This window comes from Apium graveolens, chromosome 6 (assembly GCF_009905375.1).
Source record: "Apium graveolens cultivar Ventura chromosome 6, ASM990537v1, whole genome shotgun sequence".
Taxonomy (NCBI): Eukaryota; Viridiplantae; Streptophyta; class Magnoliopsida; order Apiales; family Apiaceae; genus Apium; species Apium graveolens.
In genome coordinates, this window is record NC_133652.1 from 275,854,275 (window position 1) to 275,926,363 (window position 72,089).

At 34.0% G+C, this 72,089-nt stretch overlaps 2 protein-coding genes across 2 annotated transcripts; both read left to right on the forward strand.

Annotated features, from left to right (window-relative positions):
• The first annotated feature begins 16,668 nt into the window (after positions 1–16,668).
• On the forward strand, positions 16,669–33,183 carry LOC141667757 (mitotic spindle checkpoint protein MAD1). The gene is made up of 16 exons (XM_074474369.1): positions 16,669–16,921; positions 17,054–17,153; positions 18,149–18,309; positions 22,445–22,642; positions 22,723–22,815; positions 23,391–23,507; positions 25,010–25,257; positions 26,319–26,490; positions 27,227–27,337; positions 27,603–27,806; positions 28,696–28,855; positions 30,760–30,850; positions 30,939–31,008; positions 31,729–31,857; positions 32,015–32,053; positions 32,647–33,183. Exons 1-16 carry the CDS (start codon positions 16,754–16,756, stop codon positions 32,734–32,736), a joined length of 2,151 nt encoding a protein of 716 aa, XP_074330470.1. The 5' UTR covers positions 16,669–16,753; the 3' UTR covers positions 32,737–33,183.
• A 4,865-nt stretch (positions 33,184–38,048) lies between these two features.
• LOC141667758 (mitotic spindle checkpoint protein MAD1-like) lies at positions 38,049–42,554 on the forward strand. Its single transcript, XM_074474372.1, has 6 exons — positions 38,049–38,226; positions 40,131–40,221; positions 40,310–40,379; positions 41,100–41,228; positions 41,386–41,424; positions 42,018–42,554. The coding sequence occupies exons 1-6, from the start codon at positions 38,112–38,114 to the stop codon at positions 42,105–42,107; spliced, it is 534 nt and encodes a 177-aa protein (XP_074330473.1). The 5' UTR covers positions 38,049–38,111; the 3' UTR covers positions 42,108–42,554.
• The last annotated feature ends 29,535 nt before the right edge of the window (positions 42,555–72,089 follow it).

The window sequence follows — 72,089 nt, forward strand, 5'->3', positions numbered from 1 at the left end:
GTTCCTGGATGGGAACTCTTTTCAATAGTAACATCCTTTTGGGAGGATGCTACTAGGGATGTGCTAGAGACCTTTTCAACCACCACAGCTTTTTGAGAAACTGGGGCTTGGCTAGCTTGGGAAGCACTCAACTCTCCTTCCTTATCCTGGGGGTTTCTTTGATGTTCACCCCTCCCCTCACCACTCACACCCTGATCACTTCCCTCAGGGTTAATGGTTGTTGTTACAACTGTTGTCTTTTGAGAAACAACAGAGGTGGTTTTCTTTGTCTTGGATTTTGAAAGTTTGGATTTGGTGACCTTGGTAGAAATCTGTTGGGGCATTGACACAGATTTCATGGCCACACTAGAAGATAAAGAAATAGAGGGGTTGGAAGAGGTAGGAGTTGTAGAAGCAATTACCTCACCTACCTGGGGTGCATTCATGATTGGTAAATATACCAATTGCACACTGCTGTTAAGATCCATTCTCTTCAAGTCTGCAAGAACTCTTTTCTCTTGTGTCCAGCACTTGAGTTTATTATTCTCATTGATTATGACTAAATCTTCAGCAACATGGTTAGCCAATAACATAAAGAATCTAGCATAATAGATGTTATTAGGTCTATTAGCTTTGTTACCTAATCTAGTACCTAATTCTAGCATCACATAGTTGCTAAAGTTAAAGTACCTATCAGAAACAAGCATATAGAACATGTTAACAAGAGATGAAGTTATGGCATCAAAATTACTAATTTTCCCAGAGAAAACCTTTATGAAGGCATCCCCAAGAAAACTCCATTCTTTCCTAAGGCCTTTTCGTCTAATACCCCCTAAATTAGCAGAGTTAAGAGAGTAACCTATGGAATCTAACATGCTGGATACATCACTATCAGTGTGTGGTGTCATGGCATTGTTCTCAGGTAATTTAAAACATGCTTGTAAGTCATCACAGTTAATACAGTGATTTTTACCTTTGAGAGTGAAGGAGATAGTCATATCCATGGAGTTGAACTCAGCAGTTGTCCAAATCTCTTCAACTACTTCACAGAAAATCGTTGGGGCTTCCAGCATTGCATAGCTAAGTTTACAGTTTTTGATGAAGTCCATCATTTTGTGATAATCTGAGTGGGCTTCATTCTTCTCTACCAGAGCTATGAAATTATTCTTCTCGTAGATGAACCCAGATTGAGACATAATCTTCACGACTGGTGCCATTGTTGTGAGTAGAAATTGCAGAGAATAACTTGAGGGTTTTGCAGAGAGAAAATGGTAAATGCTTGAAATTCTAAGAAAGCGTAAAGTAATAATGAACAATCAGAAGGGCTTATATGCTTTCAAAAAAAATAAATAAAGGATTAATCAATAAATAGGTGTTAGTGAATTTCAGCCGTTTAAGAATAAACTGTAAGTATTCTAGTAACTACCTTTAAAACCAATACATACAGATGTATGTATGGTATCAACGGTTAAGAAAATAGAATCAACGGCTGTGAAACACCTCAAACGTCTGATGTGACATTTCAACGGATAATGTAAATTGTCATCCGTTGAAAGGTACTTCAGCTTTATCCGTTGACGGATAAAAGTTCCAGAGATATACTTGTCTTTCAACGGATAATGAATATCCGTTGATAGAGCAATTTTGACTTTCAACGGATAGGGAACATCCGTTGATGGAATAAACTTTGTTAAAAGTCAAATTTGTTCTAGCAACTAATATATTTCAGGCTCCACATCAAATTGCAAAGAAGACATGAATTTTAAGAGTAATTAAGCATACCTAGCTCACTTACCAATCTTGTGAATGTTGATTCATCAAGTGGCTTGGTAAATATGTCAGCAATTTGTTGTTCACTTGGAACAAAATGTAGTTCCACTGTACCATTCATGACATGCTCCCTGATGAAGTGGTACTTTATATCAATGTGCTTGGTCCTTGAGTGCTGCACAGGATTCTCTGTTATGGCTATGGCACTTGTGTTGTCACAAAAGATAGGTATTCTATCAACATGAAGTCCATAATCAAGGAGTTGATTCCTCATCCATAACATTTGAGAACAGCAACTTCCAGCAGCAATGTATTCAGCCTCAGCTGTAGAAGTAGAGACTGAATTTTGCTTTTTGCTAAACCATGATACAAGCTTGTTTCCCAGGAATTGACAGGAGCCTGTTGTACTTTTCCTGTCTATTTTGCAACCTGCATAGTCTGCATCTGAATAACCAATTAGATCAAAGCCAGATTCTCTAGGATACCAAATTCCTAAATTTGGTGTACCCTTGAGATATCTGAAAATTCTCTTGATAGCAATTAAGTGAGACTCCCTAGGATCAGCTTGAAATCTCGCACACAGACATGTAGCAAACATTATATCTGGTCTGCTAGCAGTTAAATATAAAAGTGAACCAACCATGCCTCTATAACTTGTAATGTCCACAGACCTTTCAGTCTTATTTAATTCAAGTTTGGTGGCAGTGGCCATGGGAGTTTTTGCAGATGAACATTCCATTAAGTCAAACTTCTTTAAAAGATCATGAATATATTTAGTTTGACTAATGAAAATTCCATTACTAACTTGTTTAATTTGTAAACCAAGAAAATAGGTTAGTTCTCCCATTAGGCTCATTTCATAATTACTTTGCATTAGCTTAGCAAACTTCTTACAAAGATTATTATCTTTAGAACCAAATATTATGTCATCTACATAAATTTGAACAAGTATACTAGAGCCATTAACATTTCTAAAGAAGAGAGTTTTATCAACAGTACCTCTAGTGAAGTGATTCTCCAAAAGAAATTTTGATAATGTTTCATACCAGGCTCTAGGTGCTTGCTTCAGTCCATAGAGTGCTTTCAACAGATAATACACATAGTCTGGAAAATTTGGATCTTCAAATCCTGGAGGTTGACTTACATAGACTTCTTCCTCTAATTTCCCATTTAGAAATGCACTCTTGACATCCATTTGATAGACTTTGAAATTGGCATGGGCTGCATAGGCTAGAAAGATTCTGATAGCTTCAAGTCTTGCAACAGGAGCATATGTCTCATCAAAATCTATTCCCTCTTGCTGAGAATAGCCTTTAGCAACCAATCTGGCTTTATTCCTTATGATAATGCCATTTTCATCCATCTTATTTCTGAATACCCATTTTGTATCAATAGGACTCTTGTTCTTTGGTTTGGGTACCAGCTTCCAAACTTGGTTTCTCTCAAATTGGTTTAGCTCTTCCTGCATAGCTAGTATCCAATCTGGATCCAATAAGGCTTCTTCCACTTTCTTAGGTTCCTCCTGAGATAGAAAACTACTATACAGACATTCATCTTGAGTAGCTCTTCTTGTTTGCACTTTAGATGATGCATCACCAATGATCAGTTCAAAGGGATGATTCTTGGTCCATTTCCTTTGAGGTGGAAGATGAGCTCTAGATGAGGTGATCTCAGTATTGTCATGATGTGAGATAGAGTTTTGATTAGTTGAAACTCCCCCTGAGTTGTTGGTCCTTTGCAGGGAACTTGGAGTTCCATCAATTAATGATGTAAATTGATTATCAGTTGATGAGCTATGATCAACGGATGCTTCATTAAGTACTTCAACGGATGATGCACAATGTCTTTCAACGGATGCTGAATTTTGTGCATTATCCAGGAGCAAATTTTGTATTCCTTTTGAAGTGTCGTCTCCATCAATCTCTTCTTCACTATCATCACAATATATTTCAATATTGTCAAATTTGAGTCTCTCATAATGTTCCTCATCTGTTAGTCCATCAATCTTTTTATCATCAAACACAACATGCACAGATTCCATAACAATGTTGGTTCTTAGATTGTAGACCCTATAAGATTTTCCAGCTGAATAACCAACAAATATTCCTTCATCAGCCTTTGCATCAAACTTCCCTTTATGGTCAGATTGATTCCTTAGTACAAAACATTTACATCCAAAGACATGAAGAAAGTTTAGAGTTGGTTTTCTTTTCTTGAACAACTGATAAGGAGTCATGCCTTTAGCTTGATTGATCAGAGAAATATTTTGAGTGAAACAGGCACAATTAACAGCTTCAGCCCAAAAATATGTTGGTAACTTTGATTCTTCAAGCATTGTTCTGGCAGCCTCAATTAAAGATCTGTTCTTTCTTTCAACTACCCCATTTTGCTGAGGTGTTCTTGGAGCTGAGAACTCATGCATGATTCCATTTTCTTCACAGAACAGCCTTAATGTCAAATTCTTGAACTCAGTTCCATTGTCACTCCTGATGTTTCTTACTTTCAAGTCAGGATGATTATTGACTTGCCTGATGTGATTGATAATGATTTCACTTGCCTCATCCTTTGATCCAAGAAAATAGACCCATGAGAACTTTGAGAAATCATCTACAATCACTAGGCAATATCTTTTTCTTGCTATTGACAATACATTGACTGGTCCAAACAAATCCATATGTAGCAGCTGTAATGGTTCATCAATTGTTGTTTCAAGCTTCTTCTGAAATGATGCTTTCCTTTGTTTGCCTTTCTGACAAGCATCACACAGACCATCCTTTGAGAATTCAACAAGAGGAATTCCTCTTACTAAGTCCTTTTTGACTAGTTCATTCATTGTCTTGAAATTCAAATGGGATAGCTTCTTGTGCCATAGCCAACTCTCAACTGAACTTGCTTTGCTGAAAAGACAAGTAATAGATTCTGCATCTGTAGAGTTGAAGTCAGCTAAGTACACATTTCCTTTTCTAACTCCAGTTAGAACCACTTTGTTGTCTTTCTTACTAGTGACAACACAGGCTTCAGAATTGAAGGAAACTGTATTCCCTCTATCACATAGTTGACTGATACTCAGTAAGTTGTGCTTGAGACCATCAACTAATGCAACTTCTTCAATGATGACATTCCTTGTTGAAATCAAGCCATATCCCATAGTAAACCCTTTGCTGTCATCTCCAAAGGTTATGCTGGGGCCAGCTCTCTCTTTAAACTCTGTGAGCAGGGAGAAATCTCCAGTCATGTGTCTTGAACAGCCACTGTCCAAGTACCATAGATTTCTTCTATTTTCCTGCACACCACAAAATCAATCAATTTGATTTTGGTACCCAAGTTTCCTTGGGTCCATTCTTGTTAGCCTTTCTCCTAGACTTCATTCCTCCTGCATCTTTAGACTTAGGTGAGTTTGAGTCAACCTTGGTCTTAGATGTGGTTGGTTGAGGTGTAGGGTTAGTCACAACATTATCCAGCACATTTATAGTATTATTAGGCATGGATTGTGCATACATGTTATTCCACATTGGCATATTGTATGGCAATTGAGGCATACTGAATGCAGCAAGATAAGAATTGTTAAAATATGGCATGTTTGCAAAATGTGCATAAGGATTTTGTTGAGACATAACAGGCAGAGCATGTAGAGGTGATACAGACATGTTAGGCATGGAAGAGGGTACGGTTATGGGAGTTTTCTTAATAGATTTACAGTTAGCAGATAGATGATTAACACTACTACAATGCACACAGCTTTTTCTAGGAGCATACTTGTCAGGTGTGTAATTGTTATGTTTGTTAACTCCTACCTTCCCATTTCTGTTGGATTTCCTTTTGGATTCCTTTTTATCCTCAACCATCTTGAGCCTATTGTTTAACTGTTCTAAGGTCATGTGCCCTACATTCACCTTTCTGACATCTTTGGATGTGCTTGCTCCTTCTCTGACAAAGTTCTTTGAAGTTGAACCAAACTTTTTGTTGAGTTTCTTTAGATTTTCTCTTTTAGAAACATCTGCCTGTTTTAATTGAGGAGCCTTCAACGGATGTTCCTTTTCTTCCTTCAACGGATAACTTTCATCATCCGTTGATTCCACATCCGTTGACAGTCCATCAATTAATTCCAGTTTCTTTTTATTTTTATCCCAGGCAGTTTCACAGAATGATTCAATTCCTTGGACTTTGGCAATTTGAGCACTTACATCCCTAGATGTTTTCCAGGCTTTAATCACCTCTTGCTCTTTCTCTAATTGATTGGAAAGTATTTCTACTTTCTTAATAGATTCAGCTAGTTCATTTTCAACAGATACACAATGCAGCTTAGTCTTTTCTAGGTCAATTAACTTATCTTCTAACACAGCATTTCTATTACTTAAAAACAGATTGTTCTCTTTAATCCTACTATTTTCTTTAGCAAGAGATTTAAGAGATACACGCAAATGATACAGTTCAGTAGACATGTCATTAAAAGCATCATTGCACTCTTCTTTAGTAAGCTGTGTTATATCAGTAGTAATTACCTGGTTGCTTGATGAACTAACTTCATTCTCCTCAGAATCAGCCATGAGAGCCAAGTTAACATATTCCATGTCTTCATCCTCTTCTTCTCCATCAGCTGCCCAGTCTCTTTCTTGAGTAATGAAAGCCCTTTCCTTCTGTTTGAGCAGATCAAAATATTTCTTTTTGTAATCTACTTGATCAAACTTCTTCTTTTCAGAGGTTGGCTTTCTGCACTCACTTGCAAAGTGTCCACTCATACCACAATTAAAACACTTGAACTTGGATTTGTCCACCATGTTCTTATGGGGTTTAGTGGCTCTAGTGTTTTTCCTGAACTTCATCTTTGCAAATCTCCTGGACAGAAATGCAAGATGCTCATCAATACCATCAGAGTCATCTTGACTGGAGTTGTCTTCATTTTCAGCAACTTGCCCTTTACCCTTGTCTGATTCTGGATTTCTTACACCATCTTTGGAGCTTGATGTAGATCTCACAGTTTCTTTTCTGCATTCTTTCTCATTTTCAGCTACCAATGCAACTGAACCTCCTTTCTTTCTCCCCCTCTCCAATACCTCATCCTGTTCCAACTCTAGTTCATAAGTCTTCAAGATTCCATATAATCTTTCAAGAGTAAAGTCCTTATAATCTTGAGAGTTTCTTAAGGAAACAGTCATGGGTTTCCATTCCTTTGGTAAGGATCTCAAAAATTTAAGATTTGAATCCTTCACCTGGTACACTCTACCATACAGCTTCAGTCCATTCAACAGTTTTTGGAATCTATTGAATGTGTCATTTAAAGATTCATTTTCTTCAAAATGAAAGTGCTCATACTGTTGAATGAGAAGCTGCATTTTGTTCTCTCTTACTTGTTCTGTACCTTCACACAGCAGCTGAACTGTGTCCCAAACCTCTTTGGCAGTTGAACAATTTATCACATTATCAAACATATCCTTGTCAAGACCATTAAACAAAATGTTCATAGCCTTCTTATCCTTGTGGACTTCTTCTGTGTCTTCCATTGTCCATTCTGCTCTAGGTTTTGGAATGGATTGACCAACAGCAATTGTGGCCGTAGCAACTGTGGCTACTTTGTGGGGAATGTGAGGACCATTCTCAATGCAGTTTACATAACCTTCATCTTGGGAGAGTAGATGAAGGTGCATTTTCACCTTCCAGTGGTGATAACTGTCTTTGTCAAGAACTGGGATCTTTACTCCAATATCCTTCTTACTCATCTTTGTTAGATTCCAAGATCTTTAAACTCTTTGTGTGTCAAGAGCCTGCTCTGATACCAATTGTTATTCCTAGAAGACTAACAATGAGATTTACAGAAGGGGGGTTGAATGTAAATCTCAAAACTTTTTCAAGTTTTGAGCAGTTTATAAAGTTGTGTGTTCAAGAAGAACAAGTGTGTGAATTGCTTTAAGCTAATACAGACAGATATATATTCAAGCACAAATGTAAAGAACACAACAGACCTTAAAAACTTTTCTGGTGGATTTGTTGTTCCACCAGAGATGGTGTATTAGAAAATCTGTGTTCAACAATGTTGATCACAGCTGCATCCTAGTACAAACTAGATGAATTTTCTCTCAAGATATTTCTTAACAGCTCTGGAAAAAATCTCTCTAATTACTAGCTTCTTCTTGGTTCATATATATTACCAAGTGTACAAGTGAAAAACAATATAAAATTACAATAGTAAAATAAGTTCTTCACTTGCTTCTTTTCCTGTTCACTCAAGTACTTTGTTGACTATTGCAACTTTGTACAAAAGAAGAACGGCTGCTTTTTCTGTTGATCCTGAAATTCGGCTACCACATCTCAGTTTTCTCTGTCAACCCACGTGCCTCTGCTTGTAGGTACAACTACCACTTATCAACGGCTGATTAGCAGAACATCCGTTGAAGCTTTCATCCGTTGATGACTTCATCCGTTGAAGGATGTTATCCGTTGAAGCTTTCATCCGTTGATGCTCTCATCCGTTGAAGGATGTTATCCGTTGAAGCTTTAGAGACATCCGTTGAAGCTTAGCTTCTCATCCGTTGAAGGTCTTTTAAGTCATCCGTTGATACCACTTCATTTATACAAAATTACAAGGCATGAAATATTTACAATTGGCCTTCCTATCTGCATATCATCTAGTAGTCAACATGACTCATAGTTTCTCTCAACTTCTAAGAATTACAATTTTAAATACAGAGACTGAAATATGCTACAATACTAGACTTATTTCTAAGTAAAGCTACACCATCAACGGATAGCCAAAGTGGTCTTATCCGTTGAGGCTACAGACACTAAATTTCTACTTAAGTGTTTTGTTAAACATATCATCAAACTAATGCACATATATTCCTAACAATATACTAAACTACTTTCTAAAGCAACCTTTTTCTATTTCCATTTCTAGCTTAGCAAATATGTGCAGAATCTTGCAGGTCTGTGACCATCATTTGTCTTGTTAATCTTGGCCCTTGATCTTGTATTCTTTCAGCTACTTTGTAGACTTTTCAATCTAGTGAATAGATCGTTTGTTGACTGATAATTTTGAATCTTGAACTTGTCTTCGTTCTGTATTTGAGAGACATGTTGAGATCTCCAGTTTCTTCCATAGAGAAGTGACATCTTGATAATTATAATGACTTATCGAGATCCCTGAGTTCTCTATATGTGTACTTGACTTGTCGAGCTCTCTAGATCCTTGCATGTAAAATGACTTATCGATATGTCTAAGATCTCTACATGTAGAAATGACTTGTCGATATCTCTCAGATCTCTATATACACATTTTGACTTGTCGATATCTCTGAGATCTCTATATGATAAATTGACTTATAGATATCTCCAATTCTTTACATCTTCATTTGACTTGTCGATATCTCTGAGTTCTCTACATGCAGAAATGACTTGTCGATATCTCCAGTTCTCTGCATCTTCATTTGACTTGTCGATATCTCTGAGTCTTCTTTATAAGCCATTTTGGACTTCTCAATAAGTCATTCTAAAATTATCGAATGACTTCTCGATATAACTTGATCTGTGACTGGTCGATATCTTGACTTAGAATATTTTTCATATAACATCTTTATTCAACTCCAAGCTTCTACACTTTTCTCTGAGGCATGATCATGGCTTGATCTTCTTCCAGAGTTTATTCCTTAACTTGAATCTGTTTACCGAAAAATCCCTCAATCTAATCTTCTAACCTTTTTTCAATCTCAAAAAATACAATACCGAATACAAATTTAGATTATCATACAACTTAATCTTAGGATTGTCAATGTGACTTAGTCTTGTTATTGTATAGGCATGTCTTGCACAACAGATACCTTGTCTACAAACTTTTTTAATGGAATAATTTAAGAAAGAATAATTAAGTTGAAGCATTTAGGTAAAAATAAAAATAAGGGTAATTAGGTAAAACAACTAAGTACGCTTGAAAAGTTAATATTTTATCGAGAAAAGGTAATTTGTTAATTATTAATAGTTAAATTTTTATTAATTTATTTTATTAAATAGACTTGCCCGTAATATTTGGAGTTGTTTAGTTAGAAAAAATAAAAAAGCAACATGTTAAAGTTAAAAAGATTTTGATTTCTTTTTCTATCGTAATTATATTACTAAGAAGGGTAATTCTATACATTCAGCGAATACCAAAAAACAGGTACTGTACCAAAATTTTTGAGGTCGTTTGGTTCAGAAGACTGTATGGGTTTGGAATAAGGAATCGGGTTAGGCTGGTATAGGTTTGAGGAATCAGACCTGATATCATTTGTTTGGTTCAGTGCTGCAATGAAATATGTTTAATTTAAATATTTTTTATTTACTGATTGAATCAAACTTTTATATATTGCATCTGTCGAATTTAAGTTGTTATACAACTTACAAACAAAATAAAAAAAATATATAAGTGATTAAAAAATAAAATTTTAAAATTTCAATGATAATTTATAATTTTTAAAACAAATAAAATTAAATATTATTAATTTGTATTAAATAAAAATAAGCCCAACTTATTTAAAATTATACAATTTAAGATATATATTTTAAAATTGTATTTAACTTTATAAATAAAAATAAAATAATTTAATTTAATTTGATACCTCATACCTCTCTTTCAAACCCACCCGCGTAAGGTATTAAATCTGATTCCAGAAGGGTATAATGAATGATTATCAAATTTTAAAAACAGTCAATCAAATACGAGGTATGAGTTTGAAATGAACGAAACTCATACTTGATACCAGAATGACCCGAACCAAATGACCCCAATTTTCCGTCTATTATATAATAGTATAGATAGATAGATGTATATATAGATGGTATAGATGCATGACATGTAATATATATTACGAACATAATTAACGAAATCAAATCGAATATCTTTAAAATATATATATATTTTAGGTGTCGTTTGGTTTAAGACGTGGTATCAGGTTGGAATCAGGAATCGGTTTAAGGTGATATGGGGTTGATGTATCATATCTATGAGTTTGAAATGCAAGAAATCCATATTTATACCAGAATGAGCCGAACCAAACAACCACAATTTTTCGTATATTATATAATAGTATAGATATATAGAGGGATAGATAGATGGTATAGATGCATGACATGTAATATATATTACGAACATAATTAATGAAATCAAATCGAATATCTTTAAAAAATATATAATTTAATACTTTGAAATTATTCGAAATACTGTATATAAATATGAATGAATATCAGAATGGTGAGATTCGACTCAATATTTATTCAAATTTTAAAATATAATTCGAATTCATTCATTTTTTTATATAAATATAAATTATATTCGTTACTAACTAGTCGAATCAGAATTCGATATTGGATACGTTTTCAGTCGTGCCGTAAATGTACACTAACTTTTGAACCAAAAAAAAGTTAGTCACTTGACTCACTTTAGTTCACCTGGTCTATACATTAGGATACACTCAGACAGAAACCATAGTTAGATAATTAAATCGTAAAAGCGGGAGGGTCACATCTTTTGATGAGTTTTTTACGTCTCATCTATTGGTGAGTTATTATTATTATTACTATTTGATCTATATTGTCAGAACCAAACTGGTGTATTGGAGTGTAAGATATCATGGCGAGTTCTTCACAAGGCAAAAACTTAGAGGAGGCATATGCAGAGCTTTGACTGAGCAATGAAGATGAGGAGGGCCTTATTTTGGAGGACATACCGGATGGTGAGAAGATAGAAGGACTGGAGAGGTGTTTGGTGGGAAGGCTTTTGACCAATAGGAAGGTGAATTTCGTGGCAATGCTAGATACCCTATCGTCAATTTGGAGACCAGTCAAAGGTGTTTTTATGGAGGAAACAGATCAAATGAACATATTCTTGTTTAAATTCTTTCATGATCTGGATCTGCAAAGGGTTTTAGATGATGGCCCATGGACGTTTAATCAACAAGCTCTTCTTATCCGGAAACTGAATATAGATGAGCAGATAAAAGATGTTAAGTTATCAGAGTTATACATGTGGGTGCAAGTGTATGATGTTCCTATAGGTTTTAGATCTGAGTTCATTTTAAAATCTATTGGTAACTATGTGGGGCGGTTCATGGAGACAGATACAAGGAATTTCAAAAGTATGTACAGGAGTTATATGCGCATAAGGGTTGCGATCGATGTAGGACAGCCACTGAAAAAACAGATGAAGATTAAAAAAGCTGGAGGAGAGTGGATATGGATTCATTTTAAATATGAGAGACTCCCATCATTTTGCTTTTACTGTGGACGTATAGGGCATACAGAGAAGTTTTGTGAAGATATGTTTGATAATAATCAAGGACAGGAGATGAGGAAGTATGATAGCTCTCTTCGTGCACCGTTCAGAAATCAGGTTGTATGCAAGGAAAATCAACGGCTAAGGAGTCCTGAGGGGATGTTGTTAAGTCCGACAGGAGTGGACGGAAAGGGAACGGAAAAGGAAGCAACGGTGAATACTGCAGATAAGGAAAGCAACGATGGTTACGCTAATGATGATCATAATCCCAGAAAATCAGGAGTAATAGTAACGACAGGAAGAATTGGAGGAGGGGATAGGGTAATGACAGTGGTAACAGATTTAGCAAAAAATAAGGAGGTTTTAAACGAGAAGCGGGAAGATAAAAATTCAAATGAGGTATCAGTTGGGCTTTCCATAATGGGGGATCCGAAAAGAAGAAGATTGAAGGATATAGTAGAGAATGGGCTGGGCCAAGGAAAAGATCAGTTGGACGTGGCCATGGTAGAAGCACAGGATATAAACTCACTGAACCAAAAAAACGAATTAAAGGCGGGTGCTGCAAGGCAGGCCCGCCTAGAATTATGAGTATAATTAGTTGGAACTGTCGAGGCATTGGTCTACCCTCGAAAATTCAGTTCCTTAAAGATGTAGTACGTCAAGAAAGACCTTCTTTTATATTTTTATGTGAGACTATAGATAGTAAAAGTAAAATGGAGAGAGTGAGGCGGGCATTACAATTTGATGGTTTAATCTCGGTGGATGCTATTGGTAAGAGTGGGGGTCTGGCCTTTCTGTGGAGGTATAAGGATCAGGCCCAGCTTAGGAGTGTGTCTCGGAATCATATTGATATGGAAATAACTATGGATGGAAAGGATAGATGGAGATTAACAGGGATTTATGGAGAGCCAGATAGAAATCAAAGAAGGAAAACATGGAATTTGCTTCGTACATTGGCAAGGGACTCAAACCTTCCTTGGTGTGCTATAGGGGACTTAAACAATGTAGTGGCACAAGAAGATAAGACATGAGGTGCACCATATCCGGGGTGGTTGATAGAAGGTTTTAATGAGGTGCTTGTCGAGACAGAGTTGATAGATATGGATCTTGTTGGGCATCAATTTACATGGGAAAAAGGTCGCGACACTGATTCATGGACTGAGGTGAGATTAGATAGGGCATTGACAACTGTGGCGTGGCTGAATCTGTTTCCGTTAGCAAAATTATATAACTTGGAAGTTTCAGCATCAGATCATAGCCCGATTTTGTTGACTCCGGAGGGGAGTAATATGCAGGTGGTGAGGAAAAAGTTTAGATTCGAGAACGCATGGTTAACTGAACCAATGTGTAAACTGTTGGTGACAGAAAGTTGGGATATAGAAAGTGGTGATGATATTCAAAAGAAAGTTAAAACATGTGGGGAAAAATTGTATCAATGGGGTAAGGAGATAACTAGTAGATTTGGTGACAGAATAAAGAATTGCAAAAAGAAAATGCAGATGTTGAGAAAGTGCAGAGATGCTGAGTCAGTGCGAAGGTATAATGATATAAAGGCTGAGTTGTTTCTTATTCTAGAGCAGAAGGAGATCTTTTGGCGCCAACAATCAAAACAACTGTGGTTACATTCAGGGGACAAAAACAGTAAGTACTTTCATGCTGCAGCATCAGTTCGAAGGAGAAACAATCAGATTAATCGACTCAAAAATGGGGAAGGATGTTGGGTGGATTGGGACGCAGGGTAGCTGATCATATAACAGAGTATTATAATCATCTTTTTACGGCAACACAAACAGACTGGCATGAGACTATTGAATGTATCGATGCAAAAATAACAGAGGAGCATAATATGGAACTGTTGCAAACAGTAACAGAGGATGAAGTCAGGACAACTTTGTTTCAAATGGACCCAGATAAAGCTCCCGGTCCGGACGGGATGGCTCCAGCTTTTTATCAGAAGCATTGGTCGATTGTAGGTAATGATGTGGTTGGTTTGGTGAGGAAATTTTTTCAAGATGGGATTATGCCTGTGGGGTTAAATGAAACAAATGTGATTCTTATTCCAAAAAAGAAGTGTCCAGTTGTTGTTGGGGATTTAAGGCCCATATCGTTGTGTAATGTGTTGGTTAGAGTAATCACAAAAGTCATGGCTAATCGTATGAAGTATATGTTGGATGGAGTTGTTTCTGACTGTCAGAGTGCGTTTATACCAGGACGATTGATCACTGACAATGTAATGGTTGGATATGAAATGATACATTACTTAAAGAGAAGAAGAAGAGGGAAAGAAGGGTGTATGGCAGTGAAGATTGACATGAGTAAGGCTTATGACAGGATTGAATGGGGATATTTACGAGAAATGCTATGCAGAATGGGTTTTAATGATTGGTGGGTTCATTTAATCTTTCAATGTGTGAGTTCAGTTTCGTACACTATCATACATGGTCTAAGAGAAATGGGTCCAGTTGTTCCAAGTAGGGGTCTTCGTCAAGGAGACCCATTATCTCCGTATTTGTTTATCCTGTGTGCGGAAGGATTTTCAGCTTTGCTTAGGAAATATGAGACTCGAGGGTTAATTCATGGAATAAAAGTGAGTCGTAATGCCCCCAATGTGAATCACCTTCTGTTTGCAGACGATAGTTATCTCTTTTGTAAAGCAAATGAGGATGAAGCCTTGAAGTTAGTTGATTTGCTGTAAACTTTTGAAGAAGCTTCTGGGCAGCAAGTGAATTTAGCAAAATCAACAGTGGTGTTTAGTCCTAATGTGAGAATGGAATGTAAGGATCGAATTTGCCAGATTATGCAAATGAATGAAGCGAATGAGTCAGTAACTTATTTGGGATTACCAAATATGGTTGGGCGGAATAAGTCGAGTGTGTTTGGTTTTTTAAAAGAAAAGATGAAGCAACGAGTTCATTCGTGGAAAGAACATTGGATATCTCAGGCCGGTCGTGAAGTTCTAATAAAAAATGTAGCTCAAGCTCTGCCCACCTATGCTATGAGTTTGTTTTTGTTGCCAATAGAGATTACGAAGGATTTGGAGAGAAGCCTTTCGAGATACTGGTGGGGAATAAAAGAAAATAATCAATATGGTATTCATTGGATGAGTTGGGGTCGGTTGAGTAAGCACAAATCGAAGGGTGGGATAGGTTTTCGAGATTTTCGAGACTTTAACTTAGCCCTTCCTGGAAAGCAAGGCTGGAGATTGGCAACTCAAACTGATCGTTTGGCTGGTAAGGTTTACAAAGCAAGATACTTCTCGGATTGTCACTTTTTTAACTCGAAATTGGGGGATAATCCCAGTTTCATATGGAGAAGCATTTGGGAAGCTAAGTCTGTGGTGATGGCTGGTGCTAGATGGAAGGTGGGGATGAGAGTCAAATTAAAATTTTGGGACATCCTTGGTTACAGGGAGAGTCTAATCCGTGTGTAATAAGTGAGTTGCAGGGGTTGGATAATGCTACTGTGAATTCGCTAATGGAAATCAATGGGCAACAGTGGGATATAGAGATTATAGAGGACTTATTTAATCAGAGAGATCAGCAGTGTATTTTAAATACGACTATAGGGGGGATTGGTGAGGTAGATAAACTTTGTTGGAATGAGGATCTCAGTGGTGAGTATACGGTGAAGAGTGCTTATAGATTACTTCAAGTTCAGAAAGGGTACTGGCATACGAGGGATAATGGTAGCTTGTGGAAGTTGGTGTGGAGAATTAAGGCACCACCAAAAGTTTTAAATATGGTGTGGCGTGCACTAGCTCACTGTTTGCCAACGAGGACAGTTCTGAGTGCAAAACGAGTTCCTATTCCATTAATGTGCCCAGTTTGTAGTGGTGTAGAGGAGACAATTATGCATGCACTAGTTAGTTGCCCCTTTGCAGACCAGTGCTGGAGAAGAAGGGGTGGAGTTTATCAAAGTGCTGCAGGTCTTATTTTTGATGAGTGGTTGCAAAAAATGTTTGATCGTACGGGGAAGGAGGAGTATGGTGAAATTGTTACCTTGTGTTGGAGTATTTGGAAAGCCAGAAATAACATGGTCTGGAACCAGAAAAAGGGTGAGGTGAATGATGTGGTTTTCTCGACAAAGCGGTATCTTGCAGAATAGATAAGTGCCCAGGCTAACACAACAAAGGCTCTGTACCGGGATGTTATTCCGGGAGATGGAGCAGAATCTTGGGTGAGACCTAAAAAGGATATAGTCAAGATAACAGTCGATGCTGCAACATTCGATGATTGCTCTAAGTATGGTATTGGTATTCTGGCTCGGGATGATAGGGGAGAGGTTGTTCAGGGTCGATCAGAGCTGTATGTTGGAGACGTGCGATCGGAAATTGCAGAAGCTATAGCTGTGAAAGAAGCTTTGAGTTGGGTTAAGTCGACAGGTTGGAGAGGGGTGGTGCTTGAATCTGATTGTCTGACAGTGGTTCAAGCGTTAAGGAGCAAGATCAACATGAGCTCTCCGTTTGGCGGTATTATTGCTGAGTGTCGTAAGATGCTCTTAGACTTAAACATTGAATTGTTATTTATTAAACGATCTGCTAACATGGCTGCTCACTATTTAGCGAGAGAGTCACGTTCATTTCCAGGTCGAGTTTTCGATAGGAGGTCTGTTCCTATTGAATTACAGTCCATTTTGTTGGCCGATAAGTTTGAGTAATATATGCTACATTTTCGTAAAAAAAAAAAAACCCCCAAAACATAAAATACCGCCATACAAATCAAATTTATGAACTCAGAAGACAAAAGAGGGTTTAACAAATTGTGAAAAATGATTGTACGGACACCACCTCGTAAACGCAAGGCCGATTCGACGGCACCGGAAAGCCCTAATTCCGATCACCGTCTCATCATTTTCGAGGATCTTCCGGTGCCGGAACCCTCACATCATCAATCTCCGTCACAACATATGCTTTGCACTTATCAATGTCGCCAAATGGTAAATATATATTTATCCATGTAATTTAATTAAATAAATTAAATTAAATTGTGTGTTTATTTTGTTTTTATAATTAATTGTGTATTTTAAGCTCTGTTTGATAAGTCTAGGTTATGTTTTTTTTTGTTGTAGGTTAAATCGGACTTTTTCGAAGCTCTGAATAGTGCGGAGAAGCAAGCACGTGATTCGAAGTCGAAACTCGAGGCTCTCACTGATGATTTTGGCAAATCAGGTGACGGTTGTTGAACCTATTATCATTTCGTGTTTTTTGAATGTCTACTAGTTATGAGATGATTAAATGTGTTGTAAAATTTCCGTGAATTGATATATGTAGGGGGATGAAGTACTTCTTATGTAATTGTTTGTTGAAATGTGAATACGGTGCTATTCTATGATGAAGTATAGTGATTGTTGGGAAGATCGTTTACTTTGAGATGGAGAATTGATTTAATTAACGATGTTTTGAAAGCATAAGCAGTGCTTATTAATAAGCTAGCTCCAAGTTGAGACGGTTTTTGGATTAGAGAGAACATATATAAATGCAAGCTATTATTTCTAGTTATCTATATGTTAGCATAGATAATGCATACTACATTGTATTGCTTTGAGTTCTCTCTAACGCATCAAAAGTGGATATTCTATCTATGCTGCTTATTATTAGTAATAAGTTGGAAATCCTGAATCCTGATTGTGTATGCACTTCTTTTCTTTCAAGAACCTATAATGTATATGCTGTCGAGTGTCGAGGACTTTCAAGTTTTTCATCCATATTATGTATATATCCGTGGAATTAGAGGCTGTTTGGGTGAGCTTAATTTTTTACCTATGACTTAAAGTTGCTTAAAGTAATAAATGATAACTAAAAGTTTTAAGTCAGGTTTGTATAAATTTGTTTAATGGGTAACTTTATGAGTTATTTAAAATGTAAAACCAAAAACAAATTTAATAAATGTTTCCTTTGAATGATGATGTTAACTTTTATCAAATAAAGTGAAAAAAATAAAATCAGTTATTCGAAAGTACCTCTTATCAACTTTTGACTTTAAGCTGTTTTTGGACTTTTAAGTCAATTTCTTACTTGTTACAAAAACCTACATTTTTAACTTAAAGTCAGAAATCACTTTAACCTACTGGCTTAAATCAGACTCCTAATCATGTCATTATAACCATTTCTGCCACTTATATTTGCATTGCATAAATAAAATTTTGTTTTTTTGCTTGTTACAGAATCCGAGCGGAAGAAATTCCGAGAGCAGTTTTTGTATGCAGAGCAAGAACTTGCTGCTGGTAAAGGGAGAGAGCAGGCACTGCAAGATCAGCTCATGAAAGAGGTCAATGACTCTCACGAGCGTCTAAAAAAGCAATTTGATCAATATGGTGAACTTGAGGTTCGTATGTTAGTACTCCAGTCATCCTATAGGTCATTCTCTTTTTCTTTGATTAAGACTAGTACTTGTTTTCCCCGGCTATTCCCAGGCTTTAGAAATTTTAGATTTTTTTTAATTTTAATACTTAGTCATTTACTTGTTTAAGTAATAAAACTTTCTGTTTCATATATTTTTAATAAGTCTAGTATTTGTTTTTATATTTTATATTTTTATTTTAAATATATTCTTAATCATTGAAATAAATATTTACGTTGTAAGTAAAAATAATATTCAATATAACTAAATAGTCGTTAATATCGAGAAATATGCAGAACGCGTAATATCTATGCTCATGTAGAAAGTTGTTTTCAAATATTATTTACAACTTGTATCTAAATAAGTTTGTTATTAATAATTTGGGTTTAAAACTTACCACTTGGAACGCTGATCTTTAAATATTAAATTATTTTGCATGATTTTGAATTACGTGTATACGATTTTATTTTTTTCTACGATGGAAAACTAATGAAATGCAATTGTTTTTTTGGTTATTACATCAATTTTTTAAAATTTGTTTATAAATTTAGTAGGCATTAATTAAACACCGGGGGCGTTTGGATTGTTAAAGGGAGTTATATTGTTAAAGGGATCCAGAATGGGGAGAATGGGGAACATGAATGGGGAACATGAATGAGAGTAATGGGAATGAAGGTTAATGAGTTTGGGAACAAATTTACTGAATAGGTGTTTGGATTGGCCCGGAATTAGAATGAGCTCACTGCTCACCCGAAATAAATATTGGCCCGAAGGGTAGCGGCCCCGGGTTACCTACGAAAAAAAATATTGGGTTGATGTAAAATTGGAGTTGAATTTTTTCAGTAGAAAAGAATACATTTTTTTTGAAATTTATGATAATGTAATTCATACCCAATATTTTAAAAATGATTAAAAAAATCCAAAAAATGTTTAAGGATCAGTTGAATTTCGTCAAACATCTATCATCAGACAATAATAAAAGAAGTCGTTTCAACAAGAGAGTACATACACATACACAATCAGAATTATATATACATCGTGAAGAAAATTTACTAAAGAAGTTATGTGTATTCAAATAAGTTACTAAAGAAGTTATGCGCACTGAGGCGCTACGGTCCGTTGGAGCCTAGGCCATGAGGCGCCAGATGAGGCGCTCGCCTCATCGAAATGACACGAATTTATTTAAAATACAAATTATTTATTATAGAAGTCTGCAAAAACACTACAAATAAGAATATGAAACTTAAAGGAACTTCCATGTTGGATAAGTTTTCTTACAATCACTTTTTTCGGTAGCCATTGCTCCTTTATGGCGTAAATTTATACATATATTTTACTTATGTAACGGGAAACACAAAAGAACAAGCATATACATGGTATATTAGTATGTATAACACCATAAATGTAAGAACATACACAATGTGTGTGTATATATATATAATTGTATACACATGCAATATATATATATATGTATGTATAGGAGGCTGTTCAAATAGAAACGGAATTAAAATAAAAACTAGAAACAAGACCAGTCCAACAAGAATTTTAAATACAGAACCCTTCACATAACTTAAATGGACCCTTTCACACACAACCTCACATAATTCCCTCCATTTTTAAATTATTTTTTCAGTCATTCAACGAATGTTTTTAAAAATTTGACTTCAGTGTATTTTTGTTCATCCTCCAATGATCAGTATGCATACCATATCTATTCCGACGATAAATCACTAATGATGGTTACGAGAATTACTAAAATTTAGGGAGTTCTGAAATTATAGTGATTCCGGTTTAGTGGTTCTGTTAAGTATAAATATAAATAGTGATCTATCGCAGTAATATAACAAATATAATATGATAATTGATTGTTGGCAGATGGAGAAAAATATAGTGAAGTCGGATTTTAAAAAAATTTATCGATTAATGGGAAAAACTAAATTAAAAATGGATAGAAAAATATATACATGTGGATGTACGAGAGGAAGTGACAGGGTGGAGTTGAAGGGAGGAAAGAGAAGGGGGTAGGATAAAATTTGTGTGGTGGAGATTTAATTGAAGTTATAAAATTAGTGGTTGTTATTAGTTTCTAGTTTTTGGAATAAGTGTTTTTTTATTTGATCTCCCTATATATATACACATGATACACACACTAGGGATGTCAAATTAATCCGATCCGACGGATAACCGATCCGAAATCCGAAATTTTGGATATAACGAACCCGAAGTTTTTTGGATTTGGATTTTAACGATACCGAACCGATACCCGATCCGAAATCCGAAACCTAATCAAACCCGAAACCCGATTAAAACCCAACATATAAATAATATATTATATGTTATATTTTAGATCTAAACATGTAATTTACATATTTTTTTGTATTATTCGAGTAGTAGTAGATTAATGTCAATATTGTCTCACTTATTTACTTATTTAGTGAATTGTAACTCTTTATTTCAATAACAAGTTTTATTATGTAAGATGTACTTTTCAAATATTTACAACAAAACTTCATTTATGATGAAATACTACATATTATGTCTTTTAATGTGTTTGACTACTTATTGATTCATGTATTTCAATTTTAGCTAATATTTAAATATAATTAATGGTGTTTGCATGTATAAACAATATTAAATTTGACTATATTATTTGTAATCTTGGATACCCGAAAAATAGCCGATCCGATCCGAAACCCGATGGATTTGGATTTGGATAACCCGAAAATATTTGGATTTGGATTTTGCAATACCCGATTCGAACCCGACCCGTTGCCATCCCTAACACATAGCTTCACTTTTGTTATTATTGATAACATGGATTTTTAAACACTTATGGGCTTAAAAACAAGTTGGATTTCATGGCTGTTTTTAAATATTTTGACTGTTTTTGCGCCTCGTTGTGTCTCTCGCCTTAGGGGTCTAGGCGCGCACATCATCGAAGTCGCTGCGCTTCGGTAAGAACTATGCGCTAATGATGCGCCTCGCTGCGCCTCGACGCGCCTATAACAACACTGGTTTAGTATAATCGGTAAAAAGGTTTTGGATTCCCATTCTCATCCATTAATATTTGTAACCAAATACAGTGTATGGTTGCATGTATGGTTGCATGTTCCTATTCCTGTTTACTGACAGATGGGGAACGAAAATAAAGAATTAATCTATTTGTTTTTAATTAGTTTATCTGTATTTAGTTTAGAGATAAATAATAGAGAAAAATGTTCCGAAAGTTAACTTTAGGAAATTTTTCTAAATTGGTTACCATCTTGTATATAAGAATTGATCGGCATTTTTGTAATAATTGAATAACCCCCTGCATTTACAAAGAAAACCTTAATTTTGTATTTGAAGCTGACTTAACATCGAATTATTATCTAAAGTTAACTTTGGGATCTTTAAGCCCTAAATAATATATATATATATATCTATATGATTAATATGCGGGGTTAGAAATTTATTAAATTATATATATATATATATCTTTATGATTAATATGTGGAGTTAGAAATTTATTTATTAAGTAGTGTATTTATAATAAAGCCCAATTGTTTGTGGGCCTTTGTTCATTGCTGTTAGGTTTAACACTGGGGTTTTATAGCCTATATAAGTGATGTAATCCCCCACATTATTTGAAGATTTAATTATACATTTTTCTTGGGAATAATATTGATCAATTATTCTTGGGATTCGTATAATTAATTCCTTATTATCTTATCATCATGTATTGTTTAATAAATCATCATTTCTACAACCTTGTCCTGCATCACAGACCTTCAATTTATCAAAATACCCCCATAGAAAGTTATAAGATTTAGGATGTTAATATATAAAGTTATAAGGCATTAATTTACCATTGGACTTAAAAATATAAAGATGTAAATAGTTAGTAAGTTTAGGTAGATTTTTAAAAATACAAATTTGTAGTTTTGTAATTTAAGTAATATTAGTAGAGTTTATAAGAGTTGTGTTCAGGCTGTTGTGACAGTTATATGCTATTTAATTTCGTATCCCTTTATGTGCTCTTGGAGTGGTTTCAAGTTTTTTTATGAGACTCTTTACTCTTGAACTATTTTGCATATTTTGGGTTTTGAACATTATTTATATTCTGCTTCTTAATATGTAGGGGAAGCTACAAAATGAAATGAATCTTCGTAAAAAATCTGAAACTTTGGCAGCTGCCGCCGAAGAAAAGACAAGGCTGCTAGAGAGGCAATTAGGCAGTCTTTCTGAAAGTACAGAGAGGGAAAAAAGCCGTCTTCATCATGAGCTTATCCAGATGAATAAAGAGGCAAAACTCTCAGTTTCAAGAATAAGTGCAAATGTGAGTGATTTGTTTTTTTTTAAGAATTTAAGTTGTTCACCTGTCAACTGGCTATTCATATGTGCATGTCTTACCTTTAGATGGAAAGAATGGAATGCAGAGCAAAAAATGCCGAGTCAGAATCAAGGATACTGAAGGAGCAGTTGGAAGAACTTAGGACACGTTTTAAGGAGGTCGTTATTTAGTACATTCATACTCATTTTATTTCCCCCTATATGTTTCCCCCTTATATATTGTGCCTCTTGTTGTGCCATTATTAAAAATTGATAGATATGGTTGCCAGAAATCATAAAGCGTGTTTATGTTTGTTTTATCAGGTGAAACTTTAATAAACACTTGAGCTTTCCTCAATCAAAATTTCACATAATTGCTCAGTCTAAACTTTAAACTCTAAAATCAGACAGACTTCCTTATAATATTTTTGTCCACCTCCAGGACTTTATATTATTTACTCTCGTTTGATCATAATTAATATTTTAAATACCCCCTCAGACAATTTTCGTCAAATCATTTTGTTTTAGAGGTACTTATGAAGCCCACTCTCTGTATAGTTGTATTAATTTCTCGTGATATTGACTGAAAAAGATACAGTGTATTCATACATAATATAAGGAATCAGGGTACCGTATTTTGTTCTTAATGTCTTCTAGATTATGAAAGTATTTATGATGTTTTGGCACTCCTCTTATATTGTAATTTACTTGGATGCAGTTGTGTCTCATGTTGTGAATTTATTGTTTGTCAGCAGTGCTTACACCAGAAGAATGAGGGAGAAAAAAGGTTATCCAGTTTAATGTCTCAAGAGAGTACATCCTCTGATTCTAGTATTTTAGTGAAGCACCTGCAAGAGGAGCTTAAATACTATGTAAGTCTTAATTGATATTTATTATAAGTCTACTAAATATTATAATTTCTATTGAGCAATAAAAAATTAATTGCGAAGTGTGTAATATTTTTTTTACCGACTCACGAAGACAAAAAGAAACAGTATTAAAAGTTAAGACTAATAATAGGTTGGGAGTATAAGTTCATATTAAATAGACATTTTATGTCATAGAAATTAGAATTGTCAAATTGCTAGCATACAGAAGGAATGAAGTTGTAACGAGTTCAAGGGCATCATTGAGATTTCAAAAAACTCTATAAGTCACTTTGGTGTAACTTTCATAGTTGCACCAAAATAGTGTAGCTGTGAAAGTTGGTTTGAGGGTAAAAGTGCACTTTAGAACTTGGAAGCTGGGTGGAGAAGTGTCACAAAAATCAAGTGTGTAAGAATTGTCTTCTAGCTTATCATATTACTCACACTTGTTAGATTTCCTCGTGAAATTTTAAATTATACTGAGCTGCTACCATATCCCCAAAACTAACTTAAAACTCACTGTTTGACGCTATAAGTAGACTTAAGCTCTATGCCCACACATCTAACCGACATGTTCACTGCCGAGATGGAAATTGAAAGGAGAGTCTCATAACTCGTAAGTGGATGTATTTACCATTTAAGTAGACCCTAAGTATAAGTTGGACTTGTTGGTCCTAATCAAGTGAAGACTACGATTCAGTCCGTTATTTTCTGGGAGAGTGAACTAGTATACTGTGTTGTATCAACATGGCTTGTGGTGAATTTGTATTTTCCATAGGAGTAGGAGAGTGCATGTCGTCTGAGAAGATTGTAATGGGGGGGGGGGCTGGAGATTCGTGAAGAACAGATGAAAAAGAGGAAAGAAAAATAATGGGGAAGAAAAGGGTGGAGAACTTAGGCTTTATGCAATTTGCATTGGAAGAAGATGATGCACACATAAAATTATTATCCACTATTGAATGGAGGATATATGTGGGCTGTGCATACATGTACTATTATTTCTATTTACGTGAAGCCAGCTGCAAATCATTACATAATAAACTTTTACGATGTGTCCATGTAAGATAGCTAATATCTAGCCCTAGTTTTAAGTTTGACATATTAAACGTCACTTTTATGCTTCATCAAGTAAAGTCATTAGGATCTGCATTCGAAGATTCTAATAATAACAACATTGATGATTCATGTAATCACGATCTATGGCAGAAATCTAAGTGAAAAAAAGTCCCTTCTGTGGAAGTTGGGCACCAGCTGAAGTAGTAATATTAAGTGTGAAATGTTAAATGGTGGTAAGGAATTTATATGGATACATTAGTCAGTAATGTGTAGTCTACAAGTACTCCCAATCATAAAACTTAACGTATCCTCCAATCATTACCACGTGCACAGTATGACATTATTGCTAAGTTCATTTGGCAGTGTCAGACATGATTCACGTACATACTAGTTTACTTCACATCATAAATTTTTTCATTAGTTCCTGGCTGTCTTTCAAAATTGAACACTAGGAGTCTGAAGTTCGTGAGGCTAAAAAGATAAGATCTTCTCATGAAGATATTGAATTGCTGAAAGAGAAATATTTAGAAGAGAAGGGTCGCAGAGAAAGAGCAGAATTGGATCTACTTAAGCTACAAGATTTTCAGCAGAGCACAAAAAAGTTAGAGGATGAATTATCTGGTTGGAAATCAATGATGGAGAAAATTCCTGGTGTATCATGCGCTGACGATTTGCCTCGTAAGTTTGCAGGTTTACAAAAGTAAGTTTGAAACTTTTACAATTGGGCTGTAATTCTGCAACGGACTTGAATCTGAAATTAAATTTCTTATAAGATATGAATATTTATGGCATTAAATTTGCTAGAGTTTCCATTTTTAGGGGGTTTGTTGATTAATGGCCTCGATCTTCTGTTTCTAGATTATTATTTATGCGCAGTCCACTTTGTCCATCATAGAAAGCAGAAGCTACTTTGATATTATATAAATTTATATCTTCAAATATTGGAAAGCTTTTTATAGTTAGTTTAAGCTGGGTTACATCATTGAACTATGCAAAAATTTTAATTGACAGTTTAGGAAATAGGTATGCAAACAGGGTAGTTGGTGTTGCAGACAATAATAACTCTTTGCTGAAAAGCAAAGCAGCTGAAAAGCTTAAAAAACTGCTATTCAGAAAAGTGCTTTTGACCTAAAAGCTGTTTTTAGAGAAAGCAGCCCCCATTGCTTTTGAAAAAAGCTGTTTTTCTGCTTTTGCGAGAAGCAGGTGCTAATTTCACCATCAAACCTCAAGTATAACATTATTTGTTTTTAAATTTTACACCAAACATGTGCATATCAAAATTTTTACCAAACATTCATCTGACCCGCACTTTTACTTTTTCTAACAGAACAACAATTTTTAACAACAATCGCAAACAGAGCCTTAGTATCTTGTGTTGTGAACAAGAGAATAATCATCGGACCAAATTGAGTGTACTAAAGTTGTTAGCTGTTTAGTCTTTAAAAAATCAAAGTTTGCTCACACAGTGATAACGCATGATTTTCATTAATCTTTTTTTTTGTAATTTAATATGTCATAATTGGTTGGTCACAATTTATCAATAATATTGTTGGTTACTGTGCTTTTCAGTTTTTTGTCGTGAATATATTATAATAATCAAGGTTTTTTGTGGGTTAAAAACATCTAATTATTTTTTATGTCGTTCTTTGAGTATATTTATTGTTAGGTCCTTGTCATTATGGTAGCAAGGAGATATAATCTTTTTGATTCTCCCATTTATGCGTCAGTTTTACTATACTGAAAAAAATTTATGAAATGCAGAGAGGTGGTTGATGGCATGATGAAATTGGGTGAAACTGCTGAACGCCTGAAAACGCTTGAGGTGGATTTAGAAGCTGCAGAAGTGGGTAAGCAAAATGCTGAAGCTGATTCTATTATGGCAAAAGAGATGCTAGAAACGTCAAAAACAGAGGTCAAACATATCAAAATGATGGTATGTAATTGTTTAGATGTCACAATTTAAACTTGATATTACTAGTGAAGCTTAGTCTGAGTGACTAGTACTTAACTGCTATATCACTTCAGTTCTGCATGTCACTATGTTGGGGATATATTTAATTAAGATCGTGTTCACTTGTATGGAATTGGCCTGTGAATCAAATAATGTAGAACTCTGGTGGAAAGAGAAGGGTGTAGGGGTTGAGACTTGATAGCTTAAAATATGAGAGAGAACACATGATCATGATAAGATTTGTGAATGATGTGGTGGAAGAAAAGAAAACTTGAACAATATAAAACCGGAATGAATGAATATTTTGTGTACAGATCTTCAAAACTAAAAATATCATTCAACTTTACCTATTATATTTTATCCAAGTGAACGCATGTTAAATGTTGAAATCTATGTACATTGTACAGGGAGAAATTGTTGATTGTGTTTTATTCTAGAAAGAACAGAACATTATGTTTTAAACTTGTCAAAAGTACAAATAGGATTTGTACTTGAGAGTAATTCGTGGAATTTTTTCAAACCCCCTCCCCTCCTCTCCCCCAAGAAAAGCAACAAAAGGAAGAAGGCATTGACATGATAATACTTGTAGGATTGCTACTTTATCTTTCTCATCTTTCTGCTACAATCACTTATGCTTTACATCTTCAGTCAGTCGCAAAAGATCCTTTTTAAAGAATCACATGTTATAGCTAATTGTTTTGTAATGCTGTTGTTATAGCTTTCTTCTGTTACTGAGGAAAGAGATTGGTTGAAGAATACTATTGAGGAGTTCAAGAAGAACAAGAATGTTGAAGCAGGGGGTGAAGTGGTCCTCGGAAATCTTACTCAGGTTGCATTATGTTGTAATTGCTCTATAAGATCTCAGTCATTATTGTTTTTGGTTTGTTTGGTTACTCCCTCCCTCCCACCTATTTCTTTACATATGATTGGGCACAAAGGTATGAAAAAAAGAGAAAGGGTTAAATGCGTGGGTCCCGTGATAACTAAAAAAGGAAAATTATCTGTTTAAGGAAATGTGAAGAATTGGAAGGGACATCCTATAAAGGAAAATGTCAAGAAATTGACGGGACTGAGTACTTGTTTAAAATTGGCAGGAGCTCGAGTCATCTCTTGTGAAGAAAGAACAATACATAAAAGAGCTGGAGAACATTGTTTTTATCGAAAAAGAAGCAAGTTCTCGCCGTCAGAGTGAGATAAAGATGCTCACTGAGAGGCTAAATGGTGAGGCAAAAAGAATAAAATCACTGGAGAGAGAAGGTGACCGTCTCCGTTCTGAGATATCACTCTTGGAGTCAAAGGTATGCATGCATATTCTACTTGTGCAGAACATGTAATGTAATCATGCAGAGTTGTACATTTTTACTTTTCTTTGTTCATCCATCACTAATTGAGATAATTATTAAAAAGTATACTAAACAATTATTTTCCATACAGCTATTATGATGTATGTATCATGTAATATTCCTATAGAGGGTCAGTTTTTACTATCTCTTTATGATTGTAATCCTTGACACCTGTGAAAGAGACGTTGTGTTTGTATATAAGAGATTATTAGAACTGTTCTTAAACTTGAATCCTTGATAATAACATCTAGATGTTATTATCAAGGATTTAAGTGTAAGCGATTATCAAGTTGATATAGCATCTATCCTTCGGTTTGTTTACCAGGCCTTGATGATCTTCTAATAATGTATGGTGAAAACACCTAGATGTAACTCATCCATCTTGTACTTTAATTTTTCAAATAGCTTATGCACCCTCTGTGAGTTATCCAAGTTGTTCGGCTTCATTCCTTTATTAGTCTTATCAGTCCAAGGCTCCCAAAGTACGTGCATTTGAGCATTTTCATACAAGAGCTTACTGAGTAGATGGTTACATTTAGGAACTAGACATGTTCATTTTTTTAACAGGCAATAAGTCGGTTAATTATCTATCACGTCATCTTTAGGTAAATGGTGACAGCTGCAAATTTATTCTGCAATGTTTGTTAAAAATGAAAGCCTTTTGCTTGTGTATGAAATGCAGCCTGTAATAGTTTTTTAATCAACATGAAACATCTGCTTTTCTCTTTCTACTTGCTTCTTGGTTTACACTTTTTCTATCTCAAATTTTGTGATAAAAAGATGTGGGCTTGCTAGCCCATGTGATATACAAAAAGTTAAGTACACATCCTATTTGATGTATTAGCTGGGGCATGGTGATTTTTCATCTGCAAGCACAAAAGTTCTACGGATGGTGAACACTTTAGCTGTTGACAGCGAGGCAAAACAAACAATCGAAGCTTTGCAGATTAAATTACAGGAGACAAAGGAGAAACTGCAAGCTGTTGAAGAACTAAAGCAGTCAGGTACTGGTTTGTATGTTGTAGTAAACACAGTGAACAAAAAGACAGTAGACAAGATAACAAGAGTGCATGATTTAATACAGATCAGATAAATTAGAAGGAATGATATCCTGGATTCCTGGACTTGGATACAGTAATTTGTTATTATTGAAATTGTAGCTCTGAGTATATATTTTTCTCTTTAAATATTGTTTGCTATGTTTTCTGTTTGGGTTTGTTATTACAATGGTCTAAACAGCTTTTAATAATATATATTAGATTTGCTACGGAGAGCTGTTAGAATAGCTTGTTAGTGTTTTACTTCCACTTGTTACACTCCTATGCATGCTTCTAACATTTAGTGTATGTTTCCATGAGTATCATTCTTGTTTTGTATTAAAACACGAGACTGAATTTTGTACTCGGTGTTTTAAAGCTTATATATATTTACTATTCCTTAGAGCGTTTCAGGCTGTGTTGAGGATTTGGAAGACATAAAGAATACCTATTTAATGGAGTTAAATGCAAGATGTGTACTTGTAGTTACACACTTGTGCACTTTGAGTAACACCGAGTTTGGTATCTAGCAGCTAAGTTACCCGAACTCTTTAATTTTGCCCTCATACCCGTGTCCATCGGACATGACACGGGTGTGGGTATGGGACCGGACACTTTAACCTTAAGAAATCTTAGTTCAAAATAATTTACAAGACCTCACAACAACTTAAATCTCTTAATTCTAGGGAGGGATGTCTATAGATTACTATTTTCATGTTATCCTTTTGATTTATGTTACAAATATGACAAACAATTATGTAAATGTTTACTTTATAAAGTAGATGACATGAATTTACAAGTGTAATGTATAAAAAGAATGTATAATTTCGCTTATGTGAAGGTTATATGCCGAATCTCCGCACCCGTGTCCAATTTCGGATCCGTATCCACGAATCCTATTTTTTGTACAAACCAAGAGTCTGACGCTTGGATCCGCACCCGTGTCCGACACCCGTACCTGAGTCTGGGTAACTTAGTTTAGCAGAATGAATGTTGTAGTTACAAAAACCTTGCCAAATGGTACTGCCTTCAAATGATTTAACGGTGTTTGTAAAATATATTAAATGAAGGGATAATAAAGTCTTTAAACATTGTATACCAATTTTAACATGTCCAGCTTTTTATGTGTTTATAGCTTGTAAATGCATTTTATAGACATTAAATGTGTTCAATTTTATGTTTCATAATATGAAAATAGTTGGATAATATAGTCTCTCTCTCTCCCTCTCTCTCTCTCTCTCCCTCCCTCCCCCTCTCTTTCTCTCTCCCTCCCCCTCCCTTCCTCATATATATAGCACCATTCGCCGTAGTTTCTGAACTCAAACATCTCCTGTTATGACCCCTAACACAAGTCAAACAATTTTACTATAGATCAATCGCCAGTTCAAACAAACAATTCCCATGCGAAATAAATCACAGATTCAAATTCCTTCTCAATATTCTACACCGAATTTGTCGACCCGACTCCCATTTTCAAGCCAACGAAAAATATAAAAATAAATAAAAAGAACAATGTGGATTTAATTTTCTAGGAGGTTGTGTTCTAGAGAAAATTGTATAATGGATGAGAGATTTGGGGATAATAGACCAATTATACATGTACTGGACTAGACCATGAAAGAGCCGTTGAACCTAAATTATTACAAATTTAACATCTCTGTAGCAAGTGCACAATTTGCATTCAAATCTACTAAATGTGTATTTAGACGTCGGTGTTAAAATTTTTAATGTTATAAGCTGATAAACACAAAACTATAGTACAGTACAGATGCATCTAGATTTCTTTAGTGCTGTTACTTCGTACTTGCATTTTTTCCAAACTGAATGCCTACTGCAGATAATGGCTGTATTTGAACTTCGAAATTTACTAGGTAATTCTGGCGCAAGTGTGGATTCGTATATATCTGGAAAGATTGTGCAGCTTAAAGAGCAAATTGCAACACTGGGAAAACGCGAGGAAAGGTGTGAGGATACACTTAAATTTACTGGCTTCAGTATTGAACAGTTTTGGAAAATGATACTGAAACTTTTGGGTGATTTCATGAAACAGATATAAGACTGTTTTTGCAGATAGAATATCAGTATTCAGAAGGGCATGCTGTGATATGTTCGGTTACAAGGTAATAGAATTTTAAAAAATCAGTATTATTGCAAAGAAATAACGTTTACCTATATCCTGCATTTTTCATTTAGTACGTTTGAGGAATATATTTATTACTTGAAAGTTGAAAGTTGAAAGTGATACCATCATATATTCTCATAACCACGAGGTTAACTTTCAATGATCTGTTTTTTTTCTAATGCCAACTGTATGAATTGGCATCAATGCTGTCAATCTAAGCTTGAACTTATGGTTTTAAATGAATCAACAATCAATAAATGAACTTAATATATGAGAGCAGGAAATTCCTATTTGTTACCCATTGTATTTATATGTTTTGAGTGTACAAATGTGTTTTAAATAAAGTGTCAGACCATAAGTGATACAGTTCGGTGTACTTTTCTGTATCCAAAATAAAACCCACTTTGAACTTGCGTGACTTTCCTTTTACATTCCACTGTTGTACACTTAATTTCTTTTTTTTTTTAATCATAAAAGCATCAAATTTTAAATTATATTACAAGATGTAAGGCGTAAATGCTAATAAAATGTTTTATCACCTGACAAGGGGAAATGCGCGTATTATAAATTTTATGTTTTCTACTTTTAGTAGCACTAACATGTTATACATGAAAATTATATCATTCTGTTTGAATGGTAGGAAATTCAGCTCAAGTACTTGCTTGCACATATAAGATATTCTGTACAAAATTATCTTACTTAATAATATGTCTTGCAGATTCTTATGGACGACCATCATCGTGCTGATGGAATTCCGGTCACTCGTTTTACCTTGCACTCGATTTATGCTCAAAGTGATGACGAAAAGCTTCAATTTGAGTATGAGTCAGGGAATACAAATATTATTGTAAGATGCTCATATTTTCCTTGTATGTAGAATACCAAATGCAGTATTCATGGATATTACTGCCATAAATATGTATTCATTGTGGAAGTGATATCTCTATTTGCATTTTGCAATCATAAAAAATATTTATTAACTAGATGTATACATTAATATTCAGGCAAGTGACTACACCTTGCAGCCTGAGATATCTCGTCAGGTATGGATTCGAATTCTCCACTGGTCCTTTAATATTATACGAGTCTAATCCGCTGTTATTAAGGCTTGGTAAGGGTGCCAGAACATCGTGTGACGCTATGATGATAAGGCATCTGCATAGTGATATTAGTTCTGTACATATTTTTGGCTATGGTTGCTTTTCTCCGTAAGTAACATTTGCAGCAATAGAACTATGATTAAACAAGGTATATAATCTTCAATAGTGATTACACAGAGTTGCCACAATTACTGCAGCTAAATTAGCAATTACACAGAGTGTGATGTTGATCCAAGGTCGTTCTGGGTTCGATTCTCATGGTCCATATTAACTACGTTTTTGATTTTATAAGCTTTGCCAGTGGATATTAGTATAAACTCTTGGAACCAAGATAACTAAGCTAATGTAGTCTAGAATAAATCAAGTACAGTAGCTATAATGTATAATTGTTCGCTTACTGCTCAGACAACTTCTGTCTCATTTGTCTTTGTTGCTAATCTGAATGTGTATTATATTATTTTGATTGTATGCGGAGAACTAAGAATTTTGACATTTTATATTTAGTTTAACTACCTTCCTGGTTTGGCATTTTACAGGTTGATATATTTATTCGAAAGATGAACTCAATTCCAGCTTTCACTGCCAACTTGACAGTAGAGTCATTCAACAAGCGAACACTTTCCTGAGATCTAGCTACTCAACTGTGTTGCTGCTTTCTATTGTTCCACCACCTCGAATGGTGTTTGCTTGTATATCTATTGTGATATTTCTTAAACAGATGTGATTCCCTGTTGTTAGTGATGGTTAGCGATTGTGCTAGATCTAGAAGATCCCACAAGGCCTGGCAAAAATCTTTCGGCTGTATGTGTCCTGAAATATGTTTAGAAGGTAGAGAAAGGGTGTCGGAAATGATCATGATCATCCTAGAACCTGTCATCATTTTTGATTGTTTTTATGTTTTCTGTATCATTTTGATTAGTTTTGTGTCGATAACTCAATCCTATCATATCTAGATGAGAATAAACTGCTTTTTTGATTTGCATTAAACTGTGTAACCATTGCATATGTGATGTAAATACCACCTGATTTATATAATTTTCTTAAAAGTAATGATAATGTCAATGTTCTTTGTCGTTCCAGTGAATCTAGACTTTTTAGATGCAAGCATCTCTCACTATACTGCGCTTTCTACAAAATTCCACACTGCTTTTCAGGATACTCCCCCACTATTGTTTTCAGGATTACTCTCGTGTAACAGCAGTGCATTATATGCTGGGACAATAGTGGGAAACATAAAGCAACTGGAGGTAAATTTGTTCTGACACTACTACATTGTCATTGATACTTATGTTTTGTGTTTTATTTGCATTACATAAGACATGATGATTCAGACTTGTTATCAAAGTTTATAATTATTTTTGTAATTTTATTAAACTTTATACCGGTATGGGTTAACCGGTTAAGAAGGCTCCAGAATAAGTGGTACTAACTTTCGTATACAGAATATTTTTTGTATTTGCACCCGTTGCTATGGACTGCTGCAACCCAAGTATATGTGTATATATACTTTGCAGCTGCATGGTCATAAACGATGTAGTGATCTGCATTCATTAAGTTGTCTGAAATGTACATTAGGTGATTGAGTCCTGTTAGGGAGAACATTCTGGTTCCCTTTTTCACTCCACTTGTGGGTTTGGTTCTTGAATTGCATTTCCTAACCAAGTACAGAGTTATCTGGCTCCATTTTATAGACACCCTGCACTTTCAGCCCACCGGAGACGTGCATATATTAAGCACATATAAGTGATATGTGTGTGCTCATGTATCATGATATGACTAGTCCATTTAGTGGTGATCATAATACCTTTGCTTCTAATTGGTCTCCTTTGGCAAATGTAGTAAAGTTGAAGTCCTTTGACTAGGATGTATATAGAGCAATTTCTCTGTGGCTAGAGCCTTGGCACACATCTATTAGTACTCAGAAATGAGAAAGGGGGTCCTAGGCCGTTAGGTGGCTACACAATGCTTTTGAACAAAAAACAATATACCGTCTCAGACAACATGTTGGACGGAAAATGTTTTCCCAACTGTTGGCAATTATTGTTTCGACTTTGATTTTGATGTTATCCTAGTCCCTGAGGTATAAGTTTTAATTTAACATGATAAGGGTAGTAGAGAACTTGGGGGTTATGATACTCTACTAGATACACTAATATTTTTAAGATTGGGAACACTTAAAAGTTTTTTTTTTGAATAAACACTTGTAGGTTTCTTATAAGTTAAAATTACTTACATTTTATAACTTACAAATAACTTAGAATATATCCCATAGGAAATGAGTCCAAAAGATAAATGACAATTTTAATATAGATGAAAGATGTACTATTGATAAAGCAAAGATCAATAGATCATGAACTCTCCTTAATCCAAACGGCAACACACGAAGCTTATAAGAAAAAGTTTATGACGCCATATAAAATATTATCACATATTCTTATTATTTTTAGCATTTATCAAATATTATCACAATTACATATTTTTACAATACACTTATTTTAATTTTCACTATCCATATCAAAGTATCACAATCACATATTTTTATTATTTTTAGCATTTATCAAATATTATCACAATTACATCTTTTTACAATACATTTATTTTAATTTTCACTATCAAAGTATCACAATCACATATTCTTATTGTTTTTAGCATTTATCAAATATTATCACAATTATATATTTTTATAATACACTTTTACTAGTAACATGCACATAAATAAATTATTATTAAAATATTAGAATACTTTTACTAGTTTTACTTAAAGCTCAGGATTATAAAAATTTTCGGTTAACCGGAAATTTCATTTAATATGATATTGTTCGAAGTCAACTAATTAACTGTGCCAAATCACAGTGTAGGTATGTCATTCGAGGGTGCCGCCTATGCATAATGTCGTTGATCTTATACTTAATTCAAAAGCAATGCTTCCCACTTGTCTCCCACATTGTCCTGTAAAATAGCTATGTGAGAATTACAAAAACCAGCATCACCAAAAAAGTACCTATAGGTTGTATTATGAGATATAATCTCAGTTAAAGAAATTGTCTGAAATTTTATTAAATTAACGATTAATTGCTAATAAATTGATCAAATTATGCTGTTAATTGTCGATAAATTATTCAATTTTTAAATATCATTCGATAAATTAAAAATCGATATCTTAACCGATTATTTTTTTAAAACTTTAATCATATAACAATTGAATCAACACCAAAAATTGTTAAGTTAGTTGTTATTAAGCATTGAATTATTTTTATCCATATTTCACTTAAATTTATATGTAATTGAATCCAAAATTTCATATAAACTTTTATATATTATGGATCAAACTTAATTAGGTGGAAATGCACTTAAAAAGATGACTATTATTGCCGACAAGCAAATGTGTTTGTGACACTTGTCATGCAGTAAGCATGCTTTGTGTTTCATTGTGTACCTTTGTATGTTTATTTTTTTTGATAAGAATCATCAGGTATAGTTAATGAAAATGCCATGATTTAATTTATGTATAATAGAATTACAAAAATAATAGTAGGATTTCAGTAATTGTTATGAATATTACAAAATATTACAAATAAATCAATTAATTTTTGTGTACTAAAGTAATACTTGTAAAATATTACAAATAAATCAGTGAAATTTTGAATATGTGATATACTAGTTCGACATAACTGGACAACACATATAAGGGATCCTGTTAATCGGTCAATTTACCTGGCAGAGTATATTACTATACGAAAGAATTTAACTACTTTGTTATTGTTTATGCATCAATTAGTACAAATCAATATAATCATTCTTGGATTTAATGATAAATTGATGTAGTTCAATTTTATTGATGGATCAAAAAAAGCTTGCTAAGTTATTAAATTTAGCCAATCCATTTGTGTAATGAAATAGTTTGACATCCGTGATCCGACGATGTAAACTCAAATATGAAAATAATATAACATGTAATTACCATATACAAGTATGACAAGTTTTTGAATAAATAAACACACAGAAAGCACTGATAGCTGACGGGAATTGGAACTCATACATGCACTCGTGTTCTGTGTATGTAAAATTAAATTGGTTAAACAAGTCATAAGCACACTCATTACATTATGCTCCTTTTGGTTTTAAACACAATAGTAATTAGTGAGCGATAAATTTTTAGATTTAAACACTAATTATCTGATAACCAGCAGCAGTAATAGATACCATTGTAATCTAGGTATGTGTTTGTGAAATCAAATTCAAGATATTTCATTCACTTATACAATCTCATACCACTTCGATTATATTGTTATATATATTTTATCATACACATACATAATAAAGTAAGTTTACTAAATGAATATTTTAACTTTAAAAATAGTTACTTAAATTTCACAAAAAAGGATATTTACTTCAATATTTGTACAATTAATTTTAAAAAATTGAATTTCAGATATAAAGTTAGGCATAATACATAAATGGATTATTATCTTATTTATTAATCATTTTTTTAATTTAAAAATATATCTCATATATTTTTAACATATTTTTTAATATAAAAAATAATTAAAATGTACATATATAATTTTTAAAGAAAATATTAAAAATAGAATTACTTATATATAAATAATCTATATTGGTATTACATATTTAGATAAGTACGAATTATAATGAGTCGATGCAATTTAGTTTATTTCGAATTTGAAATCAAAACTTGGCCTATTGTTAAAAATTACTTGAAATTTGACTACATGACCCAACCGAAAAATATCATCACATTCTACGTTTAGTAAGTTTAAATTTCAAGCTCAGCGAGAATATCTTACCAATAATATATTTTTTTAAATCTTATTTGATGATGTATTTTTTTAAATGAATTTTTTTAAATCTTATGTATTTTTTTTAAATAAATTTTTTCGTCACCCAACTTATTGTGTGTTTAGAAACTTACCACTCAACTATAATTTTTTTTGTTTTACTCACTAATATTAGGTTCAGATTTTTTTTAGTCACTAACGTTATGTTCAGATTTGATTATTAGTATTTTTTTAATTTTTTATAGCATTATTAAAATATAATGATAACAAGTACAAAAACTGTCATATGTGTTTGAGTTTGTTGGATGCATATGGAGGAGTTGTATAATGTCTCAATTATATTGGTATGTTATGGAAATGACGCATATTGTTTTAAATATCTGATCAGAACATATGTATATACATTGTAAATAGATGTATAAAATCAGTTCATATACGTCTGTTACTTTTTAAGTAGAGTACTAAACTCAAAATCAAAATTATTAGGAAGAGGCATACCAATCCGTACTAAAATTATTGGGAAATAAAAAAATAAAAAATTCAATATAATATTATTAGCAAACTGATCGTAAAGTACTAAAAACATTATTGTAAGCGATTATCAAGTTGATATAGCATCTATCCTTCGGTTTGTTTACCAGGCCTTGATGATCTTCTAATAATGTATGGTGAAAACACCTAGATGTAACTCATCCATCTTGTACTTTAATTTTTCAAATAGCTTATGCACCCTCTGTGAGTTATCCAAGTTGTTCGGCTTCATTCCTTTATTAGTCTTATCAGTCCAAGGCTCCCAAAGTACGTGCATTTGAGCATTTTCATACAAGAGCTTACTGAGTAGATGGTTACATTTAGGAACTAGACATGTTCATTTTTTTAACAGGCAATAAGTCGGTTAATTATCTATCACGTCATCTTTAGGTAAATGGTGACAGCTGCAAATTTATTCTGCAATGTTTGTTAAAAATGAAAGCCTTTTGCTTGTGTATGAAATGCAGCCTGTAATAGTTTTTTAATCAACATGAAACATCTGCTTTTCTCTTTCTACTTGCTTCTTGGTTTACACTTTTTCTATCTCAAATTTTGTGATAAAAAGATGTGGGCTTGCTAGCCCATGTGATATACAAAAAGTTAAGTACACATCCTATTTGATGTATTAGCTGGGGCATGGTGATTTTTCATCTGCAAGCACAAAAGTTCTACGGATGGTGAACACTTTAGCTGTTGACAGCGAGGCAAAACAAACAATCGAAGCTTTGCAGATTAAATTACAGGAGACAAAGGAGAAACTGCAAGCTGTTGAAGAACTAAAGCAGTCAGGTACTGGTTTGTATGTTGTAGTAAACACAGTGAACAAAAAGACAGTAGACAAGATAACAAGAGTGCATGATTTAATACAGATCAGATAAATTAGAAGGAATGATATCCTGGATTCCTGGACTTGGATACAGTAATTTGTTATTATTGAAATTGTAGCTCTGAGTATATATTTTTCTCTTTAAATATTGTTTGCTATGTTTTCTGTTTGGGTTTGTTATTACAATGGTCTAAACAGCTTTTAATAATATATATTAGATTTGCTACGGAGAGCTGTTAGAATAGCTTGTTAGTGTTTTACTTCCACTTGTTACACTCCTATGCATGCTTCTAACATTTAGTGTATGTTTCCATGAGTATCATTCTTGTTTTGTATTAAAACACGAGACTGAATTTTGTACTCGGTGTTTTAAAGCTTATATATATTTACTATTCCTTAGAGCGTTTCAGGCTGTGTTGAGGATTTGGAAGACATAAAGAATACCTATTTAATGGAGTTAAATGCAAGATGTGTACTTGTAGTTACACACTTGTGCACTTTGAGTAACACCGAGTTTGGTATCTAGCAGCTAAGTTACCCGAACTCTTTAATTTTGCCCTCATACCCGTGTCCATCGGACATGACACGGGTGTGGGTATGGGACCGGACACTTTAACCTTAAGAAATCTTAGTTCAAAATAATTTACAAGACCTCACAACAACTTAAATCTCTTAATTCTAGGGAGGGATGTCTATAGATTACTATTTTCATGTTATCCTTTTGATTTATGTTACAAATATGACAAACAATTATGTAAATGTTTACTTTATAAAGTAGATGACATGAATTTACAAGTGTAATGTATAAAAAGAATGTATAATTTCGCTTATGTGAAGGTTATATGCCGAATCTCCGCACCCGTGTCCAATTTCGGATCCGTATCCACGAATCCTATTTTTTGTACAAACCAAGAGTCTGACGCTTGGATCCGCACCCGTGTCCGACACCCGTACCTGAGTCTGGGTAACTTAGTTTAGCAGAATGAATGTTGTAGTTACAAAAACCTTGCCAAATGGTACTGCCTTCAAATGATTTAACGGTGTTTGTAAAATATATTAAATGAAGGGATAATAAAGTCTTTAAACATTGTATACCAATTTTAACATGTCCAGCTTTTTATGTGTTTATAGCTTGTAAATGCATTTTATAGACATTAAATGTGTTCAATTTTATGTTTCATAATATGAAAATAGTTGGATAATATAGTCTCTCTCTCTCCCTCTCTCTCTCTCTCTCCCTCCCTCCCCCTCTCTTTCTCTCTCCCTCCCCCTCCCTTCCTCATATATATAGCACCATTCGCCGTAGTTTCTGAACTCAAACATCTCCTGTTATGACCCCTAACACAAGTCAAACAATTTTACTATAGATCAATCGCCAGTTCAAACAAACAATTCCCATGCGAAATAAATCACAGATTCAAATTCCTTCTCAATATTCTACACCGAATTTGTCGACCCGACTCCCATTTTCAAGCCAACGAAAAATATAAAAATAAATAAAAAGAACAATGTGGATTTAATTTTCTAGGAGGTTGTGTTCTAGAGAAAATTGTATAATGGATGAGAGATTTGGGGATAATAGACCAATTATACATGTACTGGACTAGACCATGAAAGAGCCGTTGAACCTAAATTATTACAAATTTAACATCTCTGTAGCAAGTGCACAATTTGCATTCAAATCTACTAAATGTGTATTTAGACGTCGGTGTTAAAATTTTTAATGTTATAAGCTGATAAACACAAAACTATAGTACAGTACAGATGCATCTAGATTTCTTTAGTGCTGTTACTTCGTACTTGCATTTTTTCCAAACTGAATGCCTACTGCAGATAATGGCTGTATTTGAACTTCGAAATTTACTAGGTAATTCTGGCGCAAGTGTGGATTCGTATATATCTGGAAAGATTGTGCAGCTTAAAGAGCAAATTGCAACACTGGGAAAACGCGAGGAAAGGTGTGAGGATACACTTAAATTTACTGGCTTCAGTATTGAACAGTTTTGGAAAATGATACTGAAACTTTTGGGTGATTTCATGAAACAGATATAAGACTGTTTTTGCAGATAGAATATCAGTATTCAGAAGGGCATGCTGTGATATGTTCGGTTACAAGGTAATAGAATTTTAAAAAATCAGTATTATTGCAAAGAAATAACGTTTACCTATATCCTGCATTTTTCATTTAGTACGTTTGAGGAATATATTTATTACTTGAAAGTTGAAAGTTGAAAGTGATACCATCATATATTCTCATAACCACGAGGTTAACTTTCAATGATCTGTTTTTTTTCTAATGCCAACTGTATGAATTGGCATCAATGCTGTCAATCTAAGCTTGAACTTATGGTTTTAAATGAATCAACAATCAATAAATGAACTTAATATATGAGAGCAGGAAATTCCTATTTGTTACCCATTGTATTTATATGTTTTGAGTGTACAAATGTGTTTTAAATAAAGTGTCAGACCATAAGTGATACAGTTCGGTGTACTTTTCTGTATCCAAAATAAAACCCACTTTGAACTTGCGTGACTTTCCTTTTACATTCCACTGTTGTACACTTAATTTCTTTTTTTTTTTAATCATAAAAGCATCAAATTTTAAATTATATTACAAGATGTAAGGCGTAAATGCTAATAAAATGTTTTATCACCTGACAAGGGGAAATGCGCGTATTATAAATTTTATGTTTTCTACTTTTAGTAGCACTAACATGTTATACATGAAAATTATATCATTCTGTTTGAATGGTAGGAAATTCAGCTCAAGTACTTGCTTGCACATATAAGATATTCTGTACAAAATTATCTTACTTAATAATATGTCTTGCAGATTCTTATGGACGACCATCATCGTGCTGATGGAATTCCGGTCACTCGTTTTACCTTGCACTCGATTTATGCTCAAAGTGATGACGAAAAGCTTCAATTTGAGTATGAGTCAGGGAATACAAATATTATTGTAAGATGCTCATATTTTCCTTGTATGTAGAATACCAAATGCAGTATTCATGGATATTACTGCCATAAATATGTATTCATTGTGGAAGTGATATCTCTATTTGCATTTTGCAATCATAAAAAATATTTATTAACTAGATGTATACATTAATATTCAGGCAAGTGACTACACCTTGCAGCCTGAGATATCTCGTCAGGTATGGATTCGAATTCTCCACTGGTCCTTTAATATTATACGAGTCTAATCCGCTGTTATTAAGGCTTGGTAAGGGTGCCAGAACATCGTGTGACGCTATGATGATAAGGCATCTGCATAGTGATATTAGTTCTGTACATATTTTTGGCTATGGTTGCTTTTCTCCGTAAGTAACATTTGCAGCAATAGAACTATGATTAAACAAGGTATATAATCTTCAATAGTGATTACACAGAGTTGCCACAATTACTGCAGCTAAATTAGCAATTACACAGAGTGTGATGTTGATCCAAGGTCGTTCTGGGTTCGATTCTCATGGTCCATATTAACTACGTTTTTGATTTTATAAGCTTTGCCAGTGGATATTAGTATAAACTCTTGGAACCAAGATAACTAAGCTAATGTAGTCTAGAATAAATCAAGTACAGTAGCTATAATGTATAATTGTTCGCTTACTGCTCAGACAACTTCTGTCTCATTTGTCTTTGTTGCTAATCTGAATGTGTATTATATTATTTTGATTGTATGCGGAGAACTAAGAATTTTGACATTTTATATTTAGTTTAACTACCTTCCTGGTTTGGCATTTTACAGGTTGATATATTTATTCGAAAGATGAACTCAATTCCAGCTTTCACTGCCAACTTGACAGTAGAGTCATTCAACAAGCGAACACTTTCCTGAGATCTAGCTACTCAACTGTGTTGCTGCTTTCTATTGTTCCACCACCTCGAATGGTGTTTGCTTGTATATCTATTGTGATATTTCTTAAACAGATGTGATTCCCTGTTGTTAGTGATGGTTAGCGATTGTGCTAGATCTAGAAGATCCCACAAGGCCTGGCAAAAATCTTTCGGCTGTATGTGTCCTGAAATATGTTTAGAAGGTAGAGAAAGGGTGTCGGAAATGATCATGATCATCCTAGAACCTGTCATCATTTTTGATTGTTTTTATGTTTTCTGTATCATTTTGATTAGTTTTGTGTCGATAACTCAATCCTATCATATCTAGATGAGAATAAACTGCTTTTTTGATTTGCATTAAACTGTGTAACCATTGCATATGTGATGTAAATACCACCTGATTTATATAATTTTCTTAAAAGTAATGATAATGTCAATGTTCTTTGTCGTTCCAGTGAATCTAGACTTTTTAGATGCAAGCATCTCTCACTATACTGCGCTTTCTACAAAATTCCACACTGCTTTTCAGGATACTCCCCCACTATTGTTTTCAGGATTACTCTCGTGTAACAGCAGTGCATTATATGCTGGGACAATAGTGGGAAACATAAAGCAACTGGAGGTAAATTTGTTCTGACACTACTACATTGTCATTGATACTTATGTTTTGTGTTTTATTTGCATTACATAAGACATGATGATTCAGACTTGTTATCAAAGTTTATAATTATTTTTGTAATTTTATTAAACTTTATACCGGTATGGGTTAACCGGTTAAGAAGGCTCCAGAATAAGTGGTACTAACTTTCGTATACAGAATATTTTTTGTATTTGCACCCGTTGCTATGGACTGCTGCAACCCAAGTATATGTGTATATATACTTTGCAGCTGCATGGTCATAAACGATGTAGTGATCTGCATTCATTAAGTTGTCTGAAATGTACATTAGGTGATTGAGTCCTGTTAGGGAGAACATTCTGGTTCCCTTTTTCACTCCACTTGTGGGTTTGGTTCTTGAATTGCATTTCCTAACCAAGTACAGAGTTATCTGGCTCCATTTTATAGACACCCTGCACTTTCAGCCCACCGGAGACGTGCATATATTAAGCACATATAAGTGATATGTGTGTGCTCATGTATCATGATATGACTAGTCCATTTAGTGGTGATCATAATACCTTTGCTTCTAATTGGTCTCCTTTGGCAAATGTAGTAAAGTTGAAGTCCTTTGACTAGGATGTATATAGAGCAATTTCTCTGTGGCTAGAGCCTTGGCACACATCTATTAGTACTCAGAAATGAGAAAGGGGGTCCTAGGCCGTTAGGTGGCTACACAATGCTTTTGAACAAAAAACAATATACCGTCTCAGACAACATGTTGGACGGAAAATGTTTTCCCAACTGTTGGCAATTATTGTTTCGACTTTGATTTTGATGTTATCCTAGTCCCTGAGGTATAAGTTTTAATTTAACATGATAAGGGTAGTAGAGAACTTGGGGGTTATGATACTCTACTAGATACACTAATATTTTTAAGATTGGGAACACTTAAAAGTTTTTTTTTTGAATAAACACTTGTAGGTTTCTTATAAGTTAAAATTACTTACATTTTATAACTTACAAATAACTTAGAATATATCCCATAGGAAATGAGTCCAAAAGATAAATGACAATTTTAATATAGATGAAAGATGTACTATTGATAAAGCAAAGATCAATAGATCATGAACTCTCCTTAATCCAAACGGCAACACACGAAGCTTATAAGAAAAAGTTTATGACGCCATATAAAATATTATCACATATTCTTATTATTTTTAGCATTTATCAAATATTATCACAATTACATATTTTTACAATACACTTATTTTAATTTTCACTATCCATATCAAAGTATCACAATCACATATTTTTATTATTTTTAGCATTTATCAAATATTATCACAATTACATCTTTTTACAATACATTTATTTTAATTTTCACTATCAAAGTATCACAATCACATATTCTTATTGTTTTTAGCATTTATCAAATATTATCACAATTATATATTTTTATAATACACTTTTACTAGTAACATGCACATAAATAAATTATTATTAAAATATTAGAATACTTTTACTAGTTTTACTTAAAGCTCAGGATTATAAAAATTTTCGGTTAACCGGAAATTTCATTTAATATGATATTGTTCGAAGTCAACTAATTAACTGTGCCAAATCACAGTGTAGGTATGTCATTCGAGGGTGCCGCCTATGCATAATGTCGTTGATCTTATACTTAATTCAAAAGCAATGCTTCCCACTTGTCTCCCACATTGTCCTGTAAAATAGCTATGTGAGAATTACAAAAACCAGCATCACCAAAAAAGTACCTATAGGTTGTATTATGAGATATAATCTCAGTTAAAGAAATTGTCTGAAATTTTATTAAATTAACGATTAATTGCTAATAAATTGATCAAATTATGCTGTTAATTGTCGATAAATTATTCAATTTTTAAATATCATTCGATAAATTAAAAATCGATATCTTAACCGATTATTTTTTTAAAACTTTAATCATATAACAATTGAATCAACACCAAAAATTGTTAAGTTAGTTGTTATTAAGCATTGAATTATTTTTATCCATATTTCACTTAAATTTATATGTAATTGAATCCAAAATTTCATATAAACTTTTATATATTATGGATCAAACTTAATTAGGTGGAAATGCACTTAAAAAGATGACTATTATTGCCGACAAGCAAATGTGTTTGTGACACTTGTCATGCAGTAAGCATGCTTTGTGTTTCATTGTGTACCTTTGTATGTTTATTTTTTTTGATAAGAATCATCAGGTATAGTTAATGAAAATGCCATGATTTAATTTATGTATAATAGAATTACAAAAATAATAGTAGGATTTCAGTAATTGTTATGAATATTACAAAATATTACAAATAAATCAATTAATTTTTGTGTACTAAAGTAATACTTGTAAAATATTACAAATAAATCAGTGAAATTTTGAATATGTGATATACTAGTTCGACATAACTGGACAACACATATAAGGGATCCTGTTAATCGGTCAATTTACCTGGCAGAGTATATTACTATACGAAAGAATTTAACTACTTTGTTATTGTTTATGCATCAATTAGTACAAATCAATATAATCATTCTTGGATTTAATGATAAATTGATGTAGTTCAATTTTATTGATGGATCAAAAAAAGCTTGCTAAGTTATTAAATTTAGCCAATCCATTTGTGTAATGAAATAGTTTGACATCCGTGATCCGACGATGTAAACTCAAATATGAAAATAATATAACATGTAATTACCATATACAAGTATGACAAGTTTTTGAATAAATAAACACACAGAAAGCACTGATAGCTGACGGGAATTGGAACTCATACATGCACTCGTGTTCTGTGTATGTAAAATTAAATTGGTTAAACAAGTCATAAGCACACTCATTACATTATGCTCCTTTTGGTTTTAAACACAATAGTAATTAGTGAGCGATAAATTTTTAGATTTAAACACTAATTATCTGATAACCAGCAGCAGTAATAGATACCATTGTAATCTAGGTATGTGTTTGTGAAATCAAATTCAAGATATTTCATTCACTTATACAATCTCATACCACTTCGATTATATTGTTATATATATTTTATCATACACATACATAATAAAGTAAGTTTACTAAATGAATATTTTAACTTTAAAAATAGTTACTTAAATTTCACAAAAAAGGATATTTACTTCAATATTTGTACAATTAATTTTAAAAAATTGAATTTCAGATATAAAGTTAGGCATAATACATAAATGGATTATTATCTTATTTATTAATCATTTTTTTAATTTAAAAATATATCTCATATATTTTTAACATATTTTTTAATATAAAAAATAATTAAAATGTACATATATAATTTTTAAAGAAAATATTAAAAATAGAATTACTTATATATAAATAATCTATATTGGTATTACATATTTAGATAAGTACGAATTATAATGAGTCGATGCAATTTAGTTTATTTCGAATTTGAAATCAAAACTTGGCCTATTGTTAAAAATTACTTGAAATTTGACTACATGACCCAACCGAAAAATATCATCACATTCTACGTTTAGTAAGTTTAAATTTCAAGCTCAGCGAGAATATCTTACCAATAATATATTTTTTTAAATCTTATTTGATGATGTATTTTTTTAAATGAATTTTTTTAAATCTTATGTATTTTTTTTAAATAAATTTTTTCGTCACCCAACTTATTGTGTGTTTAGAAACTTACCACTCAACTATAATTTTTTTTGTTTTACTCACTAATATTAGGTTCAGATTTTTTTTAGTCACTAACGTTATGTTCAGATTTGATTATTAGTATTTTTTTAATTTTTTATAGCATTATTAAAATATAATGATAACAAGTACAAAAACTGTCATATGTGTTTGAGTTTGTTGGATGCATATGGAGGAGTTGTATAATGTCTCAATTATATTGGTATGTTATGGAAATGACGCATATTGTTTTAAATATCTGATCAGAACATATGTATATACATTGTAAATAGATGTATAAAATCAGTTCATATACGTCTGTTACTTTTTAAGTAGAGTACTAAACTCAAAATCAAAATTATTAGGAAGAGGCATACCAATCCGTACTAAAATTATTGGGAAATAAAAAAATAAAAAATTCAATATAATATTATTAGCAAACTGATCGTAAAGTACTAAAAACATTAAAAAATTACATATCAATATTTTACCAAATGACACTTTCAAAAACCAAATGAAATCACTAATCACAACTCCTTCATGCAACTCTTACCGCCCCAAAATCAAGACTATAAACTCATCCACTCTAATAGAATCGTGAAACAAATATATATATAAACATAAAAATAGTATAATGTTGTAATAATGTGAATTTGGTATTAAATCAAATAACTCTTACAAGATATTTTTCTTACAAACACAGTTTTATAACTTATTTTTAAGATTTTTTTTGTATATAAAAATTTAAACGTTAAATTATTATACAGAAGAAAAAAATTAAAAATAATTCATGAAATTACATCTTTTAGGAGCCTTAAAATGCTTGTCAAACTCTCATCACCAAGGTAAACATCTTGGGGGACATATGGAGTACTATATATAAAGATATAGACATATATCAAATCAATTAAATTTTACGGACTACCACTATATTTTAATAATTTTATAAAAAATTGACATAATGCTATTAATCAAATCGGAACCTAACGTTAGTGAATAAAAATAAATATGAACCTAACGTTAGTGAGCAAAAGAAAAAAAATAATAGTTGAATGGTAAGTTCCTAAAAACACAATAAGTTGGATGATGAAAAAAATCCATTTTCCCTAATATTAATTAATGTGTTTGAAATATTTATAGGATCAAGTCAATTAATTATTTGTATTAAAATTACTAATTTCACTAGTAGCGCATTATTGTTTTTGGAACTTGCCTCATTTTTAAAATATTCAAAATTTGATATGAGATCTCACGAAATTTGTTAAAACTACGATGATATATTAAATCGATTTATTTTTCATTTTTCACTTAAAAAAACTAGTTTTTTTAAAAGAATTCTTTTAGATAAGCAATATTCATTGATCAAGATAATATTGTACAAATATTTTGAATTATTCAAATAAAAGTTGTATCTATACTATATTATAACATTTGATTCAATGCATTTTATACTATCTAAGGAAAAATATAAATTGATCAATAATTTAATGGGATTTAACCAGTTTAACTAATATTTATAAAACTTTATCGAATTGAAAATATTTAATTTTAGGAGAACAATATACAATATTATCAAATTATTATATGAAAAATATTAGAGTTGTAATAAAAGAATTTTTGAAATGGTTTAAATAACGATATAATTACAATTTGTCCTTCGAATTCTCGAAAAAAAATCATGAATATCAATAATATGTCTTTAAAATATATAATTTATTTTTATGTTATAGCCATGATTGATACTCGGTTGCGTAAAAAATAAATATGGATTGTTTGTCACTGATAATGCGAATATCATATATAAATTATTGGAATTTATTTATTAAATAATTTTAATTTTTGAATAATTATAAATGCATGTTATTTAAGTAATCAATTGTCTCACTAGATGTTAATAATGTTTATACATATACATTAATCATATATTTAGCATATAAATAATTGAAACCATCATAATTTACTAAGAAATGTAATATGCGATAATTAACATTCCGACACACACACATAGAACTTAATCTTACTTTGTTAATAGTAGTGTAAATAAAAAACTAACATTTTTTTCCATACATACATATGTTGAATTTCAAAAACAAACAATTTTCATTATAATCAACTTTTATATTAACAGAAGTGTAAATTTTATACTATTGTATATTATAATTGCAAGTCATTCTGACTTCAGTTATGCATTTTTTATCTTTTTAAATTGAGCAAGTTAATTGTAAGTTAGTAGTGAATTCAGTAATAATATAGACCAGTACATATAGGTTTATTTAAATAAAATTCAAAACTTTTGGTCTACTATGTATTCAACATATATGTTAATTTTTAGTTTTTTTTTGTAAACATACTAACGACATTCTACCGATTAAGTTTAATCATTTCGATTTAAACGTACACTGACTACAAACAAGAATATATATATATATATATATATATATTCATTCATTACGTACAAATTATAAAACACAAACAAGAATATATATTTTGCTTAATGAGCTATATTGGAAACATTGTGTAATTTAGTAATGTCTTGTATGAAAATAATACACGTTGATAAACGATCAACTTATATTTAATATACGTTCGACATTGTACACCATTTACAAATAAGAAAACAACTAAGAACATTATAATTGCATGATACATAAAAAAACTCTTGAAAAAGACCCTTGCATCGCACGAGTTATAATGCTAGTTAAACATATTATAGGCCAATATGGTCTTTCAAACTATTTAGCGAAATTACTCATTTACCCCTCTTTCATATTTTTTTTCAACGGAAGTAAAGATTTTATTAATGATTCAAATCCTTACTAATGATAGAATGACTTGCAATTAGTGAGGTAGTCTATTCGCAGGCCGTCTCACAAATCTTAACTCAATGTTTTGACTTACCAATCCTAACAAGAGACCCCTACACTCCTCAATCAATCTTCTTAAATAAGAAAATCGAGAAAAGGAGCTGCAGATTAATTGCACGACTTGCAGCCAATCTGATTCCAGTGTGACATTTGAATAATTCTTGCATTTGATCCAACCAAGCGCCTCATGGATAGAGATGTTCAAAAAATCCAAAACCCGAAATCTGATTCGGAAAAAAGCCTGATCCGAAAAAAAGCCCGATCCGAAAAAAGCCTTGCCCGACCCTCCGTCCTTAAATGGGCCTTCTTTTCTCTCAAAAATCCTTCCCGGCCCGGAAAATCCAGATAAAAATCCCGATTTAACCAAGCCCGGATAAAATTCTGGATCTAAAAAGTCTAGATAAAAGTCCGGTTTGTCCGGATAAAACCCAGGGCATTTTGAAAAGCCCGATTAAAACACAATTTTTTTATATAAAATTTGAAAATATACAATAATTTTTATAATTTTTAAAAAATTATATTATAATATTAGAAGCAATTAAGGTATATATGATTATTTATATATTATATTAAAAAATATTTATTTAATTCAGTGTCTAAACTACTCTATCTGATATATCAAGATATTATTTTCTCCGGTATTTAAACTACCCATAGTTCGAGTTATGAAATATAAAATAATTTTCAATATATAAATAAAAACCCGGATAAATTCCGGTTCGGCCCGATTCGGCCAGGCCCGCGGGCCTAAAACAGGGCTTATATTTCTTAGGAAGCCCGACCCGGCCCGATATTTAAAAAATCCCAGCCCGATCTGTTTCCATAAAAACCGGGTTTTTAAAGCCTGAATAAATCCTGACCCGATGGGTTTTTTGTGCATCTCTACTCACGGATGCCTAAAACCTCTATAATTTCAGGAGACACACGACCAAGAGAGCACTTTGAAGAAGCTTTACTGAGATTACCTCGATGATTTCTAACGATGAAAACAAATCTGAAAGGAACTGGATCTTCAAATAAAGCTGCGTCGATGTTGATCTTAACACTATTAACTTCTGGAGGAGTCTAATGTTCCTGACCATCGTTTGAAGTCATAAAACCCAAAACATTGTCGTAGTTATTATCTTGAACAGATTTCCACGGGTTAAGACTAGACAACACCGAGTTCACTACCTCTGAAATATGCGAGTTGCGTTGCTTCCATATTGCATCATTACGGTTTTTCCACAAAAGCCAACAAATTTCTACCTGATTATGAATTTCAGACTGGTTTTTAACTATTGTTAGGCACAAAGCATGCGCTAAATAATTCACGCAAGTATACGCGTTCGCAAGTAATATAGAATGATTTTTAGTTCGTTCCCACATAGACTCTGATTAATTATATTTAATTAAAACGATTAGAGTTACCCATTAATCATGCATACAATACATGAACCTATGCTAGCATGGCAAATTCTAAATCTCAAGATGAACTGTCGCTTCACAAGAGATTAACAGGTATCTTACATGTTCGCGACGCATATAAGACGAATAAGCACAACCTATACTAGATATCATACAATCACCACATACCAATGTATTAAACAATTAACTAAAGAATTCTATAGTAAATCCACTAGGATCCCATGATCACGATTAACCCATAATAGAACTCATCGTCAACATGGGTTCATATAAAAGCATGATAATAACACAACGATATAAAGATGAAAGATACTTAATAAATAATAAAGTACGTCACAAGAGTATTAAGGTTCAAAGCATAAAGAAAACTAGCATCCACTGTTACAACGAATTAAAAGAATCAAAAGATAAATGTATACTTCCTCTTCTTCGTTGTTACGTGCTAAAACGGTCTTCTCAATCTTCTTGTCCTTGATCTTGATAAAGAAAACGTCTTCCCATAAGGTTTATATAATAGCCCAAGAGAACCAGCGCCAACAGAAACCCAATTGTACTCGAATTAATAAAATCCAGATTCTGAAATTCCGCACGCACGCGGTCGCCTGCTGTCTCCACGCGGCCGCCTGCTGGCACGCGATCGCCTGCTCCTGGCACGCGGCCTCCTGCTACCCTTCTGGAAAATACTTTATTTTGCTTCTGTTTTTTCTGATTTCTTCGCTCATCACCCCTAGACTGATTCCAAGCACTTCCTTAGGCTTTATTTAATGAAAACCACCTATCTAAGCAAGTTATACCCTGAAATGCAAAAACACTAGAAAACACGTCAAATACACAAAATACTTGAGTTCAAGACACCAATTCAAGCCGTTATGAGACACTTTAAGTGGTATAAAATGCCACTTATCAACTATCAAACAACAGCTAAAGCCACTTTGTAAAATAATTAAAACTGCCCTGGATTGCAAAATTAGTGCTAAAGTGATGACAACTTACTACAAACGTACATAAAACCAATGTGTGTAAGATAGATTCTGGTTCCAGATTGCACATTGGGCATAGAGCTAAGACCTGGACATATTTTCCTCGAAGTAGATCTTTGGTTGGTAAATAATTGGTCACTGCTCTCCACAATTTTTTTGATCTTGGATGGAATTTTCAACTGCCATAACTTCGTCCAAAATCCTGAATTAGCAGCAGTGGTGGGACTCGACTTAGCTACTTGGAGCAATATAACCACTTTTTACTGAGTAGTGTCCCATCTTTTCATGACGTTAATACCAAGTGTCTCTATCGTTCTGCCTCAAGGGAATGAGAGGGAATGGGCTGTATCAAGTCTGCATCTCTTTTCTCAAAGATATCCATGATTAACTCAACATCCCAAGCTACTGAATCTACATGCATTAGGGAGGACACTTTTTGATTAACCAGCGCCTCACTATCTGAGTGGATGTACGGGTCAGAACTTAATGGAAGCCATGAAGTATTTAGAATATCTACCTCTTGACTATTTCCAATTTGACAAGATAATCCCCGAGCAAGGAGGTCTTGAGATTCTAAAATGCTGCGCCAAATATTGCTCGGATTTGAACCAAGAATAGATGTTAAAAACATCCCATTGGGATAATATCTTGCCTTGGAAATTCTATTGTCTAGCTTATCAGGAAACTTTAATAATCTCCAATCATGATTACCTAATAAAGTTATATTAAAATCTCTTAGACAACGAAACGCCATCCCGCCACTATTTTTCGTTGCACATAATCTACTCAAACACATCCAGTGAATTCTTTTTTCCTTCGCAATATCAGAATTCCACCAAAATCTTGTCATTGCCATTTACAAATCTTTACACACTTCTACTTGAAGTAAAAAGACACTCATCGAATAGTCTGGAAAGGTTTGAGCAACAGACTTGATTAAAATTTCTTTACCACTTTTCGAGAGTTTCTTTTTGTCCGATCTTTGGGGACGCTTGTGAAGCCTTTCCTTTATGAAACCGAATACAAATGATGTTGTTAGATATATTTGATAATGTCATGGCTAATATGTTTTATGTTTAGCTTTCAGAATCTTACGTGAACAGGATAAATCAGTACTTAACTGTTGATCAGTACTTATACTGGAAGTCAGGACTTAAGGATATCAGTACTTATATTATCAGGAGATAATCATCAGAAGATAGATATCAAAACTTAAGTGCTGAAGGACAATCAGATAAGGACAGTAGCTGATGAAAGGAAAGAAGATCGAGATAAACATAAGAAGAGATATGCATGAAGAAGGAATTCCGTGAAGAATGGAATACTTGGAAGAAAAGATATCTGATTGATATATTTTAGGAAGCAGAATTATATTCCATATCAATTAGCGATTATCTTGTAACTGTGTAGTATATAAACACAGACATAGGGTTTACACTATAAGTGTTATCATTATTAGAAAAGATTATTCATTGTAACCCTTGCAGCTCTCGTGATATTTGTTCATCACTGAGAGGTAACAGTTCCATACTGTAACAGAGTTTATTGTTTCAATAAAGTTTGTTTTCTGTTACTTAAGTTCTTAAAGTTCGATTTGAGTGTACTATACACTGTATTCACCCCCTCTACAGTGTGTGTGTGACCTAACAATTGGTATCAGAGCCTATCTGTTAACATACATACAGTTAAAGATCCAAACACAATCATGTCAGACACAGAAACTCCAACTAAGCCTACCACAACTGAGGAACCACCAAAGACACAAATTCAGAGTCGGTATGAGACCATCAGAGTCCCCATACTGAGACCATCTGAATATCCCATATGGAAGGTAAGGATGACCATGTTTCTGGAAGCAACATATCTAGAATACCTTGATAGAATCAAGGAAGGTCCTCACAAACCAACCAAACTCGCTGTTGCAGTTGCAGGTGAAGCAGCAAAGACCGTACCAAAGGAGAAGAGTGATTATACTGCTGAGGACATAGCATCAATTGCTAAGGATGCTAAGGTACGACACTTACTGCATAGTGCCATTGATAATGTAATGTCAAACAGGGTAATCAACTGCAAGACTGCTAAGGAGATATGGGATGCTATGGAAACAAGGTGTCAGGGAACTGACACAATTAAGAAGAACAGGAAGACAATACTCACTCAAGAGTATGAACACTTTGACTCAAAGACTAATGAGTCATTGAATGATTTATATGATAGATTTGTCAAACTTTTGAATGATTTGTCATTGGTTGATAAAGAGTATGATCTTGAAGATTCAAACCTTAAGTTCCTGTTAGCTCTTCCTGAATGCTGGGATTTGAAGGCAACGACAATAAGAGACAACTACAATCTTGATGAAACAACTCTTGACGAAATCTATGGAATGCTCAAGACTCATGAGCTGGAGATGGAACAAAGAAGCAAGAGGAAAGGAGGAAAGTCAAGGATAGTTGCTCTTAAGGCTGAAGAAGAATTCCCCAAAGCAGCTTCCTCAAAGAAAGACAAGGGTAAAGCTCTTTTCATAAAGTCTGATACTGAGTCATCAAGTTCTGAGAGTGATGATGACTCAGATTCTGAAAGCTTGCCTGAGACTGATGCTGATGAGGAGATGATGAAGCCGTGTGCTCTTATGGTGAAAGGAATCACAAAGATTGCATACAGGAAGTTCAGGAAGGGAAAGAAGTTTTCCAGGAAAAGCATAAGTTCTGATAAGAAGAATTTCAGAAGATCTGAAGGCAGAGGAGGAAAGTCTGACAGAGGAGATTACACCAATGTTAAATGCTATAACTGTGGTGAGAAAGGCCACATATCTCCTGACTGCAAGAAGGTAAAGGGTGACAAAGGCAAGGCTCTTGTCACAAAGCAGAAAAGCTGGACAGACACCTCAGACTCTGAAAGTGAGGAGAACTATGCATTGATGGCAAATGCTGATAAAGAAAGTGCTGAGAGCAGTTCTGGTGCTGCTGAAACAAAGGTACCTCAGACTACTTATGCTTTTCATACTGATGATATTAATGAGTTGAGAAGATATCTTAAAACCATGTTTGTTAGCTATAGAGATCAAACTTTAACATGTGAAAGATTAACTTCTGAAAATCTTGCATTTAAGAAAATGAATGATTTCTTAGAAAAAGAGTTAGTCATGTTTCATCAAACTCAGAAGGATAGAGATGATGCTTTTTATGTTAGGAATGAAGTGCTAAAATTAAATGAATCTCTAAAAACTGAGTTAGAAAAGGAAAGAGAGATTATCAGGACTTGGACTAACTCTGGCAAAATAACTCAAAATTTGCTAAGTAGTGGAAACTGGAAAGAGGGTTTAGGTTATGGAGAAGATAAGAATGATAAAGAAACTGAAGAAATTAAGCCTGTTGTTAAGCAAAAGCCAAAGTTTAAACCTGTTAAGTTTGTAACTGTAAAGTCTGAAAATGAGAAATCAGAAGTTAAAGAGGAATTAACTTCTGACAAACTAAAACAGGAAAAGACAGCTGAAGTGAACATAGGCTTAATGACAAAGAAGCAGCTTAAGCATAAGCTGAAAGATGTCAAGAATGCAAACAATGTAAAATCACCTAGGAAAAATAGGAATGGAAAGGAAGGTGTGAATAAAAGCAATGATTATAAACCTGTTCCTGATGCTCCTAGGAAAACATGTCATAACTGTGAAAGTTCTAACCATCTGGCTTCTTTTTGCAGGAAGAATAAGAATATTAACTCCTTACCTTCAAAATCAGGAGTTAAGAGTCAGTCTGTTAGATACAAACCACAAAATCCTTGTTTTCATTGTGGTAGTTTATGGCATTCCATTTATACTTGTAAGGAATATCATAGTTTGTACTATGATTATTATCAAATAAAACCTTCTTTGAAGAAAGTTTCCATTGTTCCTTCTAGTGTAAATTCTGATTCAAAGTCTGATAGTGTAAGTTCTGATAAGAAAAATGTTAACATAAACTCTGATGCTAATTCCGCTGCAAATGTTAACAAACTTAATAAGGCCAAAGGATCCAAGCAAGTCTGGGTCCTTAAAACTAATAATTAGTGGTCTTTGTGATTGCAGGGCAACAGGAAAAATATTCTAGTTCTGGACAGTGGATGTTCAGGACATATGACTGGAAATAAGGCCCTGCTATCAGATTTTGTGGAGAAAGCTGGCCCAAGTGTTTCTTATGGAGATGGCAACATTGGAAAACATTGGGATATGGCAATATCAATCTTGGAAATGTCATAATTAAACAAGTAGCTCTGGTCTCAAGACTTAAACACAACCTACTGAGTATAAGTCAAATCTGTGACAGCGGTTATCATGTTGATTTCTTTGAAGAACACTGTGAAATTGTGAGTAAATCTAAAGGCAAAGTTGTTCTGAAAGGATACAGACGTGGTAACATTTATGAAGCTAAGCTTTCAACAAGTACTGATGAATCTGCAATCTGTCTGTTAAGTAGAGCATCAATTGAAGAAAGCTGGAATTGGTATAAGAAACTCACTCATTTAAATTTCAACAATATAAATGAACTAGTCAAGAAAGATCTTGTGAGAGGATTGCCAAACACAGTATTTGCTCCTGATGGTCTTTGTGATTCATGTCAGAAAGCCAAACAAAGAAAATCTTCATTCAAGAGCAAGACTGAATCATCAATTCTTGAGCCTTATCATCTTATACATGTTGATCTATTTGGTCCAGTAAATGTCATGTCTATTGCAAAGAAGAAGTATGCGTTGGTCATAGTGGATGAGTTCACCAGATACACATGGGTGTATTTCTTGCACACAAAAAGTGAAACTGCATCTATCTTGATTGATCATGTCAAACAGCTGGATAAAATGGTCAAAGATTCTGTGAAAATTTTAAGGAGTGATAATGGCACTGAGTTCAAGAATTTGATAATGGAAGAGTTCTGCAAAAGCCATGGAATAAAGCAGGAATTTTCTGCTCCTGGAACTCCACAGCAAAATGGAGTTGTTGAAAGGAAGAATAGAACTCTCATTGAAGCTGCACGTACAATGCTTGAAGAAGCAAAGCTTCCAACCTATTTCTGGGCTGAAGCTGTGCAGACTGCTTATTTTACTCAAAATGCAACACTCATTAACAAGCATGGAAAAACACCATATGAGATAGTGAAGAAAAAGAAGCCAAATCTGAAATATTTTCATGTATTTGGATGCAAGTGTTTTGTTCTCAAGACTCATCCTGAACATCTATCAAAGTTTGATCTAAAAGCTGATGAAGGAATCTTTGTTGGATATCCACTTTCCACAAAAGCCTTCAGAGTCTATAATTTGAGAACAAAAGTGGTCATGGAATCTATCAATGTCTCTTTTGATGACAAGAAGATCACTGGTCTTAAAGATTTCATTGACCATGATCAGCTGAGATTTGAAAATGAAGACTCATATTCTGATACTGAAAATCCTGACAGTCTAAGTCCTGATACTGCAAACTCTAATGAATTAAACTCTGATGTTATTGAAACTGTGGTGACTACGTTAAAGGAAGATGCACCTATGCAGGGGGAGCATACTCAAGATCCTACCACATCTCAAGAAACATCAGAACATGCATCTGGCTCTTCAAGTTCTGATTCGTCAAGTTCTGATAAGCCAAGTTCTGATAGTGCTGAAAATCTAAATACTGAAGAATCCAACTCAGAGAGCATAGTTTCAGGGGGAGCATCAGAAAATGAAAATGAAGATAGCATGGATCATGGGGGAGCATCCAGTTCTAGAGAAAACCTTCCATCTGCAAGGAAGTGGACAAAATCACATACACCTGATTTGATAATTGGAAATCCTGATGCAGGTGTCAGAACTAGAACAGGTACTTCAAATGAGTGTCTTTACAATTCTTTTCTCTCTCAGACTGAGCCAAAGAAAGTGGAAGAAGCTCTTCAAGATGCTGATTGGGTGCAAGCAATGCAGGAAGAGTTGAATGAATTTGAAAGAAACAAAGTCTGGACCCTAGTGCCAAGACCAAAGAATAGATCTGTTGTTGGTACAAAGTGGGTATTCAGAAACAAAACTGACAGTGATGGCATAATTACAAGGAATAAGGCAAGGCTGGTTACAAAAGGATATTCTCAACAGGAGGGAATTGATTATGATGAAACATTTGCACCAGTTGCTAGGTTAGAAGCCATAAGGATATTTTTGGCTTATGCTGCTCACAAAAAGTTAACTGTCTTTCAAATGGATGTGAAAAGTGCTTTTCTAAATGGAGAATTGGAGGAAGAGGTATATGTTGAACAACCTCCAGGTTTTGTAGATACCAAACATCCAGATTATGTCTACAGGCTTGATAAAGCACTTTATGGACTTAAGCAAGCTCCTAGAGCATGGTATGAGACTTTAGCTCAGTTTCTTCTGGAAAGTGGATTCAACAGAGGGACAATAGACAAAACACTGTTCTACCTCAACCATGGAAAGGACTTACTTCTGGTCCAGATTTATGTTGATGATATCATTTTTGGATCTACAAATGACAAACTTTGCAAGAAGTTTGCCAAACTAATGCAGTCAAGATATCAGATGAGTATGATGGGGGAACTTAGCTATTTTCTGGGCCTTCAAGTCAAGCAGAATGAGGAAGGCACTTTTATTTGTCAAACCAAGTACACCAGAAACTTGCTAAAGAAATTTGGAATGCAAGATTGTTCAAGTGCATCCACTCCAATGGCCACTGCGACAAAACTGGATAAGGATACCGGTAAATCAGTAGATATTACTGACTACAGAGGTATGATTGGCTCTCTACTCTATCTAACTGCTAGTAGACCTGATATCATGTATGCTACCTGTCTTTGTGCAAGATTTCAAGAAGATCCAAGAGAACCTCACTTAACAGCTGTAAAAAGAATCTTTAAGTATCTTAAAGGAACAGCTGCTCTGGGATTATGGTATCCTAGAGAATCAGATTTTAAACTAATAGGTTACTCAGATGCAGATTTTGCAGGTTGCAAAATTGACAGGAAAAGCACAAGTGGAAGCTGCCAATTTCTTTGAGGCAGATTGGTTTCTTGGTACAGCAAGAAACAAAAGTCAATTTCCACATCAACTGCAGAAGCAGAGTATATTGCTGCAGGAAGCTGTTGTGCACAGATTCTTTGGATGAAGAATCAGTTACTGGATTATGGGTTAACATATTTCAAAATCCCTATTTACTGTGATAATCAAAGTGCTATTGCTATGACAGGTAATCCAGTTCAACACTCAATGACAAAGCACATCAGCATCAGGTACCACTTCATCAGGGAACATGTGGATGAAGGTACAGTGGAATTGCATTTTGTTCCCACAGATCAACAATTGGCAGATATCTTCACAAAACCATTATGTGAAGCTACTTTTACAAGATTGGTAAATGAACTTGGAATGGTTTCAGGTTCTTTCTCTAAATCTGCTTAGACTTGTTCTGTGTTATCAGACTTTATGCTCAGTATTTACAGAATTAATCTCATTGTATATTCTGTGCTTAATTGATAAATGTCTTTAAGTACTGACTGTTGTCTGATATATGTTTCTAAACTCTGATAAGTGATATGTTTGTTCTAGTACTTATTCAATCCTATGAGGATAACTGTGCTAGATAACTGACCTAGTAGTCTTCAATAAACAAATGATTCCATGTAAGAAGTAATTATTTCGGTGGAAATCTTATGACACTAGCAAATTCTGATAATTGAGCTTAGTTAAGTTTACTTTGTATATCTTATTACTAAGTCACAAATTAGAATAATGCTACTCATCTGTTAAGTTCTGATACTAGTAAAACTGTTGAATGTACTAAGTGCTGATAAACCTCAATTATCAAAAGAAAAAGCAAAAAGATCAAAGAATAAAATCAGGTACTCCTTTGAGATCTAGAATAAAAATGTGCAAGGGACGACCCAAGTGCATTGCTGGTATTAAGTAAATATGCATTAGAAAAGCAAAATATTTTCTTGGTGACTTTTCACACTCTATGATTACTGGAGAAATACTCTGATAATAGCATAAATTCTGATAAACAGTCGTGACTCACTTACACTGAGAAGCCACTGTAAAATAGAATTGCAAAAGATGCATAAAATTAGCACAAAATAGTTGAGATGGACTCAAGCATGAACTCATTCATCAGTAGGTTTCATGACAATGACAGATCTTTAGCAAAATTTTAGTTATGCCTTATTTCTAAGATGTACTGAAGTGAATCAGACTTTACTCTTTGTCTGTTTTTAGCTTAATGCACACACTAATCACTCCATCTGAATGATGAAAATTTCTGTGGTGGTCTATGTTATTTTAGATAAACAGTCATTGTGTCATTATTGCACAAATTCTGAGGACAAGTTCTAAGTTACATGTTCTGATGATTAAGTTCTGACGTCCATAACTCAGAACTTGTATGAGGATTTACTAAGATGGGCATTCCTTTTTCGAGTTAAGAAATTATGTTCTGATGACTGTTAAGTTCTGGTATAGGTCTAAGTTCTGATTTTTCAGTCTAATCCTTTACTTGGCTTATCTGTGAATAAAACTTGGTAACAGTCTCAGTTTAATCTAGAATATGTTGAAGTGGAAGATTAATAGTCACTATGATTAGGATTAATGGTATTCGTACAACAGAGAGAAGATTTCTTTAATCTTTTATTTTCTTTATACTTTATCTCTCTCCTTACTTTTACTCTCTTTCTCCTTCTTTCATACGTTGGTTTTTCATACAGACATTATCTCAAACACCTAACAGGCATACTTGAATCTCAATATTTTTTCACATGACACCAAAGGATTTAATCATTGATGGAGCAAAGTTTGTTCCAAACAACTATGCTGCAATTCTTGATCATGCTGAAGCTCCATCTGAATTGCACTTTGTGCAAGATCTTCTTGCACATAGTGAGGTTGGGTACGCCCTAACTCAGCCTGAATTATTTTCAAGTCAAAAAGTTCTGAGGTTCTGGAGGACTGGAGTTTTTGATGATGGTGGTAAACGAGGAACTCCCAGTATTATCTTCCAAGTGGGTGATTCATCCTATGTAGTCACTCCTGGTACAGTACGAAGAGCATTACATCTTCCAGAAGATTGTACTTTCTCTATACCAGAGGAATCAGAACTTGGGAGTTAATGACTGATTTGGGATATGAAAAGAGTCTGATGAAACTAGGATAATTGAAACGGGCTCATATCAGAAGAGAATGGAGTTTCTTCTTCGATTGCATCACCAAGGCTTTTGGCAACAAGTGTTCAAACTTTGATGCTATCCCAATCATGAGTCAGCACATCGGGTATTCACTTATCAATCAAACTCACTTTGATTTTGCACCTGCTTTAATTGGTTTTATTGGGGATAGGATGACAGAGGATAGAACTGTTGTTTACTTTGCTCGATTCTGTCAACTTATTTATACGTATTGTACTGATGAACCCCAGTTAGTCAGCACTCAAACCCCACTTTTTAAGGTTGCAAAAAGGTACTTTAACGACCTGATAAATGCTGACACAAAGAAATCAATGGTGAGACCATTACAGATTCCTCAATCTGTGAAACAGATTCTGGTAAATGCTGATCCTGCTACTTACCAATCTGTTTACTCCAATGTTCAACCAACTCACCATAACCAAAATTCATCATTTTCAGTCCCTTCCACTCAGGGTATATCTCAGCCTACCCTCAGAACTTATCTCAAATCCTATCTCTCCACTTCACAGACTGCTCAACCTTCTTCTTCAGCACCTACTGTGAAGCCTACATCCTCTAAGCCAAAAAGAACAAAGACTGTTCCTCATACACCTCAAAAGAGGAGGAGGATTACTTTGAGAGATGAATCAGATTCTGAGGAACAGATTCCTTCTTCAGAATCTGTGGTAAATGAAGCTGAGAAAGCAACTTCTCAGAAGGATTCTGAAATTGGGGGTTCTAGGCTTCTCAAGAGGCTTAGACGAATGATAGTTCCTGAAACTCCCAAGAAATCCAAATCAACAAGGAAGTACAAGAAACAGAGGGCACAAAGGCCAGTTTCAGATGATGAGGATGAAGCAGCTAAGGAAGGGGATCAGGAATCTCTGATCTCACAAGACAAGGAATTTGCTCCAGTCACTTCTTCTCCATCAACTCCATCTCAGGAAGCTGTATCTGACAAGGCTAACTCACCATCTGTGTCTCTTGTTGATCCAGGCACAAGTGCTGAAATTGATATTCAGAACCTGGTTATGCCTGAAATACTTTTCTTAGAAGCTCCAACAGCAAATAATCCTTCCACAACACCTGTTACTGATGCTGTTCAAACTCCAGAGTTATCAACAACACCTTCTCTGCATCAAGATGCTGATGATCAGATTTTAGGTGAGCATCAGGATATGGCTATTGATCAGAACTTAGTATCAGATCAGCAATTAGAGGATCCTGAAGCCTCCATTGCTACTCACACTGTTGTCTTATCAGAAGATACTGATTCTTTAAGTTCTGATGCTGCAAATGTTGGAGATACTGGTGAAGCTGCTCCAACGGTAGATGCTGATGAAGCAGGTCCTTCAGGACATACTCCTCCACCGACTCTTCCTAAGTCTGAACTGGTAAAGGAGTTTGTTATCAGGGATGCACCAGTGCCTTGGAGTGAAACTCCCGCAGGTCAGGAGTGGACTAAGGAATGGAACTCAGTTTCATGTGTTCCAAATGCTTTACATCTTGCTGAGCACTTGACTAAGGCTGATGAAATATTAAATTCTGATGATTTTAAAACCCAGCTTAGAGTCACTGCATTGAGTACTAAACATCTACAAGGTCTTCATTCAACTACTCATGCAGAGCTACACAAGATTCAGGAGAACTTTATCAAACAGGAACAAGTTTGGAAAATTGATAAGAAAAAGTTCTTTCAACCTACCATTGACAGGATTGCTTATATTGAGAAAACTCAAGAGAAACAACAAGCTCAGATTGATCAAATTCTGACAAATCAAGCTTCTCAGCAATCGCAACTTACTGAAATCCAGACCTCAGTGGAACTACTTATCTCTCTTTTACTACCTGCTGATGCCAAAAAGGGGGAGAAGGTAATTAAGTCCAAATGCAAAACCAACAAGACACTGCAAGGAAAGGATGATGGAAAAGATGACCAAGGAAACTCTGGAATGGGTAGCGGTCATAGTCAAGGTAGAAGGTTTACATCAAGATAAGCTAGTCACAGAACAAGTTCTGATACTGGGAAAAGAATAAGTTCTGCTGTTGGTAAAAGGATAAGTTCTGATGAACTTCTAGATCTTGATGAGGAAATGTCAAGACAATTATTTCTTCAAGAAAATCCAGGAATGGACTTGGAAAGTTTAAAGGAAGAAGAAGCCAGACTTAAATCAGAGAGAGTCACATCTAAATCTGAAGCTTCTGGTAAAAAGTTACTTCCAAAACTTAAAGGCATTGTGATCAAAGAAAGGACACATACTGAAGCAACATTGGCTAGATCACAACCACAGATAGATCCAAGATCCAAGGGTAAAGAAAAGGTTGGTGAACCTATCAAGGGTTATGTACCTCCTGAGGAAGAAGAAATTGCTAATGAAAAAGATGATCTTGCTCTGACTTCAAGAAAAGTTCTTAAAACAACCTCTGACATGGCTCAAGTTGTTCAGAGTCAAGAAATTGTAAGTTCTGATATTCAGAAGAAGCAAGTAACCTCTGACAGAGCTCAAGTTAACTTGATATCAGAAAATAGATCAAAGACACTCCTACCAGGATTCACTAAAGCAAAACAGACTCAATCCTTGAAGACTACTGCAAGTGGTTTTGAAGCAAGAGTAGTTACTGGAAAGGAAGCTAGAGATAAAACTGGATTGGGAAGTGCTGATGAAAGAAGAGTACACAACACTACCAATGATCCAACTTCCTTGAGTGAACCAGGTATTGGAGCAACTCCTGAGAGATTGAATCAACTGGAATCTGTACAGATGGTTTACCATACCTACTTGAAAGAATACATCATGTTGTATTTCATGACAGATGGTAGGGTTTATCATATAAGACAAAATGCCATTCCATTGAAGTATTTTGAAGAATTGGAGCATGTACTTTTCTTACTTCATGTAACACCCCCAGATCCGGGGTCGGGGATCCGGGTCGTCACGGTCTTTCTTTCCACAATATCACTTCACTTAATTAATAACAATAACCTTATGCAGTGACCCCACACTAACACACACCACAACCCATTATAGTCTCAGAGATGAAATTGAAATAAGTACAAGTCCTTGAATCCACCATTTAAAAGTTATTACAACCCAAAATGATTACTTGATAAATTTACAGTTAATTGCCATTATCTGCCACAAGTTATAATTATACATAATTTGATTCTCAAAAGTAGATGGTCTGAACTACAATAGATCTATCTCTGCAGCTATAGCAGCTACAACATCATCGGGAAGACGCGGGACGCTTCCCACACGCTTGCGCTGGGTCTGCTGGAGTCTGGCCATCTCTCCTAACTGTTGTTGTGTGATGAAGAAATAAAGCAAGAGTGAGCCTTACAGCTCGCAAGATAATACATAGTGATAACAATAATATAAGTATCTAAATGGATACTTACTAGAATCTTTATCATGTGTAAGATAATTACTTACTAGATATAAGTAAAAACAAGGAATGAAGTTACCAATACTTCACTACACTTATATCATTTATAAAGCTACTTGAACTACCACCGTTCAAAGTATTATAAGTTTTAAAAAAAAACATCCCATAGATGAGACCACAAGTTAAGACTTGAATAGATTCAATCTTTGAAATATTATTGAATGAAATAAAGTTACGAGATACTTTATTTAGTCCCGATATATATATATCCACATATATATCTCTTAAACATTTCCTGGAACCTCTGTTATGTAAAGTATGAACAGAGTTTGAAACATCCAATGAATTTTGGAAAGGAAAAGAATTTTGGCATAAACCAGATATCTTGCTGATCAGGCAAAGATACCAATAAGTAACCTTTTCTACTAGTAGATGGATGAATCCCCCACCGGTCATCACCCTGGCCACATAAGGACCTTGTGCTGGACCGCCACCCGGCCTCTTACGCGTTGATGGACTGCCACCCAGCCACTTACACTTTGATAGACCGTACCCCGGCCTGTCGCTTATACCGACTCAATTAGATGGGCTTACTTCCCGAACGTTGGGTAAGTAATCAATTCATTTGTTTTCTCAAAACAGCAACCACGTTGCGAATGTAAAATGCACCACAGAGCTGGATCCCCCAGGTTTTGAGCGAGTATTTAAATCCCCTTTGAAAGGAAGATCTTAAATATAAAAATGAGTCTTGGGGTCCACTCTAACTTTAAAAATCATTTTGAAGACTCGAAAACATTTTTAAGAATGTTTGGAGTACTGCTGATTTATGAAAATAAATCAGTCCCGATATATTAGAAAATATCTGAATATTATTATTTAAATAATATTCCCGTAAAGAATAATCTTTATAAAAATAATTGAAGTAGAAGTTTTAAAACTTATGCTTGAAACGAGTATTAAATAACCAAAGATACACTTATATGAAAGTATTATCTTTATTTGAATAATCGAAAATAAGTTTGATTATTAACACCTTATTCTTTAATAAAATAAAGAATATATTTCAGTAATAAGCGGAGTCATAATACCTCGAATGAATATTATAAATAATATTCATTAAATAAAATAAAGGAGTCATACATCCTCAAATGAATATCCAAGTAATATTCAATAAATAATATAAAGGAGTCATAAGTCCTCGAATGAATATTCAAGATAATATTCAATTAATAAAATAAAAGGAGTCATAAGTCCTCGGATGAATATTCAAGTAATATTCAATTAATAAAATAAAAGGAGTCATAAGTCCTCGGATGAATATTCAAGATAATATTCAATAAATAATATAAAGTTATCGAATAAACCTTATTCGATTAATAGTTTTGAAAACTATTCATATATATATATATATTATACTCGGGAGCCTCGCCTCCCGGTTTTAGAAATATGTTTTCACCTTTGGGTCCCTATACTAAGGGTATATGCAAATTACCGCTATTCTCTAGCATAGGTATTATCAACTGAACCAACAGATATATATGGCAAGAATACGAAACAGGCATGCATATACATATACCATATCAGCATGCTTCAATATATCACAACATTTGCTAATTAACCAACATGCATCTATCGCAAGATAATGCATATACATATATACATCACAACAACAGTATAACGGGTAGAAAACTTGCCTGAGCGACTTGGGGTGATAAAAGGCTCGGGACGAGTCTGGTAACCTATAAACAACAAGTAAGTTGGAATTAAACCAAAATCACTTGTAAATCTATACTTTAACTAACTTAGACTAACGCTTGTTTTGCGCTCACTGATTCGCTTAAGTCACCCGGGTACCCTCGGCTCCACCATTTTTAATAATTTAACCTTTACGAGTTTTAAAGCGATTCCTTCGCGAGTGTCTTACCAACTGCCTAACACACTTACCATAAATGTTTCATACATTAATTAACCCTTATTGGTCTTTAACCTATGTTTCAAAGTAAGGCGAGGGGAAAAGTTTCGTTCGCGAAACGCCGTTACTTGAAACGGTCGTTTCTCCTAAACCGTGCATCGGAATCGAACAAACTACATATCAAAACGAAGCTCGTAACATGAGCTATCTAAACATGGCAGTGGTCATAATCTAGCAGGGGGTTCTCGGGTCCTAATGCTATGCACAAAAACAGTCCAAAGAAAATCGGACGTTACGACGGCTATGTTTACGCGATTTCCCAATTTTAAACCATTCAAAACCATCCCAAATCAACCTCAAATCCAACATACAACCAACATCCATCCTTATCACATCATAACAACCCTAACCAATTCAATTTAATCATTCATACTTATGCCTAAGCTTAACTTTAATCATACTTAAGTTCTTTTAATCAAAACCACAACATTTACCATTCCATTTCACTATCATTTCAAATCCCAAACTCTAATCACAACAACAAGCTACAATATCATCCTACTAATCAAAATCATCTTATAATACATAGGAATCTAGGGTTTGGAGATGGTATACCTTCCTTGAAGTGGTGGGAGGAGCTAGGAAGCCTTAAGAAGCTTTGAGAAGTCTTAGGAATGCTTGGATCTTCAAGGAAAACAAGAAAAACTTCAAGTTAAAAACTTGAAAACACTATTCATAGTCTTCTTCTTTGATTAAATGAAGAAGATTGAGAAGGAATTGATGGCTTAAACTCATGATATAGCCCTAACTAAGCATGAAGATGATTAGGGAATTTACTCACCAATTTAGGAAGCTTGGATCTTGAATTTTTGAAATTTCTTGCCTAATGAATAGTAAAAAGCCGAGAGCTTCTTCAAGAACAAGCCTTGGTTTCTTTTTGATTTTGATCAAGAATGAATTTGCTTGGCTTGGTTGATTTGTTTTTGTGTTTGATTTAGTCAATTACCTTCTTGCCCTTGAATTTGTGTGGTTACAAAGCCACCACACCTCCTTCCTTCCCATGTCATGCTTGTGTCATCCTCATGATGTCATCCTCCCCTCCTTGTCCTCTTTCTATTGGTTGGATGACATCATCCCCACTAATCCCTTTGATTAACTTCCTAATTGTTTGCCTAATGACCGCTGATCTGTTATACGGTTCGCTTAACTTTCGTTTTCGTTTATCGTTTGAAGGATCATACCCGTGATTTTATTACTTAGGTTCCCTTAACCTTTCTCAATACATTATATTCCTTTTTATGATCCTCTAACATAATCCTTTAATTTAAATCCTTTTTATCCTGTTACCTTATACTCAATTCTCTCCGTATCTTGTGGATTTCCGGGAAAAACCAAAGTGTTCGGAATTGGATTCTGACGATCTTTACATACACTTATATACTACATAGAGTACTAATAATATCCCAGAATATCCATAACAGAACCCCTACATAGTGCGGCGTGAAAAGTTTTCTCATTCAGCTAAAACACTATTCACAAGGGTTACAAAAAGTTGAAAAGTTTGGGGGTTATTACACTTCAAGTGGATGACAGAATAACAGAGACTGCTGCAAACTACTTAAAAGAACAGATTCAGAAACAGAAAAGGCTTTATTCTGTTAAGTCTGACATCATATATGTTCCAAAGTACAGAGATCACAATGGTGATATTGTTGATATGAAGCCTAATACTGCACAGATCAGAACGTATCTTGGTATTAAGGGACTTGAATTCAATCTTGAGTCTGACAAAGCTTATGTCATAAGACTAGATCAGGAGTTGAGAAAAGCAAAGATTAATGATCTCAGAGCTGCAATCTTTCAAACTGGTGAAGATACTGCAGAGCTTAAAGATGTTAAAAGGAGAATGATTGATGAACTAAGATATGCTGAGAAATGTTTGTTGAAGAACTATCTCAGAACAACTCCTGACATCAGAGAGATCAGAAAATGAAGAAGCCAAGTCGAAGATCTACAACTGCTTAAATTCTGATATTTATACAGATTGAAGTTGTTATCAGAAGTTGAAATTGGTAAAAACTTTAAGGACTGTAAGTTGTAGTTATCTAGTCTATTTCTCATGCATTTGTACTTAATGTTTTTGACATCATCAAATATCTGTTAAACTTGTATATTTTGTTAATTTACAAGTTGCGGGAGATTGTTAGATATATTTGATAATGTCATGGCTAATATGTTTTATGTTTAGCTTTCAGAATCTTACGTGAACAGGATAAATCAGTACTTAACTGTTGATCAGTACTTATACTGGAAGTCAGGACTTAAGGATATCAGTACTTATATTATCAGGAGATAATCATCAGAAGATAGATATCAGAACTTAAGTGCTGAAGGACAATCAGATAAGGACAGTAGCTGATTAAAGGAAAGAAGACCGAGATAAACATAAGAAGAGATATGCATGAAGAAGGAATTCCGTGAAGAATAGAATACTTGGAAGAAAAGATATCTGATTGATATATTTTAGGAAGCAGAATTATATTCCATATCAATTAGCGATTATCTTGTAACTGTGTAGTATATAAACACAAACATAGGGTTTAAACTATAAGTGTTATCATTATTAGAAAAGATTATTCATTGTAACCCTTGCAGCTCTCGTGATATTTGTTCATCACTGAGAGGTAACAGTTCCATACTGTAACAGAGTTTATTGTTTCAATAAAGTTTGTTTTCTGTTACTTAAGTTCTTAAAGTTTGATTTGAGTGTACTATACACTGTATTCACCCCCTCTACAGTGTGTGTTTGACCTAACTGATGTAATTCTAGAGATCATGTTTAGCAGACCAAGATACGACTATCTTCACATGCTTCTTTAATTCTAAGATGCTGAAACAACTCTTGCTTTAGGTAAGAGCTGCAATTTCGGCTATAAAAGGCCGATGACTTCTCCATATTTATTTGTTGGTCAGAAGCTCTTTCAAATAGTTTTAACATATTAAGAAATTGATTTGCACTCTCTACATTTTCCTTATAAAATATATAACAATCATCCACAAAGAACATATAAGAAATAGGGGGTGCATTGCGAGCCACTTTGATGCCTTGAATAAAACCTCTACTTTCAAAATCATTAATCATAGATGTAAATCCCTCAATACAGATTAAAAATAAATAAGAGGATAGTGGGTCACCTTGACGAAGACCACGCGTGGGCTTGATGTGACCAAAAGTTCTCCCTGCATGATTAATTTATTTAATTCACTGAAGAAATACATGACAAATATAACTGAATGAATTTCTCTTCAAACCCCATTTTATTTAGCACTGCTTCCGAAAAAATCCACTCGACTCTGTCATAAGCTTTACTCATGTCGAGTTTTAAAACCATCCAACCTTACTTTCCTTTATTTTTCCTTTTCATAAAGTGCAGAACTTCATAGGCAACCATAATGTTATCTGTAATAAGCGCCCTAGTATAAAAGCACTCCGAGATCAGAAATAATTAAATAAATTATATATTTTAATCGATTTTCCAATACTTTTGAGATAATATTATAAACCATGTTGCAAAGGGAGATATGCCTTAAATCAGTCATATGAGAAGGATTTTTCTTTTTGGGAATTAACACTATGTTACTACCTTGAAGATGCGTATCAATCTGCTCCGAATCAAAAAAACTTTTAACAATATCCACTAGGTCTCCCCCCAACAATTTTCCAATTCTTCTGATAAAAACCCCGGGTCATCCCGTCAGGGCCCGGGGACTTGTTTGGAAACATGTGAAAGAGGGCTTTATTCACTTCCGCTTCTGAGATATTCAAGAGTAATTATGAATTCTTCTCTCCCGTAACCATCAGGTGAATACAATCAATGACACTACTCCATTAAGTATTAGAGTTTGCAAAAAGATTATCAAAAAAATTGACCATCACTTCTTCAAGGCCTGATTTTTTGAGACCTCTAACGACTCTTCTTTTCTTTACTGCAGCATAGGAAATATTTGGAATTCTGATCGCCTTCTTTTAGCCATAGTTGTTTTGAACGCTGGCGCCAAAAGGTTTCCTGCTGTGCATACACTTCCGCAAGATTTTTCTGATGCTCCCTAATAACACTTACTGAATGATCGTCTCTCCTACCCTTTAGAGTTTTAATAACTTTCTTATGCGTTTGAATTCTCTTTTTGAAACTCGTTGTGATTTCCTAGACCCCAGATATACAAAACTTCTGCAAATTCGATGATTTTATCATGAAAAGAACGACCATAATTTCTTGTCCACACACCTTTTACTAGTTGCTGGCACATGGGCTCACGAAGCCAAAAATTCTCAAAATAAAAATTACGCGCCTTGACTGCATGATGAACTTTATAAAATTTCAGGAATAAAGGGCAGTGATCTGAAGTTGATATTTCCAAGTTAGTAAGAGTGGCGTCTTTAAACATGTTCAAAAACTGAACTTTAACTAGAGCTCAGTCAAACTTTACTTCAATTCAATCATCAGAACCAACACCCCTCTCCCAAGTGTATTGGTAGCCTTGTAAATTAATGTCCAACAAATTACAGTCCTCTAGAACCTCCATAAAACCATGAATAAGATTGCGAGGATAAGGTCTTCCTCCCTTCTTGTATTTCTGAGAACAAACATTATTCATATCACCTATTAGCACCCAAGACAAGTTGCTGCTCAAAGATAAACTACGAATAAGTTGCCAGGTCTGAGGTCTTTTATTTCTATCCAGTTTACTGTAGATCCCTGTTAACCTAAAAGGTCTGAAATCTTTTAAATAAACTTCAACATCTATGTAATTTTATTATAATTACATACCAAAACCTCTTCTTTGTGACACCAAAGGTGAGCGATTCCACCACTACTTCCCTAAGACTCTACTACCAGCATACCCTCGAAACCTACAGCTTGCTGAAAATTCTCCACTGTCACCTGCTTGCAGATAATTTCACATAAAAAAATAAAACCGGGTTTCTTTTGGAAGATAACTTCCTTAAGGAATTGAAAGGCCCGTGGGGTCCCAATCCCATGACAATTCCAGCTTATTAGACTCATAATGCTAGGCGATCACTCTTTTGGATACTCGCCCCATACACGTTTTTTGAATCCACATTGTTACTTGGGCCACCATGGCTTATATATATTTCACTTACATCACCTGAATCCATTATGACATCTTTATTTAGGCCCATTTTTTCCGAGTTCATCTCGTCCAACATATTAAGCCTGCATCATTACTAGCTTTACCATTGCGGAACTATATAGCACCTATTGGTCCGCCTTCTCAACGAAGCCCTCATCCAAGCACCGTAAGGATGCACTATTTTAATTTTAGGGTTTTTAAATAATTGACTAAAATACTTGTCTGAATGTTCAATGATACAAAAAATAAAGTAAAATCTTGGGATATTCTCATATTGGAAGTTGACCCAGAACCATTCGTCTCCATCCATCTTGATTTTCATGCGTCTTTTTAATGGTTTGGACAAATTAATCCGAATGCTAATCCTCATGTACTCCCTCCAAACCCCCAGAAAGTTACTTGGGCAAGAACTTATATATTCTCCAATGTAATTACCTATACCTTTAAGAATCTTCTCTGACATAAACCCTACCTTCAGGTCATGAGCTTGTACCCATAGCTCAATGAAGTTTAACTCTATACATTGAGGATTCTGTCTCTCTTTTAGCCTTGACATTACCAGAGCTCTTTTATTAAATGACCACATACAACCCTCCATCACTCACTTGACATCCAATTCGTGGTAAAACTAGAAGAGATATAAGTTTGGTTCCAATTCTTTCATGTACACTCCCCTACCTGGTTTCCATAGAACTGCCAAAGCATGCTGCATTGCCTCAAATTCTACACATCCCTCAATAATGAAATGCCCAACAATACACAGTTTGGTATCGAACCCTTGATTCTGCAGATTATCCGTCCTAATCACTGTTGAGTGGCATTTATGACA

What these genes read in the sequence shown, in the direction of transcription:
- LOC141667758 (XM_074474372.1), top strand. Translation starts at nt 38,112, where the DNA reads ATGGTGAACACTTTAGCTGTTGACAGCGAGGCAAAACAAACAATCGAA. An exon ending in TGAAGAACTAAAGCAGTCAG is followed by an intron (nt 38,227 to 40,130) that starts GTACTGGTTTGT and finishes GAAATTTACTAG; the next exon opens with GTAATTCTGGCGCAAGTGTG. An exon ending in CAGGGAATACAAATATTATT is followed by an intron (nt 41,229 to 41,385) that starts GTAAGATGCTCA and finishes ATTAATATTCAG; the next exon opens with GCAAGTGACTACACCTTGCA.
- LOC141667757 (XM_074474369.1), top strand. Translation starts at nt 16,754, where the DNA reads ATGATTGTACGGACACCACCTCGTAAACGCAAGGCCGATTCGACGGCA. An exon ending in TTAGGACACGTTTTAAGGAG is followed by an intron (nt 22,816 to 23,390) that starts GTCGTTATTTAG and finishes GTTTGTCAGCAG; the next exon opens with TGCTTACACCAGAAGAATGA. An exon ending in TCCTCGGAAATCTTACTCAG is followed by an intron (nt 27,338 to 27,602) that starts GTTGCATTATGT and finishes TAAAATTGGCAG; the next exon opens with GAGCTCGAGTCATCTCTTGT.